Here is a 72,089-nt window from a genome sequence, read left to right on the forward strand (position 1 = left end):
GAGCAAGAGTACAAGGAGATCTGTATCTTCTCCAACGAGGGTGGTAGATTTGAAAGCAGACATTGTGATGGCTGCTTTTGTGATCTCAACGTCAGCATCTCCTTCAGCTTGAATCACTTTGCAGCCTCTCTGTCACAAATGTTCCATGATGAGCTGGATAATTACCTGCTTGTTTGCCTCATTCAACAAGAACTCCTCCTTTTTTCCAACAAGTTTTGTCACCCCTGTAATGTTCACCTTGTTCACATTCAAATTTCTTCTTCGACACTGATGAGTACAGTCCTTTATGCTTGGCCCAACCCCATAACCATCAAACACTACAGTGGCTCTGGCATAGTGTTTGACAGTGAATGAGGCGTAGTCATCTGCAATTGAACTGTAGGTGCACCCGTCCGTCCATTTTAAGCGGTGCAGAAGTGATCCTCCATCTAGAACATAGCAATCTGTCACTGGGACCGTCTGTGTGACAGCATTGTCCAATTTGGAGGTGACGTGGTTCTTTATCGCTTCTGCCAGTTGTGGCTTATTCGGCTGGCGCAAGATGTTCTTTGCTTCAAACAAAGACTTCGGATATGGGCAGAGTTCATAGTTTATCACTTCGTCTAGCCGGAGATCACCTATCTGTGACACAACTAGGAACCTCTGGAATAATAACGCTGGATCTATGGTACGGTCTACAGCAACTTTGACTGCCCTGCTGGATGCTAGTGTCTTGACCTTCGAACTCCTTTTGTGCGAATACGAGAGAACAGAGTGTCCGTCCATCTTCCTAACTATGTCATTTCCTATTGTGAGCAGGTCATGTACATTGACATCCTCATTTGCATAAACCCCTGTGATGATGTTGCGCAATGATTTATCATCCGAAAACAGTTTTGCTGTGACTTTTTCAAGGTCAGCCTCATCTCTACTCACTCTGGAGGTGGACAACTCCTTATGTTGTTCACCTGTTGTGGACAGTTCTTGCATGGCAAGGCTGAAAGAGGATGGCACAGTGCAAGACATAGTCCAAACTGCTCTCTGCTACTCTGACATCCCACTTCCTCGTGTTAGGCCCCCCTGGCTTTTTAGTAAGCGCATTAGTGTCTGTTCTATCACAAGGTCAGATCCAAGGCCAGCCCAATGTTGGCTGCTGTGTCGGATTACAAGGAACCCAGACTGGAACTTCTGATGAACCTCAGGGTTGTCATCCTCCAATGCAAGCATCTTCTGGAGATAGAGACAAGCCGACTTCAGATAATTCGGATGGCCAGCGGCTACGAGTATCAGCAAGCAAGCTGAGATGCATCTCCCATGACCCCATTCGATCAGCCGCAACAAGTGCCATAGCAATCCCTACCATGTGCTGATAGTTGACCCACAGTGTAACATTATGAAATAATAGTTCATAGCTCTAGCGATAAAACATACCCTGCGGGTATTCCCATTCACATTTTATACCACAATTATGGCACTACCATTGTTAGAAACAGGTATAGGTCCGATTCTTTTCATTGGCGGCCATTTCTTTTAACATCGGATTTTTTTACTTTCCTGTGCTCCATTTCTGTCCAACTTTTGATATGTTGTTCAGTATATCTGAAAGTACTTTTTTTTTGCAATTTTTTTTGGGGTAGGGATATTTTGGCACTATATTGACAACATTATTGCATTAAAATAGACACATCTCCAACCATTGGTTTGAGCGCGTCCCTTCTCTCTCACTTGCCTATCTTCCCTCTCGTACTGTCTACAAGCTTTGTGAGCCAACCTCCCCTTCCTCCATCAGTTTGGTTCCCACCCCCTAACAATTCTATTTTAAACTTTCCCCAATAGCCTTAGCAAACCTCCTTGCCAGGATATTGGTCCCCCTCAGATTCAAGTGCAAGCCGTCCTTTTTGTACAGGTCACACCTGTCCCAAAAGTGGTTCCAATGATCCAGAAATCTGAATCCCTGACCCCTGTTCCAATCCTTCAGCCACGCATTTATTCTCCACCTCACTCTATTCCGATACTCATTGTCACTTGGCACAGGCAGCCTTGTAGGTCCTGCTTCTCAACTTCCTTCCTAATTCCCTGTAGTCTGTTTTCAGGACCTCCTCCCTTTTCCTCCTTATGTCATTGCTATCACTATGTACCACAACCTATGGCTGTTCACTTTCCCACTTCAAGATATCGCGGACGTGATCAGAAACATCCCGGACCCGAAAATTGCTTCGGTTAAACGACAAATCACCAAGATTCGTAAACGAGATGGCACTTTGACGATTGATCATAAAGAGATAAATAAAGCCTTTCAAGATTTTTATAATTCTTTATATCAATCAGAATTTGTTGAGGATTCTTCCATAATGGATGAATTTTTAAGAAAATTGAATATCCCAAAATTAACAACAGAAGACAGTGTATTTCTAGACACACCTATTACGGAAACCGAAATAAAAGAGGCTATTTTTTCAATGAATTCAGGTAAAGCCCCTGGTCCGGATGGTTATACTGCGGAATTTTTTAAATCCTTTTCTTCTATACCTCTCCTTGGCTTTGTAAAATGTTTAAAGATTTGTTAACTGTAGGTAAATTACCACAATCTTTTTATGATGCCTCCATTTCTCTAATTCTTAAAAAAGATAAAGACCCCACTGAATGTGCATCCTATCGGCCTATATCCTTGCTGAATACGGATTCTAAGATTTTTACCAAAATTTTGGCCACTAGATTAGAAAATATATTACCTAAAATTATTTCTGAAGATCAGACCAGATTTATTAAAAACCGTTATTCATCTTTTAACATCAGAAAATTAATTAATATAATTTATACTCCTTCATCTAAAATACCAGAACGTGGTATTTCCTTAGATGCTGAAAAAGCATTTGATAGAGTTGAATGGCCATATTTATTTAATAGGTTGCAGAATTTTAATTTTAGTTTAAAATTTATATCATGGATTAAATTAATATATTATAAACCTTTGGCTTCGGTTCTTACCAATAATCAGAGATCTCCTTTTTTTCAGTTATCCCGTGGTACGAGGCAAGGCTGTCCTTTAAGTCCTTTATTATTTGACATTGCTTTGGAATCTTTAGCCATTGCCATTCATGAATCACCTAATATTTTTGGTATTACTTGTGGGGAAGGGACTTATAAGTTATCATTATATGCTGATGATTTGTTACTATACATATCTGATCCTGAGAGATCTATTCCTGCTATTTCGTCCTTGCTTACTAAGTTTAGTAGCTTTTCTGGTTATAAACTGAATTTTAGTAAGAGTGAATTATTTCCATTAAATATGCAAGTTCCAATTTATAAACACTTACCATTTAAACTTGTTACAGATCATTTTACTTAATTGGGTATTAAAATTACCAAGAAACATAAGGATTTATTTAAATTTAATTTTTTACCTTTAATTGACCAAATTAAGCAACTTGTTACCAGGTGGTCCCCATTATCTGTGTCATTGGTTGGTCGAATTAATGCTATTAAGATGATAGTATTACCCAAATTTTTATATTTATTCCAAGCATTACCAATTTTTATTCCTAAATCATTTTTTGATATTATTGACTCCAAAATATCCTCGTATGTGTGGCAGAATAAAAATCCTAGATTAAGTAAAAAATATTTACAGAAGCCTAAGAAGGAGGGTGGTTTGGCTTTGCCAAACCTGAGATTTTACTATTGGGCAGTTAATATTCGATATTTAATATTTTGGACACAAGAATCGATCATAGTATCTCGCCCACAATGGGTAAATTTGGAATGTAAATTTGTACAAGACTTCTCATTGTTTTCTATTTTAGGATCTTCACTTCCTTTTGCTTTATCTAAATTGAATAAACAAATAACTAATCCTGTAGTTAAACATACATTATGAATATGGTTTCAATTTCGTAAATTCTTTGGCTTGAATAAGTTTATCTTATCAAGCCCTATTATATCTTTTTTTTTCGGCCCTCTTTTATGGATCAAGCCTTTGTATTATGGAAAACAAAAGGTATGACATGTTTTCGTGATCTTTTTTTAGACAATACTTCTATGTCCTTTGAACAGCTATCAAATAAATATAATTTGCCTAAAACTCATTTTTTTAGATACTTGCAAGTTAGAAATTTCTTGAATAACATGTTACAGTTTTTTCCGAAATTATGTCCAATGGACATTACGGAAATTTTTTTAGCTCTGAATCCTTGCCAGAAGGATTTAGTAGCCATCTTTTATAATATGATCATGAAAATACAGCCAGAAGTAGCAGGAAAAATTAAGAAGGAATGGGAAAAAGAACTTCATTGTCTTATACCCACTGAGCAGTGGGAGAAAATTTTACAATTAGTCAATTCTTCTTCTATTTGTGCTAAACATGCCTTAATACAATTTAAGGTTGTACATAGAGCTCATATGTCTAAGGATAAACTTGCTTGATTTTATTCTTATGTTAATCCAACCTGTGACAGATGTCATTCTGAAATTGCTTCATTGACCCACATGTTTTGGTCTTGCCCCTGCTTGCAAAATTATTGGAAAGATATTTTCGGTATTATTTCAAAAGTTCTGAATATTAAATTGCAACCGCATCCTATTACTGCAATTTTTGGTTTATCAATGGTGGATAATAGTTGTTTATCCCCCTCAGCTCGGCAGATGATTGCATTTGTTACGTTAATGGCTAGAAGATCTATCCTATTGAATTGGAAAGAAATTAATCCTCCAACCATATTTCAGTGGTTTTCTCAAACTATTTCTTTATTTGAGTTTAGAAAAAATTATGTGTTGTTTTTGACCCTTCAATTAAGTTTGAAGAAACTTGGAGACCATTTATTCAACATTTTCATATGAGCTAAACTGACTTTTCCTAAACCTTATTTTTATTATCCTTAATTATTTGGATGGAGGTACGGAGTTATTGACGCTGCTGTGTATATTTGACATAATGCAATGGCCCATGTTGGTTAGGTTTTTTTTTGGAAGGTTTTTTTTCTTATTTACTCCTTTTTTCGTAATCACTATGAGTTTGGGAGGTTATTATATATGGATTATCATCTATTTGTATTTATACTTTAACCTATTATGTATTCTCAAACTCTCTGTATCTACGTTTCTCTTATGTTTGTTGAAAATGAATAAAAAGATATAAAAAAAAGAAAGAAACATCCCGGACCCTAGCACCTGGGAGGCAAACTACCATCCGTGTTTCTTTCCTGCGTCCGCAGAATCGCCTGCCTGACCCACTGACTATCAAGTCCCCTATCACTGCTGCCATCCTCTTCCTTTCCCTACCCTTCTGAGCCACAGGGCCAGATTCTGTGTCAGAGGCAAGGCCGCTTTTGCTTCCCCCAGGTAGGCCGTTCCCTCCACCGCCCCCAACAGTACTCAAACAGAAGTACTTACCGTTAAGGGGGACATCCACAGGGTACTCTCTAGTATCTGACTCTTGCCCTTCCCTCTCCTGACTGTTACCCACTTATCTGTCTCCCAAGGCCCCAGTATGTCTACTTGCCGATAGCTTCTCTCTGTCACCCCCTCACTTTCCCTGTCCAGACAAAGGTCATCGACCTGCATTTCCAGTTCCCTGGCCTGGTCCCTAAGGAGCTGCAGCTCAACGCACCTGGCGCAGATGTGGCCATCTGGGAGGCTGGGAGTCTTCCGGATATCCCACATCCGACACCCAGTACAGAACACCAGCCTCGCAGACATATTTCCTATTTTTATTCCTCACAAGTAATTTACCCCACCTCCACCCATTATTGCCTAAGCCCCGTTGAGCCAAAGCCGTCCTATTCTGACTCCCTCTACTCTGATGCCCACTCTACAAAGCTGTTTTCTTTTTAAATTCTTCCTGCCAGTCTAACTCACACTTGCGCAGTCGTGCCTCGATCAAACTGTGAAAGAAAATATGACCTCCTTTTAAATTCATCCCGCCAGTCTAACTCGCAGACATCCACGCACCTACTCAATCGTGCTTCGTCCCAGCAGATGGTTGCCTCTCTGACTAGAGGTTTGTGTCTAGTGGAGTGCCGCAAGCATCGGAGCTAAGTCTACTATTGTTTGTCTATATATCAATGATCTGGATAATAATGTGCTTAACTGAATCAGCAGTTTTGCTCATGACACCAAGATTGGTGGGGGTAGTGGGTAGTTTACAGAGAGGAAGACTATCAGAGCTTGCAGCTCTGGACTAGCTGGAAAAATGGGGTGAAAATAGCAAATGGAAACCGACAAGTGCAAGGTGTTGCACTTCAGTAGGACCAACCAGGGTAGGTCTTTCACAGTGAGGGGTAGGGCACTGAGGAGTGCAGAAGAACAAAGGGATCTGGAAATACAGGTCCATAGTTCATTGAAAGTGGTAGATAGGGTCATAAGGAAAGCTTTTGGCTCATTGACCTGCATAAATCAAAGTATTGTGTACAGGAGATGGGATCTTCTGTTGAAGTTGTGTAAGACTTTGATGAGGCCCTATTTGGAGTATTGTGTGCAGTTTTGGACAACTACGCACAGGAAAGATGTAAATAAAGTTGAAAGAGTACAAAGAACATTTCCGAAGATGTTACTGGATTGGAGGACTGAGTTGTAAGGAAAGATTGAAGAGCTTAGGACAATATTCCTTGGAATATAGGAGAATGAGGAAAGGTTTGATAACGGTGTACGGAATTATGAGGGGTATAGATAGGGAAAATGAAAGCAGGCATTTTTCACTGAGGTTGGTTGGGACTACAACTAGAGGTCATGGGTTTAGGGTTAAAGGTGAATTGTTTAAGGGAACCTTCTTCAATCAAGAGGGTTGTGAGTGTGCAGAATCAGCTGCTGGTGCAAGTGGTGCATGCCAGTTTGATTTCAATGTTTAAGAGAAGTTTGGATAGGTACATGTATGATAGAGGTATGGTCCGGGTGATGGGTGTAGGCAGTTTAAATGTTTCAGCACAGACTAGATGGGCCTGTTTCTATGCGGTACTTTTCTATGACTCTATAGCCCTCATTGGGGATGGGTCAGTGTGGTGAACATCTGCCTGGGTGTCTACAATCTCACTGCAGGATAGTCGGAGCAAACACGAGGAAATCTGCAGATGCTGGAAATTCAAACAACAACAACACACAAAATGCTGGTGGAACGCAGCAGGCCAGGCAGCATCTATAGGGAGAAGCGCTGTCGACGTTTCGGGCCGAGACCCTTCGTCAGGACTAACCGAAAGGAAAGATAGTAAGAGATTTGAAATTGGCGCTTGATCTGTTCTTGTTTATTGTTTATATTCATGATTTGGATACTAATGCGACAAACTGAATCATTAGATATGCGGAAGACACCAAGATTTGGGATGTAGTGGTTTGTGAGGAAAAATAAGATGAAAAATGGAAGATGGGATTTAATGCAAATGTGAGGTGTTGCGCTTTGGGCAGATGGGCCAGGGTAGGACTTGCACAGCAAATTGTAGGTGTGCAGTAGAACAAAAGGACCTCGGAATTCACAGCCATAATTTCTTGAACGTGGTGTCACTGGTAGAATGGGTCGTAAGGAGACCTTTTAGCACATTCACCTTCATACATCGGAGCACTGAGTACAGGAGTTGGGATGTTATAGTTGTAAAAGACTTCATTGAATTTGGAGTATTGTGTGCATTCCTGGTCACCCAACTACAGAAAAGATATCAATAAGCTTGAGAGAGTGCGGAGAAAATTTACAAAGATGTTGTCAGCACTTGAATTATAGGAAAAGTTTGAGTAGTTTTAGAACTTTATTCCATAGACGGTGAGAGAATGACCTGTCAACAGGGACTAGATGGGCTGAAGGGCCAGATTCTGTGCTGTATTCTTTGATTCTCATCTCATCCTGTTCCCATTCCAGGGAGCTGTACTTTCCTTTCAGGTGAATCAGTGATTCAGTCGTACATTTTTCCAATCTAGTCCACCACATTCAGTGACCATGTCATGGTTTCCACTACACTGGAGAAACCAAATGCAGTTTGGGTGAGCACCTGGTTTCAGTTTACGTGAAAGATCCTAATCTTCTTTGTTACTGTCACTAGAGCAGTCATGAATCTGCTGAAGCTGAACATGGTAAATGTGCCATCTTGGCACCGGAATGTTGGGCGACACTTATGGGCTGTTCCAGCACAGTCTTAAGTGTTTTGGTTGTTCATGCATTTGATGCAGTTTACTGTACAGTTCAATGTACATATGCTAAGTAAATCAAGGCCAGAAATGACAATGGGGGAGCAGTCAGCGAGGGTGTTACAGATCTCCCACTGCAGAGAGCAGGTGACCTCTTCCGAAGCTGCCATTCCGTGAAGGGAGTTGGCAGTGCAGCAGCAGCAGTCCAGGCCATTGAGCTCCTCCGGCAGATTCCAACAGCTGCCGTCTCTGATACTTCCTGTCATTTAATCCCTCCTATCACTCTGCCCTATTGGCCTGTGCTATCTTGCACCGTGACACCGAGGACTTGCTCTGTTTTACCCGTTTTAATGCTCACACTCTCCCTATTTTAACCCACACTCTTTCCCTGTTTTTATCCCTCACTCACTCCCCTATTTTACCCTTCACTCCACGTTTTACTCCTCATTCCCCGTTTTATCCCTCAGTCTCTCCTATTTTACCTGCCACTCTCCTTATTTTGATCCCTCACTCACTATTACCCCTGCATTTTACCCCTTTCTTCCTGTTTTACCCTTCAGTCTCACCATTTTCCCCTCACCCCTTCTTTTTATCCCTCATTCACCCTGTTTAACCAATTCATTGCCCATTTTACCTCTCCCTCATCCCGTTTTACCCCACACTCTCCCCATTTTTTACTTCACTCCTTGTTTAACCCTCACCTCTCCCTATTTTTACCCCTCACTCTCTCCACTTTATCCCTCAGTCCCCCTTTTACCTTACTCTATTTTTCCCTCACCTCATGTTTTTTACCCTTACTCCTCACTTTTATCCCCTCTCCATTTTTACCCCCACTCCCCATTTTTACTCTGACCTCTCTGTTTTTACCATGCACTCTCCATTTTACCCCTTTTCCCTGTTTTACCCCTCATTCTCTTCCTGTTTTAACCTGCCTTTAAACTGTCTTTACCCATCATTCTGTCTTACACCTCTCTGTTTTCCCACACTCTCCATTTTTACCAATACACTCCATTTACATCTCACTCTCTCCATTTTATCCCACTTCCTGTTTTCACTCACTCATCTGTGTTTACCCTTGACTCTGCTTGTTTTCCACCCCTCCCCCATTTTTACCCCTCACTTCCCATATTTTTACCCCAGTTCACTCCCCTATTTTGCCCCTCACTCTACCTGTTTTACCCCTTGTTGTCTCCATATTTCCCTCCCCATTTAAAACTTCACTCTCCATTTAACCCCTCACTCTTTTTTTACCTCTCTCTCTCTCCATTTTGTCCCTCACTTCCCATTTTACCCCTCATTTCCCGTTTTAACCATCACTTCCCCATTTTACCCCTCACTCACTCCCTCTTTTATCCCTCACTCTCCCCTTTTACCCCTCACCTCATGTTTTACCCCTACTCCTGATATTTACCCCTTCCCATTTTTACACCTCACACTGTTTTTACCCTCACATTCCCATTTTACCATCTCCTTGTTTTACACTTCACTCTGTTTTACCCCTCTCTCCATTTTATCCTTCACTCCCCATTTATACCCCTCACTCTCTCAGTTTTATCCCTTCCTCCGTTTTTACCCCTCTCTCTCCGATTTATCCTTCACTCCCCATTTAAACCCCTCACTCTCTCCGTTTTATCCCTTCCTCCGTTTTTACCCCACTGTTTTAGCCTTCACTCTCCCTGTACCCCTCAATCTCTGTTTTACCCTCACTTCCTGTTTTTACCCTGAACTCTCCATGTTTTACCACTCACTCTCCGTTTTACCCCCAGTCCCCATTTTACTCTTCACTTCCACTGTTTTTATCCCTGATTGTCTCCCTATTTTTATCGCACTGCATTTTTACCCCCATTCTCTGCATTTTACCCCACTTCCCATTTTCACCCTTCGTCTGTTTACCGACTCCACTTGTTTTCCCTCTCACTCCCCCTATTTTTACCTCTCACTCTCAATGTTTTACCCCTCTCTCATTCGCTGTTTTACCCCTTATTCTCTCCGTTTTACCTCTCACTTCCCCCGTTTCACCCCTCAATCTCCGTGTTTACCTCGCCCTTCCCGTTTTACCCCTCATTCCTTTACCTCCTCGGTTTTTTAACTCTCATTCTCCCCGTTTTACCTTTCAGTCCCCTCACTTCGTTTTGCTCATTATTTCACCCGACTCTCCGTTTTACTCCTTACTCACCCTGTTTTAACCCTCACCCCTCTTTTTCTTTCTTTTTACTTTTCAAGCTCCCTCAGTTTTTAACCCTCACTTTTCCCTCTCCGTCCCCGCCCCCACCCCATTTAGCCCCGCCCATTCCTTTGTCAATCATGCCGAGTAATCTTCTTAGGAACGCTGGGTCAGCCCCCGTACGGCGCGCTGACCAATCAGCGCAGGCGGGGCGGAACCACGCTGCACTTCCTCAGCAGGGTAAAAGTTCAGAGAAAATGGAGGCAACGGCAGCGTTGGGAGACTGAGCGACCTGAGAGGGTGCAAGGTGGGAGAGGCCGGAGGGGAAGCAGAGCAGGGGGGCGGAGCAGAGCAACCGAGTGGGGGTGTTCAACAGCAAGGAGAGCAAAGGTTGGAGGTTGGCCTCAGAAGAAAGTGGGAGTGCTGAGAGTTGAAGAGAGAAGAGCAGGACAGGCACTGAGTGCAACAGAAAGGAGGGAACCGTGTGTGTAGGGAGGGAGGGAGAGGAAAAGAAAGAGACAGGGACGGGGAGAGTGAGGAAGAGCTACGGGAGGGAGTGAAAAGAGGAGAGTGAAGAGGGGAGGGGAGGAGAAAGAGTAGGAGAAGAGTAAGGGAGAGAGTGCAGGGGAGGGAGAGAGGGTAGTGGAAGAGTGAGGAAGGGAAACGAGAGGGTCAGAGGTGAGGGTAGGTTAGAAAGGGGAGGGAGAGTGAAATAGAGGACTAGAGAGAGAGAGTGAGTTGACCAGAGGCATTGACTCAGTTTTGTTGGGTCAGAGGAGAGGGAGAGGATAAGCTTGATTAAGTCGTTAAAGAGAAGGTTTTATAGTGCATAAGTGTGGATTGAACGGTGACTGTGGGAACTAGACAGGGCAAGAGTGAGTGTCCTGTGTCTTATACTGGATAGCTGTGCCTTGGGAGTGAGATGTGTTGGGTATTTACTGGATGTATGTTGGGTGGTGGTGTATATGGAGCTTAAGCAGTGAGGTATTTACTTGCCAGTGTGGGGTATTTACTGTTCAGTCATTTATGTAGCCCAAGCAAGAGGGTAGTGGATAGGTTTACACAAAGAATGGGTGAGCAGCCATTTGAAGGGATGGGGGTCTACAATTTAATGAATGCAGGAGCTGATGTATACAGGGCTGATTGCGAATTCAAGGTATACCCAAGGCAGGCCTGAGGGGGCACTGCATGTTACTTGCTGGTACACTAGGGTTTACAGGCCACCTGCTGCATACTCCTGACTCTCAGCCTGAAGGCCACGGTAGTAAGGCAGCAGTTGGTGATAATCCGGGAGGATGTCTCTGGCAGAAACGGTGGCTAATGTGGCCCTGCGGCTCCCCACCCTCGTGGTGCTCAACTTGCTGTACAAGTGGGATGTTGGTCTCTTTGCCGAGCAGATCCAAGCCAGGAATGAGGAGATGCTGATTAAGTACAAGTTTGTCCTGTGGAATGTCTACTACCTGGGTAAGCATTGCATGCAGCCTTCTCTTTATGAATCCTGGTTGACTTATCAAAGCCAAAAGTCGAGATGCTGGATGCTGCAGTACTGTGCAAAAGTCTTGGGTGCCCTAGATTTTTTATATGGTTTCAGATGGGATGGCCTCCACAGAGCCCTGATCTCAACATCATCGAGGTTGTCTAGGATTATCTGGAGAGACAAAAGCAAGTGAGATAGCCAAAGTTAGCAGAACTGTGGCATGTCCTCCAATGTGCTTGGAACAATCTACTAGCCGATTTTCTTATAAAACTGCATGACAGTGTACCTGAGAGAATTGATGCAGTTTTAAAGGCAAAGGTTGATTACGGCAATTGTTGATTTGAGTTAGTTTTCTACTGTTTCGTTTATTTGTTATGTGCCTTGTCATATGACACAGGCGTTCATGGTCTTTCCATCATTGTGATTGTTCTTGGCAAACTTTTCTACAGAAGTGGTTTGCCATTGCCTTCTGGGTAGTGTTTGCAAGACGGTTGGCCCCCAGCCGTTATCAATATTCTTCAGCGATTGCTTGGCATCAGTGATCACATAACCAGGACTTATGAAATGCACCAAGTGCTTATATGACCATCCACCACCTACTCCAGTAGCTTCACGTGACCCAAGAAGGGTGGCCTGCAGGCTAGTGGAAGGAAGAAGCACCTTACACCTCCTTTGGTAGAGATGTATCTCCATCCTGCCACCCTTTTTACTGTTTACGGCTCTTTATTGTAACTTTATGATATTTGGAAACTTTTCAGGGTCCTGAACCTTCCTCCCTGATGGTGGGAATGAGAAAAGGGCATTTCATAGGTGGTAGGGCTCCTTAATGATGAATGCTGCCTCTTTAAGGCTCAGATGGTCAAAGGGACCAGTTGGGCCAACGGGCCTCTGTCTGGTCTGTATTAATCTGTGACTCTGCTGTAGTTGTGAAGTTTGTTCATTCTTTCGTAATCTGTTTCCAATCTCTCAAACATTGATAGGCTAGTTGACTACCAAGTTAAGCCCAGTGTAATCAAGGCATCAGGGTCCAGGATCTGAGAGCATGAACATTGACTATTCCAATTTCTAGTAATTTCTCCACCTCCCCTTTTTTTCATTTCCCAAGTTGTCTCCTCTCACCCCTTTCCTCCTTACCTGCCCTCTCTTTGGTGCACCTTCTTTGTCCCTTTCTGCCATGGTCCATGCTCCTCTCCTTTCAGATTCCTCCTTCAGCCTTTTACCTCTTCCACCTATCACTTCTCACTTCAACTACCCCCCTTTCCACCTACCAACCTCCCCCTCATCTGGTATTATCCATCATCTGCCAGTTTGTACTCCTTCCCCTCCCCCTACCTCACTGTGAATTCCTCTCCCTTTCCAGTTCTGATGACGGGTCTCAGCCAGAACATTGCTTATGACCGAGTTCCTCCAGTGTTTTGTGTGTGTTGCCCTGGATTTCCAGAACCTGCAGAATCCCTTCTGTTTATCAATTTACAACAGTCAGTTCACCCACCAGTGCACATACCTCTGTGATGGGGGGGGGGGGGGGGAAATTAGAGTGTCCAGAGGAAACCTGTGCAGTGAATTGGTTTCAAAATTAGAATTAGAATGCAAGGATATCCCTTTAGAACAGATGAAAAGAAATTTCTTTAACCAGAAGGTGATGAATTTGTGGAATTCAGTGCCACAGAAGGCTGTGGAGACCATGTCATTGGGTATATTTAAAGTGGAAGTTGATAGGTTCTTGATTAGTAAAGACGTCAAGGGTTATAGAGAGAATGGGATTGAGAGGGATAATAAATTGGGCATGATGGAATGGCAGATCGGACTCAATGGACTGAATGGCCTAGTTCTGCTCCCTTGTCTTAGATGAGAATAAGATTAGATTCAGTCAGCAAAGATTTATGACTAGGAAATGATTTGATATACATTATAAAATTCAACAAGCCTTTTAGGATTTTAAGGGTTTAACTAATGGAATAGGAAGTAAAGAAGGCTAAGGGCCAAATTGGTTTATTATTGTCATATGTACTATGATAGTGAAAAACTTACTTTGCATACTGTCCGTGGAGATCAATTCATCACATCAGTACAAGAGAAAACAATAACAATGCAGAATGAAGTGGAGGTGGGGTGTAGAGGTTTTGCTGGCTCCTCGCTTTGCAGAACCTATTCTTTCCTTGGTACTACGGGATAGGGGGTGGTTCTCTAAAGAAAAGGGCCATCAGGACTGTGGCTGAACGAGCCTCTAGATGTCTATGGATCAAGAGGTGTGACCCCTGGGACAGAAGCCAGTACCTGACCAACCCTGGCTGGGTCACCTGGGCGAGTGTCTGATGTTGAAAGACCTGAAACACCTGTTGACCTCAGCTTACATCACTGATGATGTGTCCCAGTGCATCCTGGATTGTATCTCATCATCATAACAGCCACAGAGAAAGTGCAGTGCAGGTAGACAGTAAGGTGCAAGATCATAATGAGGTAGATGGTGAGGTTAGAAGTTCATCTTATCATAGTAGAGAATCACTCAATAGTCTTAATGGTGGGATAGAAGCTGATATGTGCTCTCAGGCTTTTTGTATCTTCTGTCTGATGGGAGCTGGGCTGAAGAGAGATTGTGTGGGGTGGGTGGGTGGGATCTTTGATTTTGTTGACTGCTTTACTGAGGCAGCAAGAAGTATACACCAAATCCATAGAGGGAAGTCTGATTTCTGTGATGTGCTGAGCAACGTCCACAAGTCTGCACTTTCTTCTGGTCATAGGCAGAACAGTTGACATATCAAACTGTGATGCATCCAAATAGGATGCTTTCTATGGTGCATAAATAAGAATTGGTGAACGTCAAAGTGGACATTTAGAATTTCTTCAGTCTGTTGCGGAAGTAAGCTCTGTTGGCCATGGTGTCAATGTTATTGGACCAGGACAGGCAATTGGTGTTGTTCACTCATAGGAACTTGGAATACTCAACCCTCTCAACAGGAGCATGTGCACCCTTCACCCCATAAGGCAGAATTAGGCCACTATAGGAAGTACTTGAGATGTGGCAGAGTATTTGAGCAATTGCTGATAGTGAGTTCCTTACCTTTGTTGCTGAATTTCATTGTTTGTTTTGCAGGTCACTTCCTTAGCGTGATGGTTCTTGTCTTACCTCTCCAGCACCTGGTGAAGTTTTACCTCTACCTGCTGACCGCTTTACTTCTGTACGTCGGACACCGGACCTGCAGGTTAGTCTTGGATAACTTTTTGGTGTAGACCCAACTTAAAAGACCACACCGTTTGAATCTGCACTTAGAACCACAGAACATTACAGCACAGAAACAGGCCTTTTGGCCCTTCTTGCCTGTGCCAAACTATTTTTCTGCCTAGTCCCACTGACCTGCACCTGGGCCATATCCCTCTAAACCCCTCTCATCCATATACCTGACCAAGTTTTTCTTAAATGTCAAAAGTGAGTCCGCATTTACCACTTCATCTGGCAGATCATTCCACACTCTCACCACTCTCAGCGTGAAGAAGTCCCCCCCCCCAATGTTCCCTTTAAAATTTTCCCCCTTCACCCTTAACCCATGACCTCTTTTTTTTCTCCCCTGGCCTCAGTGGAAAAAGCCTGCTTGCATTCACTCTATCTATACCCATCATAATTTTATACACCTCTGTCAAATCACCCCTCATTCTTCTATGCTCCAGGGAATAAAGTCCTAACCTATTCAACCTTTCTCTGTAACTCAGTTTCTCAAGTCCCGGCAACATCCTTATAAACCTTCTCTGCACTCTTTCAACCTTATTAATATATCCTGTAATTAGGTGACCAAAACTGCACACAAATTCGGTCTCACCAATGTCTTGTACAACCTCACCATTACATTCCAACTCTTATACTCAATACTTTGATTTATAAAGGCCAATGTACCAAACGCTTTCTTTACAACCCTATCTACTTGTGAAGCCACTTTTAGGAAATTATGTATCTGTACTCCCAGATTCCTCAGTTCTACTGTACTCCTCAGTGTCCTACCATTTACCTTGTATGTTCACCTTGGTTTGACCTTCCGAAGTGCAATACCTCACACTTGTCCGCATTAAACTCCATCTGCCATTTGTCAGCCCATTTTTCCAGCTGGTCCAAATCCCTCTGCAAGCTTTGAAAACCTTCCTCACTGTCCACTACGCTTCCAATCTTTGTATCATCAACACATTTGCTGATCCAGTTTACCACATTATCATCCAGATCATTGATATAGATGACAAATAACAATGGACCCAGCACTGATTCCTGTGGCACACTACTAGTCACAGGCCTCCACTCAGAGAAGCAATCCTCCACTACCACTCTCTGGCTTCTTCCAGTGATACCACTCTCTGGCTTCTTCCAGTGAGCCAATGTCTAATCCAATTTACTACCTCTCCATGTATACCTAGCGACTGAATGTTCCAAACTAACTTCCCATGCGGGACCTTGTCAAAGGCCTTACTGAAATCCATGTATACAACATCCACGGCCTTCCCTTCATCCACTTTCCTGGTAACATCCTCAAAAAACTCTAACATGACCTACCACGCACAAAGCCATGCTGACTGTTTCTAATAAGTCCCTGTCTATCCAAATACTTGTAGGTCCTATCTCTTAGTATTCCTTCCAATAATTTACCTACTACCAATGTCAAACTTACCGGCCTATAATTTCCCGGTTTACTTTTTGAGCCTTTTTTAAACAATGAAACTACATGTGCTATCCTCCAATCCTCCGGCACCTGACCCATAGATATCAACATTTTAAATATTTCTGCCAGGGCCCCTGCTCCTTCATTCCTCATCTTCGCGTTGGTTTACTATTGTCAAATCTACTGAGGTAGAGTGAAAAGGCTGTTCTCAAGTAAAATTTTTGTATTTGTTAATTTGGAGATACAGCATGGTAGCAGGTCTTTCTGGCCCAACGAGCCTGTGCTGTTCAGTTGCACCCATGTGACCAATTAACTTACTAATCCGTAAGTCTTTGAAATGTGGGAGGAAACTGGAATACCTGGAGGAAATCCACATTGTTGCTGGGGAGCATTGCAGTCAGTGGCGGGAACTGAACCTGGGTCTCTGGTGCTGTAATAGTGTTACGCTAACCATTAGACTGCCTTGCCGTCAGTGGAGATAATTTCATGACATCAATGCATTGAGGTGGTACAAGGAAAGAGCAATAACATAATGCAGAATAAAGTGTTACAGTGCCAGAGAAGTGCGGTGCAGCTAGACAATAAGGTGCAGGACTGTAACGAGGTAGATTGTCAAGTCTAATGATACTAGATTCTAATCATACTGTCTAATCATACTAGAGACCAGTTTCAAAGTGTTTTAAGTGTCTTGAGTCTGATGTTAGATGGCTTCAGGCTTTTGAATAGAACATAAAAGCACAGTGCAGGCCCTTTGGCCCATGATGTTGTACCTATCATTTAACCTACTTTATGATCAATCTAAACTTTCCCTGCTACATTTTTTTTTAAAAAGGTTCAGGGTCTGTGGCTTGGAGAGCTCAGGGCAATCAATTGTAGAGGTGAAAGATATGAGGGAGTCACAAATGGCCAGAGTTGCTTTAAACCAAATTGAGAGGCTGGAAGAGATTACAAGGTTAACAAGAGAAGTAAATGTGCAAATTTTAAATAGTAGCATTGTGAATTGGGAGCCTGTATAAATGAATGAACGACAAAGTGATGGATAAAAGGATTATTGCTCCAAGCTGGTTGGAATGATAATTGTCTGCCCAATGGATGTGGGAAGAAGAGGCAATATCTGGGGTATGTGTGGTCTTTCCTGCTTTACCAAGACAGCAGGAAGTGTAGACAGTCAATGGAGATGGGACTATTTTCTGTGATGTGCTGAGCCTGAGCAGAGCAGTTGCCACTCTAAGCTCTGATGCATCTGGCTAGGAATATGGAAAACCTCTTCACTGTAAACCTCACCGAAAACAAAAGCTAGCGTGAATCTTAGGAATTCTCGACCCAAGAGAATTGCAAAGTCGTCATATGTTGAGATGGGCGAATATTGGAACTACAGAGCAATCCAGGTGCAATAAAAATAGTTTAATTTTCACACTGTCAAGGATGGTGGTAGAGGCAGATACATTAGGAACATTGAAGAGACTCTTGGGCGCAGGGATGAAAATATGGTGGTACAGTAGATGTAGGAGGGAAGGATTAGATTGATCTCGGAGTAGGTTAAAGGGTCGAAGTAGGTGCTGTAATGTTCTGTTTCCCCATTCTTACGGTCAAGAAATGTTGTCGTATTGTCAACATAGAGTTGGCTGTGTTTGTACCCATAGCATTTTAATGGCCCTTACCATCTGACCTCTGCAACAAACACAAGACGTAGGAGCAGAATTAGGCCATCTGGTCCATCGAGTCTGCTCTGCCAATCCATCATGCTTGATTTATAATGGGGAACTGAACCCAAGATCAGAGCACCGTGATCTTATTTAATGACAACATAAACAAGGGAAAGAAACAACAAACCCTTACAATAAATAATTGAAGCATGCAATGAAATACATTGTTTGTGTCATCGACCAACACATTCTAAATATGTGATGGGGGCCGCCTGCATGTGTTGGCATGCTTCTGAAATAAAAACAGGAAATGCAGATAGCAGGTCATACGGCACTCTGTGGAGGAAAACACTGAGGAAATGTGAAGGAAATATAGCATTTCCCTAGTTTTTCAGGTGCAACTTAGAAAGTGTCCTTTTGGATGCACACTGCTCTGCTCAAGACCACAAGAAGCTGCAGAGTAGTAGTGCAATCACTTGTGTCGAGTATGATGTTCTCCTCAGAAGTTGTCTATTAGTGAGTCCTTGGGTGGTTGTAGAGGCTGATCCGGGATTCACATGTTCTGCTGCAGAGTGGGCAAGAGTAAGTGGTGGCTGCGGTTAGGGGTTGGATCTTCTGGTTGTTCATTCTCTCCTTTCGCAGCTGCTGCTTGTCCTCTGTGGCATAGTGGATGTCACTCTCATGTAGCACAGCTCCCTCTTGTACAGATTTCCTCAGTAATAAGAATCAGAATCAGGTGTATTATCATCGGCATAGGTCATGAAATTTGTTAACTTAGTGGCAGCAGCACAATGCAATACATGATCATGTAGAAAAAAATAAGTAAATACTGTTAAAGGTCTAGACGTGTTAGAGTTTGTAAAATGTGTCCAGGAGAGTTTTCTAAATCAATATATAGAGGTACCGACTAGAGAGGATGCAATATTAGATCTCCTATTAGGAAACGAGTTAGGACAGGTGACAGAAGTGTGTGTCGGGGAACACTTTGGTTCCAGTGACCATAACACCATTAGTTTCAACTTGCTCTTAAAATAAAGATAGTTCTGGTCCTCGGGTTGAGGTTCTAAACTGGAAAAACGGCCAAATTTGAAGAAATGAGAAAGGATCTAAAAAACGTGGATTGGGACAGGTTGTTCTCTGGCAAGGATGTGATTGGTAAGTGGGAGGCCTTCAAAGGAGAAATTTTGAGAGTGCAGAGTTTGTATGTTTCTGTTAGGATTAAAGGCAAAGTGAATAAGAATAAGGAACCTTGGTTCTTGAGTGAGATTAGAACTCTGATAAACAAGAAGAGAGAGATGTATAACATGTATAGGCAACAGGGAGCAAATGAGGTGCATGAGGAGTATAAAAAGTATACTTAAAGAAATCAGGAGGGCTAAAAGAAGACATGAGGTTCCTTTGGCAGTCAAGGTGAAGGATAAACCAAAGAGCTTCTACAGGTATGTTAAGAGCAAAAGGATAGTAAAGGATAAAATTGGTCCTCTTGAAGATCAGAGTGGTCGGCTATGTATGGAACCTAAAGAAATGGGGGAGATCTTAAATGGGTTTTTTGCATCTGTATTTACTAAGGAAACTGGCATGGAGTCTATGGAAATAAGGCAAACAAGTATGAAAGGGAACCTATACAGATTGAAGAGGAAGAGGTGCTTGCTGTCTTGAGGCAAATCAGAGTAGATAAATCCCCAGGACCTGACAGGGTATTCCCTCAGACCATGAAGGAGACTAGTGTTGAAATTGCAGGGGCCCTGGCAGATATATTTAAATGTCGGTATCTACAGGTGAGGTGCCAGAGGATTGGAGGATAACTCGTGTTGTTCTGTTGTTTTAAAAAAGGCTCTAAAAGAAATCCAGGAAGTTATAGGCCAGTAAGTTTGACGTCAGTAGTAGGTAAATTATTGGAAGGAGTACTAAGAGATGGGATCTATAAATATTTGGATAGGGAGAGTCAACGTGGCTTTGTGCGTGGTAGGTCATGTTTAACCAATCTATTAGAGTTTTTGGAGGAGGTTAACAGGAAAGTGGATGAAGGGAAGGCAGTGGATGTTGTCTACATGGACTTCAGTAAGGCCTTTGACAAGGTCCCACATGGGAGGTTAGTTAGGAAGATTCAGTCGCTAGGTATACATGGTGATGTAGTAAATTGGATTAGACGTTGGCTCAATGGGAGAAGCCAGAGAATGGTAGTTGGAGGATTGCTACTCTGAGTGGAGGCCTGTGACTAGTGGTGTGCCACAGGGATCAGTGCTGGGTCCATTGTTATTTGTCATCCATATCGATGATCTGGATGATAATATGGTAAATTGGATCGGCAAATTTGCTGATGATACAAAGATTGGAGGTGTACTGGACAGTAAGGAAGGTTTTCAAAGCTTGCAGAGGGATTTGGACCAGCTGGCAAAATGGGCTGAAAAATGGCAGATGGAGTTTAATGCAGACAAGTGTGAGGTATTGCACCTTGGAAGGACAAACCAAGGTAGAACATACAAGGTAAATGGTAAGTCGCTGAGGAGTGCTATAGAACTGAGGGATCTGGGAATACAGATACAAAATTCCCTAAAAGTGGCGTCACAGGTAGATAGGATCGTAAAGAGAGCTTTTGGTACATTGGCATTTATAAATCAAAGTATTGAGTATAAGAGTTGGAATGTAATGGTGAGGTTGTATAAGACATTGGTGAGGCCGAATTTGGAGTATTGGGTGCAGTTATGGTCACTTAATTACAGGAAGGATATTAATAAGGTTGAAAGAGTGCAGAGAAGGTTTACAAGGATGTTGCTGGGATTTGAGAAACTGAGTTACAGAGAAAGGTTGAATAGGTTAGGACTTTATTCCCTGGAGCATAGAAGAATGAGGGGAGATTTGATAGAGGTTTATAAAATTATGATGGGTATATATAGAGTGAATGCAAGCAGGCTTTTTCCACTGAGGCTAGAGGAGAAAAAGACCAGAGGACATGGGTTAAGGGTGAAGGGGGAAAAGTTTAAAGGGAACATGGGGGGGGGGGCCTTCTTCAGCCAGAGAGTGGTGGGAGTGTGGAATGAGCTGCCAGATGAAGTGGTAAATGTGGGCTCACTTTTAACATGTAAGTAAAGCTTGGACAGGTACATGGATGAGAGGTGTATGGAGGGATATGGTCCAGGTGCAGGTCAGTGGGACTAGGCAGAAAAATAGTTCGGCACAGCCAAGAAGGGCCTATTTCTGTGCTGTAATGTTCTATGGTTCTATATAGATTAAACAGTTAAAATGCAAAATCAGAAATAACAAAGGAAAGTTAGATACTGTTCATGGGTTCAATGTCCATTTAGGAATCAGATGGCAGAGGGGGAAGAAGCTGTTCCTGAATGGCTGAGTGTGTCGCTACGTGCAGTGTCTTTCCAGTTTTAGCTGTAATGTTGTATTTCTTCAGGCTGATTTTTGATATTATCTGTGAAACATTTCCCTTGCCCACCAGGGCAAAAACTTCCTTTGACTAGAAGTGAAGGATTTGTTTGGGGAAATGTGAATTAGGCATCCAGATGACATGACGCATCCATCAGAGTTGGTGTTGCTTTATCGCAGTGGGGATGTTATATATAGGCCTCCTCCAGTACTCTGGTGTTAGTACATCTACAGAAAGTTGTGGACCTGACCAGTTGATCATGAAAACCAGCCTCCCCTCCATGGGTTCTGTCTACACTTGCTGGCAACATTATAAATTACCTCTCCCACTCTGGACATTCTGTCTTCTCCTTCCTCCCATTGGGCAGAAGCTACAAAAGTATGAAAATGCATACCACCAGGCTCAAGCACGAGAAAATCTGCAGATACTGGAAATCTGAGCAACACACAAAATGCTGGAGGAGCTCAGGCTAGGCAGCATTTTGGACAAGAGTACAGACGACATTTTGGCTGCCTAGATGCTGCCTGCCCTGCTGAGTTCCTCCAGCATTTTGTGTGTGCCACCAGGCTCAAGGATAGCTTCTATCCACTGCTAAAAGGCTATTGAATGGATCAGTCATTCAATAAAGATAAGGTATTAACCTCATCATCTACCTTGTTATGCCCTTCCACCTGACTGTCTCCTGCACGTTCATTATGTGCTGTATTATATGATGTGGGCTATCATGGTCTTTCCATGACCATGGTTATTCTTGTCAAATTTCTCGACAGAAGTGGTTTGCCATTGCCTTCTCCTGGGCAATGTCTTTACAGGATGAATGACTACTATCATTATCAATACTCTTCAGAAGTTGTCTGCCTGGTGTCAGTTGTGATATGCACCATCTGCTCCCATGGCCTTGCGTGACCCTGATCAGGGAGCTAAGCAGGTGCTGCTTGTCCAAGGGTGACTGCATGCTAGCATAGGGAAGGGGTGTCTTGTGCCTCCTTTTGTAGAGACCTATCTCCACCCCATCACCCCACACGTGACAATAGTAAACCAGTAACCAACAGTCAAAGTTTATTGATAGATTTTTCCATCGGGTAATGAAGTGCATGAAGAAAACATGGGTACATAGAACATGTGTAGAGCATAGAACAAGTTTAATTGGTCAGATGAGTGTAATTAAGTGGTGCGAGCCTGTTGGGTTAGAAGGACTTGTCACCATGCTGTATCTCTAAATAAAAACATTGATAATTCAGGCCGTTTAGCCCATTGTAGGTACTGTCCTTGTAACCTACTTCATGGTCAATCTAGCTTACCTCTCTGAGATGGCCTATAAACCTTCATTCTCCTTTCTAGGCCTGTATCTAAGGTTTAATTTGCATTAACAATGATTGTGTGGTACGGTGCTTGGAACTATTATCATCAATAAACTTGCCCAAATCTTCTGGAATAAATCTTACTATTTTATTGTTTATTTGTTGTAGTTTTACTGTGTGTGTGTGTGTGTGTGTGTGTGTGTGTGTGTGTGTGTGTGTGTGTGTGTGTGTGTGTGTGTGTGTGTGTGTGTGTGTGTGTGTGTGTGTGTGTGTGTGTGTGTGTGTGTGTGTGTGTGTGTGTGTGTGTGTGTGTGTGTGTGTGTGTGTGTGTGTGTGTGTGTGTGTGTGTGTGTGTGTGTGTGTGTGTGTGTGTGTGTGTGTGTGTGTGTGTTATATGTACTGCTCTGTGCATCTTGGTCTGGAGGAACAGTGTCTCATTTGGTTATATACATATATATGGTTGAATAACAATAAGCTTAAACTTGACAAAGTAGCAGAACAAAGACCTCACCACCATGTACAGGAGCTATGTCGTGTGCAGTAGATGTGTGAACAGGGACCTCACCACCATGTACAGGAACTGTGTCGTCTGCAGTAGATGTAGGAGCTGTGTTGTGTGGAGTAATGTGTATACATGGATGTCACCACCATGCATAGGAACTGTGTTGTGTGGAGCAGCTGTGTGCACTGCTCTGTTTTGTTCTCTCTGCAGGGACTATGTTCTCCGAGAGATCGAGTCCGGGTACGACGGAGCGGTATTCTTGGACCTGGCTGCCCTCCAGCGCTTTGTCGGTACACTAACAGGTGGGGCTTCCGCACCGTCATTGACTGTAGGGTGTCTTTGATTTCACCGAAAGACTGAAATGAGTGGATTCTATGGCCAAGAGGCCTGTGTAGCACATAAGGCCATTTGGCCCAACAAATGCTTGCTATTTCTGCTTGTGCTGTCCGGTTGTTTCTAGGGCTTTTGGTTGTACCCTTAGTCAGTCCCCTTTCCTGTCACATGTACATTGAAACAAACACACAGTACAATGTATTGTTGCATCAGCGATTGGCGTAATCTGAAAGGATGTGTGGGTGCAGCCCGTAAGTGTTGCCCTGCTTCTGACACGAACATAATGTGCCCACAATTTACTAATCCTAACCTGTATATCCTCAGATTTATGGAGGAAACCAGAGAACCTGGAGGCAACCCACACGTCACGGGAAAAATGTACAAACTCCTTGCAAGCAGCAGCAGGAATTGAACCTAGGTCACCTGTACTGTAAAGCGTTGTGCTAACCTCCGTGCTATTGTGCTGCCTCATTCCCAAGCCATTCCCCATTCTTTCCTTGTTAAGCAGTGAATGACTATCTCATCCTGCGTCCCATTTGACTTGAGAAAGCTCTGATTTCATTTCTACTGTCTGTGTAGATGAGTTGGTTGTCACCACTCCCTGTGTGCCTTCATTACTTGAAGTTCATTCTGCTCCCTGAACCAGCTGCTCAGAGAACAGCTCTGCTTTTCTTCCTAAGTTACACCACCAGATTCAGGAACAGTTATTACCCTTCAACCATCAGGCTCCTGAACCAACGTGGATAACTTCACTTACTTCAACACTGAACTGATCCCATAACTGGTGGACTCACTTTCAAAGATTCTGCAACTCGTGTTCTCAGCATTTATTTATTTACTTTATTTGCACGATTTGTCCTTTGTACACTACACTTGCAAGTAAAACTTTGTGAACCCTTTGCGATTACCTGGTTTTCTGCAGTAATTACTCATTACTCATAATTGCTCATAAAATGTGGTCTGATCTTCATCTAAGTCACAATAATAAACACACAATCTGCCTAAACTGATAATACATGAACAATTGTACTTTACATGTCTTTATAGAACATGTTGTTTAACCATTCACAGTCCAGGCTGTAAAAAGTATGTGAACCCATGTATTTAATAACTGCTGGAACCTCCCTTGCAGCAATAATATCCACCAAACATTTCCTGTAGCTGCTGATCAGACATGCACAACGGCGAGGAGGAATTTTAGACCATTCCTCCATACAAAACTGTTTTAGTTCATCAATAATTCTGAGAAACCTTGCATGAACAGCCCTCTTCAGGTCATGCCACAGCATCTCAATTGGGTTAAGATCTGGACTTTGACTTGGCTTTCCAAAACACTTTTTTTTTCTCTTTTTAAACCATTCTTGTTGTTTATTTACTCTTGTGTTTCAGATCATTGTCTTGTTGCATCATCCAACTTTGATTAAACTTCAGGTGACAGACCGCTACCCTGGCATTCTCCTGTAAAATGTTTTTATACAATTTGAATTCATTGCTCCCTCAACAATTGCAAGCTGTCCAGGCCCTGAGGCAGCAAAGCAGCCCCAAACCATGATGCTCCTTCCACCATGCTTCACAGTTGGGATGAGGTTTTGGTGTTCATGTGCAGTGCCCTTTTTCCTCCAAATATAGAGTGAATCTCTGCTTAAAAAGTTAAACTTTTGTCTCATCTGTCCACAGAACATTGTCCCAGAAGCATTGAGGAACATCCAGGTTTTTTTTGCAAGTTCGAGATGTGCAACAATGTTTTTGTTTTGGAAAGTAGTTTTCTCTGTGGTGTCCTTCCATAAATCTTGATCAGTGTTTTTCTTGGAGTGGACACATGAACAGAGACTTTAGCAAGTTCTAGAGCTTCCTGCAGGTCTTTTTCTGTTGCCCTTGGGTTCTTTTCCACCTCCTTCAGCATTGCACGTTGTGCTCTTGGTGTGATCTTTGTAGGACGCCCACCCCAAGGGAGAGTAGCAATAGTACTGAATATCCTCCGTTTGCAGACACTTTCCCTTACTGTGGACTGATGAACACTCAGGTATTTAGAAATGCTTTTGTAGCCTTTTCCAGCTTCATGCATCTCTACAATTCTTTGGTCCTCAAAGTTGTTTTGATTGAGGCATGGTGCATGTAAACAGCTCTGTAAGCAACCTGACTCTGTCTTTGTTTTATAGGGCATGGAACCTCTACAGCCCACACCTCCAAATTCATCTCATTGATTGGAACACCTGACTCCAAATACCTTTTGTAGAAGCCATGACAATAGACAGTAGGTGCAGGAGTAGGCCATTCGGCCCTTCTAGCCAGCACCACCATTCACTGTGATCATGGCTGATGATACACAATCAGTACCCCGTTCCTGCCCTCTCCCCATATCCCTTGACCCCGCTATCTATAAGAGTTGTATCTAACTCTCTCTTGAATGCATCCAGAGACTTGGCCTCCACTGCCTTCTGGGGCAGAGCATTCCACATATCCACCACTCTCTGGGTGAAAAACCCCAGAGATTCACATTTTTTTGAACGTAGACTGATTGTTTAAATGGTGTACTCAGTATTGACAAAAAGAAGTGCACTTGTGTGTTACTAGTTTAGGCAGAATGCGTTAGTCTATTATTGTGACTTGAGATGAAGGTCAGACCACATTTTATGAGTAATTGACGCAGAAAACCAGGTAATTGCAAAGTGTTCACAAAATTTTCTTACAACTGTATGTTGTTTGTTAGTCTTTATTATTTATAGTTTTTCATAAATTGAACTGTATTTGTTTTCCTATAAAGAAAACTAATCTTGGTGTAGTATATGGAGATAATTGCATATGTTAATATTAAACTTAATTTGAAATGTGAACTATCTTAAGGTGAGTTTGAGCACACCAAATCACTTCTTTATTCCGGGGAGGAGGGAAGTTTTGCAGATTGTTCTTTGTCAGACACGCGAATGACTGCAGATGCTGGAATCTGCAGCAGCTCATACAAAATACTGGAGGAACACAGCGGCTCAGGCAGCATTCATGGAGGAAAATGGTCAGTTAATATTTCAGGTTGAGACCCTTCGTCTGGACTGACAGAGGAGATAACTGTTATAAAACAGTGAAGAGAAGGGCTGGACAAGAGCTGGCTGGTGATAGGTGGATCCGGGTGAGAGGATGTTGGGCAGATAGAGTGGGGGAGAGTGGGAATGGTGTCAGAAGCTGGGGGGAGATATTTGGAATTGGAATTGACAACAAACTGAAGGATCCTGATAGGAATGGAAGCTGGAGGGGAATAGAGGGAAGAAGCAATTTAATTATATATAAATGATAGAGATTCTGCTGTAAATCTAGAGTAACACACAAAATGCTGGAGGAACTCAGCAAGCCAGGCAGCATCCATGGAAATGAATAAACAGTCAACATTTCAGGTTGTGACCCTTCATCAGGACTGGAAAGAAGGAGAGGGATGGACTATTTAAAAAGTTGGGGGGGAGGGGTGGGGCACGAGCTGGCAGGTGATAGGTAGATCCAGGTGAGGGAGTTGATGTGGGAATGATGTGATGTTAGAAGCTAGCAGGAAATAGGTGATAGGGTAGGTACATGGATCTGAGAGGTTTAGAGGGATACAGGCCAACACGGACAAATGGCTTGAGCTTAGATGGGAATCCTGGTTTGCATGAAGCAGGAGGGCTGAAGGGCCTGTATCTATGCAGTATGACTCTCGGTGGAAGTGACAAAGGGAGCAAGATTATATAGTGGTTAGCATCATGCTTTATAGTGCCGGCAGTCAGAACACCGAGCTTCAATTTCTGCTGCTTTCTGTAAGGAATTTGTGCATTCTCGCCGTGACCGCATGGGTTTCCTCTGGGCGCTCCAGTTTCCTCCCACATTTTCCAAAAGGACATTAAGTTGTGGTTAATCAGTTGTGGGCATGCTATGTAGGCACTGGAAGCATGGCAGCACTGGTGATTAGCCTCCAGCACACCTTTGGACTGTGGTTGTTGACATGAAAATGACACATTTCACTGTTTTGATGCATGTATGACAAATATAGCTAATCTTTAAAAGGGCTGAGACTGATGGAATCTGATAGGAAAGGGCAGTGGAGCATGGAATAAAGGGAAGGAGGTGGGCAGGGCAACCGGAGGGAGGAATGGTGGGAATGGACAGGGCAGAGGAAAGTGATGAGGCCAGTGGGATAAGGGGAACAGGGTGAGTGGTTAGAGAAACCGATGTCCATGCCATCAGGTTGGAGGCTACCCAGATGGAATATGAGGTGTTACTCTTCCAACCTCATCTTGGCTGTAGGGGTGCCCATGGACTGGTACGTTGGAATAGGAATGGGATCGGAATTAAAATGGTTGGCCACTGGGAAGTCCTGCCGGTTTCAAATGAAGCGAAGGTGCTCGATAAAGTGGTCCCCAAATATACATTGGGTCTCACCGATGTAGAGGAGGCCACTCTGGGAACACCAGATACAGTAGATCACACTGACAGACTCACAGGTGATGTATTACTGGAAAGACTGTTTTTTTCTGGCCCTGAATAGAGGTGAGGGAGGAGGTGAATGGGCAGATGTAACACTTCTACTTGCAGGGATAAGTGCCAGGGGGAAGATCAGTGGGGAGGGATGAATGGAGAAGGGAATCACAAGGTGTCTGTCTTGATATTAAACAAATGTGTTTTAATACTGTTTGCATTTAATGAATTTGATCAGGATTTTCTGACCTTAAACTTTTTTTTTCCCTTCCTAGGTCAACTCTTGGTCTCCTCATTCTGTTCTTACTTCATGAAGTCCAAGCCGTTCTGGTTGTTCAGTGTTCATCTGCTCCCCCTGCTGGCCCGACTTTGCATGATGCCCCTCAACGTCCTTCTCCTCCTCAACAAGTTGACTGTGGCCCTCACCACCTTTGAGGTCATTTACTTCTTGCTATGCAACATGTTTGTGCCCTTCTACCTGGCCAAGTCAGCTTACCGCGAAATTGTGCAGGTAGGTCCCTTCTGAGGGTGACTGAGCTTTTAACTGTGGGCGTGTCCCAAGGCATGACAGAACCAAGTTTTGGGAGCTGGCATTTGGTGGTGGTAAGCTGAGTCCTTAAACTGCTGCATTTCTTAGACCATAAGGCCATTCAGTCTGTCCAGTCTGCTCTACCATTCTATCATGGCTGATTTATTATCACTCTCAACTTCATTCGCCTCCCTTCTCAGTGTAATCTTTACCGTCCCTAGTAATCGAGAACCTACCCACCTCCAGTTTAAATATACCCAATGAATTGGCCACTACAGCTATCTATGGCAATGATTTCCACAGATTCACCAATCTTTGGCTAAAGAAATTTCTCCTTGTCTCCATTGACATCCTTGTATTCCAAGAATGTGTCCTCTAATCCTAGACTCTGCAACTTTAGGCAACATCCTCTCGGTGTCCACTCTATCTAGGCCTTTCAATATTCGGTAGATCTTTATGATTTCTTTCTGATATGTGGAGTAAAGTGAGGATTTAAAACCGAGTGACAGTATATTTTCAGTTCAGGGTGAAATGTGACTTACAGGGGAGTGTCTGTTGATGATTGTGTTCCCACGTGTCTGCAGCCTGTGTCCTTGATCAATGTGGAATATATTGTCCGTTAGGAATTGGAATGGGTTAATTATTGTCAAGTCTATAGAGGTACAGTGAAAAGATTTCATGCTTTTGTATCGGGGGGGGGGAGGCAATATGGTAGTGTTGCGGCTAGTAACACTTTAAGGTGATGGGGGTTGAAATCATATCACTGTCTGAAAGGGCTTTGTGCATTCTCCCTGTGACACTGGTTTCTTCTGGGTTCTCCGGTTTACTCTCACATTCCAAACACATGGATAAGGATTAGTAAAATATAGGCGTGCTATGTCAGCACTGGGCGCATAGTGACACTTGTGGCTGCCTCCAGCACATTCTGGGATGATGTGGGTCATTGATGCAAACAATACATTTCACTGTTTTGATGCACATGTGACAAATAAAGCTAATTTTTTTTTTATTTCTGGGTTGGATGGGGGCCTTCGGCTAAGTTTCACCAGTTCATTCGAGAACCAGTGGTTGAAAGGAACTGAGGGGATGGGGCTGGTTTCAGAGATAAGCTGGGCTTGTGTGTGTGTGTGTGGTCCTCATGGTGAAAACAAGCATTGACTCCTTGCGGTTTTTGCGCAGGGGAGTGAGCTGTATGGGATGCTGGGCCTTGGAATAATGCTGTGGAACCAGTTTGCTGTGCCTGTCCTCTTCACCGTCTTCTGGATGGTGCTGTTTGTCGCCGAGATCTATTTCTACCTCAGCTCACAGAGCCAGACAGCTGCTTCCAATGAGGGCCTCATCTTTGTCTTCCTCACCAGGTATGGTTGACCCTCCTCTCCCCTGTCTACCTTCCCTTGGAGGCTACCAAACTCTTGAAAGGTGAGAGGGAGTGGCATAAGTTCAAAGGAGATGTATGTGTTTTTTTTAAACACAGTGGGTGCCTGAAATAAACTGCCTGAAATGGTGGCAGAGGCAAATGCGATAGAGGCTAGAAGTGTGGCAACACTTGCAGGCTACCCCCAGCATATCCTTGGACTGTGTTTGTTGATGCAAACAACACATTTCATTGTATGTTTCAATGTACATGTGGCTGATTAACAATCTTTCACCAGTTCCTAAATTCCCACAGAAGTTGCACAGTCCACTGAGCTCCTCCAGCAGATTGTGTTTTGCTTCAGCTCCCAGTGTCTGCAGTCCAGAAAGAAGTGGATATTTTGTCACTTGCTGACTGGAGACTGTTTGGAATGCTCTACCCTTTACGCACAGTCATGGGACCTCATCTAAGGCATTCAGTGCAGAACTCGCTAGGTTTCTGAATATTCAGGGAATCTGGGGAATAGTGCAGGAAAATGGCACTGACACAGAAGGCCTCTGATCTGGATGATTAAGAGTATGCTGTATGGTTCAACACAAGACTGCAGATACTGGAATCTGGAGCAACAAACAATCTGCTGGATGAACTCAATGGTCATGAGACCATAAGATATAGGAGCAAATTAGACCATTTGCCACATTGAATGTGCTATTCAATCTTAGCCAATTTTTTTTCCCAATCTACTACCAATCAAGAATCTACCAATCTTTGCCTTAAATACATATGATAACTTGGCCTCCACGTCCCTCTGTGGCAATATATACCACGGAATCACTACCCTCTGCTAAAGAAATTCCACCTCATTTCAGCTTACACATCTTTATATCGAATAGACTGGATTACTGTAATGCACTTTTTGCTGGCTTTCCAAAACAATCTATCGATAAACTTCAACTCATTCAGCACACCACTGCTAGACTTATAACCAAAACCAGGATGAGAGAACATATCGCTCCTGTCCTGACTACTCTGCATTGGCTTTCTGTGTCCTTTAGAATTGATTAAAGTTCTCTTACTCGTTTTTAAAATTCTTGATGGTCTGGGACTGGAGTACATCACAGAATCATTTTTATTTTTTAATCCTGCTCGAGCTCTCAGGTCTTCTTTGGCTGGTCTCTTAAATTTAAACAATTGCCCTCAAAAGATAATTGGTAGGTCATCTTTTTTGAACTACACTCCTAAACTGTGGAACTCGATACTTAAAACTACAAGGAATGTAGATTCAGTCTCCCAATCTATGTCGGCTCTCACCGATATACAGGAGGCCGCACTGGGAGAACTGGACACAGTATAAAACCCCAACAGACTGACAGGTGAAGTGTCATCACACCTGGAAGGACTTTTTGGGGCCCTGAATGGTAGTGAGGGAAATGGTGTAGGGGCAGGTGTAGTACTTGTTCCACTTGTAAGGACAAGTGGCAGGAGGGAGATCAGTGGGGAGGGAAGAATGAACAAAGGAATCATGTAGGGAATGAGCCCTGCGGAATGCAGACTTCATCCACTTCACCTCCAACTTCCACTTGACCCTCAAATTTACCTGGTCCATTTCTGACACCGCCCTCTCCTTTCTCTCTCTCTCCCTCTCTCTCTCTCTCTCTCTCTCGTTTATTTACCGATGTCTTATGAACTCATGGACTCTCAGCAACCTGGACTATACCTCTTCCCACCCTGTTACTTGTGAAAATGCCATCCCCTTCTCTCAGTTCCTCTGTCTCCACTGCACCTGCTCTTAAAGATGAGGCTTTTCATTCCAGAAAGGAGGAGAGGTTCTTCAAAGTAAGGGGCTTCCTTTCCTCCATATTCAATGCTGCCCTCAACCGCATCTCTTCCATTTCGCGCACATCTGTGTCCCCATCCTTCCTCCACTCTACCAGGGATAGTGTTCCTCTTTTCCTCACCTACCACCCCACCAGCCTCCGCGTCCGGCACGTAATTCTCATCAACTTCTGCTATTTCCAATGAGATCCTTTCACCAAGCACATCTTTCCTCCTGCACCCCACTTCAACTTTGTGTTCTGCAGGGATCGTTCCCTGCAAGAACCCCATTGTCCATTCGTCCATCCCCACTGATCTCCCTTCTGGCACTTATCCTTGCAAGCAGAACAAGTGCTACACTTGCCCCTACACCTCCTACTTTATTACCATTCAGGACCCCAAACACTACTTCCAGGTGAAGGCGACACTTCACCTGTGAATCTGTTTTGTACTGTGTCCGGTGCTCCCGATGTGGCCTCTTGACTATCGGAGAGATCCGACGTAGATTGGGAGACTGCTTCGCCGCGCATCTACACTCTGCCAAAACAAGCAGGATCTCCTAGTGGCCACCCATTTTAGTTCCACTTCCCATTCCCATTCCAAAATGTGTATCCATGTCCTCCTCTTCTGTCGCGATGAGGCCACACTCAGGTTGGTGGAACAACACCTTGTATTCCACTTAGGTAGCCTTTAACCTAGTGGTATGAATATCGATTTCTTGAACTTTTGGTAAGGCCCCACCCATTCACCATTCCCCATCTGGCCTGTCCATTTCTGGTGCTCCTCCCACTTTCTTTCTTCCAGGGCCTTCTGTCCTCTCCTGTTAGATTCCCCCTTCTCCAGCCAGTATCTTTCACCAGTCAACTTCCCAGCTCTTTACTTCATCCCTTCCCCAACCCCTCCTGGTTTCACCTATCACCTTGTGTTTCTCTCTCTCCCCTCCCCCTACCTTTAACTCTACTGCTCATCTCTTTTTCTCCAGTTCTGCTGAAGGGCCTCAGCCTGAAACATCCGCTGTACTAGTTTTCCATGGGTGCTGCCTGGCCTGCTGAGTCCCTCCAGCGTTTTGTGTGCAGCAAGTCCACTTGCCAAGATATGCAATGACCTGGATGATTGAGAACCTTCTTAGACACAAAATTATTATTTTTTATTACTAGTTTTAGAGGGATATCCTTTTATTAAGGGGCTGTGCCCTCTGATCTTAGTCTCTCCTACTAATGGAGGTATCCTGTCCACATCCACTCTAGCAGGTAGGTTTCAATGAAATTCTCATTTTTTTAAAAATTTCCATCGAGTACAGGCCTAGTGCCATCAAACACTCATATCTACATATCCACAAGCAATTCTGCAGATACTGGAAATCGTGAGCAACACCAACATAACACTGGAAGAACTCAGCAGGCCAGACACCATCTGTGAAGGGAAATGAACAGTCAACTTTTCAGGAGAGATTCTACACGAGGGCAGTCCATTTCCCTCCATAGATGCTGCCTGACCTGCTGATTTAGAGGTACAACATGGTAGCATGCCTTTCTGGCCCAGTGAGCCTGTGCTACCCAATTACACCCATGTGATCAGTTAACCTACTAACCCATGTTTTTGGGATGTGGGATGTAACCGGAGCACCGGAGGAAACCCAAGCAGTCACAGGGGGAATGAACAAGCTGCTTACAGACAGCAGCGGGAAATGAACCTGTGCTTTGTGTTTGTGCTCCTCGTATGTTAACCCTTTCAATCCCAGGATCATTCTTGTGAACCTCCTCTGGACTCTCCAAGGCCAACACACTCTTGTTGGATATGGGGACCAAAATTCCCCCCACTGTTCCAAATGCTGCCTAAACAAAGCCTCATAAAGCCTCAGCAGCACTTGTGATACGAAATGGACTGTTGATGTTTCTGGTTGAGACCTTTCTGGATTGGAGGGTTTTGCTTTGCTAGAATGGGTAACGGCTAAATTCCCTTGGGCATTGAGACTAACGATGACCCTTTCTCAATTAAAGAACCAGCCAGCTCCACTCCTCCACACCCTTCTCTGCCTGATATAACTGGTCCTCATCCTCAACAATTTTTCCTTTGGCTCATCCCACTATCTCCAGATTCAAGGGGTAGCCGTGGGCCCCAGGTCTGCCTACCTCTTAGATGGCTACCTAGAACGGTCCATGTTCCAAGCCTTCCCTGGCAATACTGTCCAACTCTTCCTGCACTACGTCGATGACTGTATTGGTGCTGCTTCATGCACTCCTGCTGAGTTTGTCAATTTCATCAATTTTTCTTCTAACTTCCATCCTCCCCTTAAACTCATTTGGTCCATTTCTGACACCTTCCCTTCCTTTCTTGATTCCCATCTCCATCTCTGGAGGCAAACTATTGACAAATATGTTTTATAAACCTATTAATTCCTGCGGTTATCTTGACTATAGCTCTTCCCACCCTCACTCCTGTAAAAATGCTATTCTCTTTTCTCAGTTCCTCCTCAGCTGCATCTGTCCCCAGGATGCGGCAATCCTTTCCACGATGTCGTCCTTCTTCAAAGAACGGGGTTTCCCTTCCTCCACCATTGATGCTGCCCTCACTCGCTTCTCCATTTTCCTGAACATCTGCGCTCACCCCATCTTCCCAGTGCCTTAGCAGTGATAGGTAAGGACAAGAGAAACTACCACCCCACGAGCCTCCGCATCCAACACATCATCCTCCTCTGCTCTGCTATCTCCAAAGGGAAACTACCAAACATACCTTTGCTTTCCCCACCCCTCCGCTTTCCACAGGGATAGCTCCCTTCGTGATTCCCTAGTTCATTCATCCGTCCCCACTCCTCTCTCTTTCAGCACGACTCTGCAAGCATCCACCTCCCATTCACGTCCTCCCTCAGCTTCATTCAGGGCCCCAAACAGTCCTTCCTGTCTTCTATTGTGTCCAGTGCTCACGATGCAGCCTCCTCTACATTGGGTGAGACCAGTTGTAAATCGGGAGACTGCTTCGTTGAGCACCTCCACTCTATCTGCTAAAGGTGGAACTTCCTGGTGGCCAAACATTTTAATTCCAATTCCCATTCCTGTTCAAATATGTCGATCCACGCCCTTCTCGTATGCCGCAATGAGATCACCCTCAGGGTGGAGGAGCAACACCTTGTATTCTGTTTGGGTGGCCTCCAACCTGATGGCATGAATATTGATTTCTCCTTCTGGTTTTTAAAAAAGAAAAACCCACCCCTTCTTCTATTCTCCACTCTTACCTATTAACTCTTTTCACCTGCCTATCACCTCCCCTGGGTGCCCCTCCTCCTTTCTCCCATAGTCCACTCTCCTCTCCTATCAGATTCCTTCCTGTCCAGCCCTTTTACTTTTCCTACCCTTCACCTATCAGCTGTCCTCCTTCCTCTCCCCACATTTTTACTCTGACGTCATCCTCCTTTCTTTCCAGTCCTGCAGAAGGGCCGTGGCCGAAACATCGAATGCTTATTCATTTCCATAGATAGTGCCGAGTTCCTCCAGCATTTTGTGTGTGTTGCAATGAACACTCTGCCACTATGGGGGTCTTGCTACTAGGCCAGCGAGCTGTTTACTCTTTACCAGTGCTGCAACCTGCATGTACTTTGAATTATGTTTTATTAACTTATAAGTAGTGTAATTTTGGTTTGTGTGCTGCGTGTGATTTGTTTTGTGCATGTTCTGGAAGAACCTTGTTTTGTTTGGTTGTATACATGTACGGTCAGATGACAAACTTGATTCTTTCCCCTTTGCCCTCTGACAGTGTAGCCAGTTGCTGCGTGACACCGTACTCCATAATTGGCCTTACGTTTGCTGTCTCCCGCTTGTCACTCGGCCTGCTGGCTCTCTGCAAGATTTACCTCCAGGGCTACTCAGGCTTTCGTAATGGCAACCTCATGCACAGGTAAGGCGGGAGGTTGGGCTCTCCGCCCCTTTGGCAGCCATTCTGTGCACAGCACGATCCCACAAACAGCTGTGAACAGGTCCAGAAATCAGGCTAGAGATGAAAAAGGCTGAAAGCATGAACCACCAGGTTCAAGGATAGCTTCTATCCCAGTGTTATCAGATTCATGAATGTACCTCCATAGAATGTATGGAATCTTGAATAGATTCCATATTTAGAGGAGTAGTCCTGCGATTCTGTGGATGCAGTAGAGACAACAGGATAGCATGTTGTCTCCTAGGCACCAGGGTGGGTCTCAGATTGGCGTTGCATCTGGAAAAGGTATGACCTGTACTAAAAGGATGGGCTACACCTGACCCTGAGGGAAATCAATATCCTTGCAAGCAGATTTGCTCCAAACATGGGGGGAGTTTTAAATGAATTTGGCAGGGGTACAGGAACCAGAGTGATAGGGCTGTTGCTTTACAAGCAGAGGCAGTGTGTAGTGAGACTGTCGGGAAGGACAGACAAATGATGGGGCAAAATTGTAGTCAGTGAGATGAGTTGAAGTATTACATCGAAAACCTATAGCACAATACAGGCACTTCGGCCCACAAAGCTGTGCCGAGCATGTCCCTACCTTCGAACTACCTAGGCTTTACCCATAGCCCTCTTTTTCTAAGCACCATGTAGCCATCCAGGAGATTCTTAAAAGACCCTATCGTCTCTGCTGCCGCTGGCAGCCCGTTCCACGCATTCACCACTCTCTGCGTTTTAAAAAAAAAACTTACCCCTGACATCTCCTCTGTACCTACTTCCAAGCACCTTAAAACTATGACCTCTTGTACTAGCCATTTCAGTCCTGGGGAAAAGCTTCTGACTATCCACACAATCAATACCTCTCATCATCTTGTACATCTCTATTAGGTCACCTCTCTTCCTCCTTCATTCCAAGGAGAAAAGGCCGAGTTCACTCAACCTATTCTCATAAGGCATGCTCCCCAATCCAGGCAACATCCTTGTAAATCTCCTCTGTACCCTTTCTATGGCTTCCACATCCTTCCTGTAGTGAGGTGACCAGAATTGAGCACAGTACTCCAAGTGGGGTCTGAGCAGGGTCCTATATAGCTGCAACATTACCTCTCGGCTCTTAAACTCAATCCCACGATTGATGAAGGCCAACACACCGTATGCCTTCTTAACCACAGAGTCAACTTGTGTGACAGCTTTTGAGTGTCTTACGGACTCAGACTCCAAGATCCCTCTGATCCTTCACATTGCCAAGAGTCTTATCATTAATGCTATATTCTGCCATCATATTTGACCTACCAAAATGAACCACCTCACACTTATCTGGGTTGAACTCCATCTGTCACTTCTCAGCCCAGTTTTGCATCCTATCAATGTCCCATTGTAACCTTTGACAGCCCTCCACACTATCCACAACATCCCCAACCTTTGTGTCATCAGCAAATTTATCTCATCTAGGTCATTTATAAAAATCACAGAGTAGGGGTCCCAGGAATAGATCCCTGAGGCACACCACTGGTCACCGACCTCCATGCAGAATATGACTGGTCTACCACCACTCTTTGCCTTCTGTGGGGAAAGCCAGTTCTGGATCCACAAAGCAAAGTCCCCTTGGATCCCATGCCTCTTTACTTTCTCAATAAGCCTTGCATAGGGTACCTTATCAAATACCTTGCTAAAATCCATATGCCCTATATCTACGGCTCTACCTTCATCAATGTGTTTAGTCACATTCTCAAAAAATTCTATCAGGCTCATAAGGCATGACCTGCCTTTGATAAAGCCATGTTGACAATTCCTAATCATATTGTGCCTCTCCAAATGTTCATAAATCCTGTCTCTCAGGATCTTCTCCATCAACTTACCAACCACTGAACGTGGGACAAAATCGAAAAAGGTGACAAATACAAGACTGAAGATGTTATACTTGAATGCACACAGCATGTGGAATAAGGTAGATGATCTTGTAGCGCAGTTAAGAGATCAACAGGAATGACATTGTGGACATCACTGAGACATGGCTGAAAGAGGATAATTGTGAGCTTAACGTCCAAGGATACACATTGCATGGAAAGGTCAGGCAGGTAGGTGAGGGGGTGGCTTTGTTGGTTTAAAAAAAAAAGAAATCAAATCCTTACAAAGGGGTACATAGGATTGGAAGATACAGAATTCTTCTGGGTAGAGCTAAGAGATTGCAAAGGGTAAAAAGACCCAGATGTGTATTATATATATGATCAGAAGCCAGAATGTGGGCTGTAAATTACAATGGGAAATAGAAAAGTAATGTCAAAAGGGCAGTGCTATGATGGTCATGGAGGATTTCAGTACGCAGGTAGATTGGGAAAATGGTGCTGGATCCCAAGAGAGACTTTGTAGAATACCATCAAGATGGATTTTTAGAGCAGCTTGTGGTTGAGCCCAGTAGGGGATCAGCTGTTCTGGATTGGGTGTCGTGTAATGAACTGGGTTTGATAGAAAGCTTATGGTAAAGGAGACAGTGATCGTAATACGATAGAAATCACCTGGCAATTTGAGAGGGAGAAGCTAAAGTCAGATGTATCCGTATTACAATGTCAAGGAAATTACAGAGGAATGAGAGAGGAGCTGGCCAAAGTTGATTGGAAGGGGACACTGGGATGATGGCAGAGCAGCAATAGCTAGAGCTTCTGGAAACAATTTGGAAGGTCCAGGATAGCTGATACTCCTCCTTTGGGATGTATTCTAAAGGCAGGATGATGCAACCATGGCTGACAAGAGAGGTCAAAGTCAACTTCAAACAAAAGAGGGGGCATATAATGGAGCGGAAATTAGTGGGAAATTAGAGGATTGGGAAAATTTCAAAAACCAGCACAGGGCACTAAAAAAGCCATAAGGAGGGAACAGATGAAATATGAAGGTAAGCTGGCCAATAATATCAGTGGATACCAAAAGCTGCTTCAGATATATAAAGAGTAAGAGAGGCGAGAGTAGATATCAGACTGCCAGAAGATGCTGCTAAAGAGCTAGTAAGAGGGGATAAAGAAATGGTAGAAAAACTAAATAAGTATTTTGCATCAGTCTTCACTGTAGAATGCACTAGCAGTATTTTGGAAGTCTGAGACTGACTGTCAGGAGGCAGAAGTGAACGCCTTTGCTATTACTAAGGAAAAGGTACTTGGGAAGCTGAAAAGTCTGAAGGTATGGTTCTGGAGGAATGGAAAATTACAAATGTCACTCCACTCTTAAAGGAAGAGAGGCAGAAGAAAAGATATTATAGGCAGGTTCGTCTGACCTCAGTGATGGGGAAGATGTTGGAGTCTGTTGTTAATGATGAGGTTTCAGGTTTTTGAAGGCACATGATAAAATAGGCCAAAGTCAGCGTGATTTCCTTAAAGGAATTCTGAGGAAATGACAAGCGCGACAAAGGAGAATTGGTGAATGTTGGGTACTTGGATTCTCAGAAGGCCTTTGACAAGGTGTCGCACATGAGGCTGCTTAGCAAGGAAAGAGCCCGTGCTATTACAGGAAAGATATTTGTGTGGATAAAGTATTGGCTGATTGGCAGGAGGCAAGGAGTGAGAATAAAGAAAGCCTTTTCTGGTTGGTTACCAGTGACTAGTGGTGGTCTTCAAGGGTTGGTGTTCAGACTGTTTGTTTTTACATTGTATGTCAGTGATTTGGATAACTGAATTGATGGTTTTGTGCTCAAATTTGCAGATGCTAAGAAGATAACTGGAGGGGTAAGTGTGTTGAGGAAACAGAGGCTACAGAAGGGCTTAGATTAGGAGAATTGGCAAAGAAATAGCAGGTGGAATACAGTGTCAGGAAGTGTATGGTCATGCATTTTGGGAGAAGTAAAAGTGCAGACTATTTTCTAAATGGAGAGAAAATGGAGGTGCAAGAGGACTTGGGAGTCCTTGTGCAGGTTGTGTTGGTGAGGAAGGCAAATGCAACGGTAGCATTTATTTTGAGAGGTCTAGAATATAAAAGCAAGGATGAATGGAGTAATGAGAGATGTTTTGGGCCCCTTATGTTAGAAAGGGCACTGAGGGTTCAGACGACGACAAAGTTAGAAAGGATGTGCTGACATTTGGAGAGGGTTCAGAGGAGGTTCATGAGAATGATCCCGGGAATGAAAGGGTTAACATACGAGGAGTATTTGATAGCTCTGGGCCTGTACTCGCTGGAATTTAGAAGAATGAGGGACTGAGAATCTGATTGAAACCTATGGAATGTTGAATGGCCTAGATGGAATGGATGTGGAAAGGATGTTTTCCGTAGTGGAGGAAGCTAGGATGAGAGTGCACTCCTCAGAAGAGAAACATCCGTTCAGAACAGAGACGGAGGAATTTCTTTAGTCAGAGGGTGGTGATTCTGTGTGATTTGTTACCGTAGGTGGCCAAGTTAGTGGGTGTATTTAAGGCGGAGGCTAATGGGTTCTTGATTAGTCAGGGCATCAAAGATTATAGGGAGAAGGCAGGAGAATGGGGTTGAGAGGGAAATGGATGTCATGCTGGAGCAGACTGGATGGCTGTATGACCTGATTTTTGCTTCTGTCTTATGGTCTTGGGGACTTCCTGTACGCTAAGATGGGCTCTTGGCCACAGAATCTATCTCGTTATGATCCTGCACTGCACTTTTTCAGTAGCTTTTACTTCATTCTCATTGTTATTGTTTCACCTTTCCTACCTCAGTGCACTGTCTAATGATCTAATCTGTATAAGCAGTATGCAAGACAAGCTTTTCACTTTCTCTCTGTACATGTGATGGTAATAAATCAAATGGAAGTATCGTGGACACTGGAAAATTTGGCTGGGGGAGAGAAGCATACAGTAAAGTGAGAATATTTAGCAGCTTGATGGAGAGAAGAGATGTACTTTTAGGGCCAATAGCCTTTCATTGGAACAGTCTGTTGCTCGGAGACACGAGATGTTCTCTCTGGAATAGGATCATTAATTCTTTCTTGGTTCCTCAGGTGAAAGACATCCTTAAAAGTGTGATGCACACCCTGTTCTGATCTGCCTGCCTCTCAATTGAAACTGATTTATTATTGTTCGATGTACTGAGATAGTGAAAAGCTTGTCTTGTATACTGTTCACACAGATCAAATCATACACAGTGCACTGAGGTAGAGTAATAGATAACTACACCACAAAAGCAGGCCCTTCAACCCATTAGTCTGTGCCGAGCCATTTAATCTGTCCAGTTCCATCAACCTGCTCCCAGACCATAGCCTTCCATACCCTGGCTATCCATGCACCTATCCAGACTTTCCTTAAACATTGTAATCAATATCACATCCACTGCTTGCCCTGGCAACTTGTTCCACACTCTCACCACTCTGAGTGAAGAAGTTTCCCTTCATGTTTCCCTTAAACATTTCACCTTTCACCATTAACTCATGACCTCTAGTTGTTGTCTCACCCAACCCCAGTGGAATAAGCCTGCTTGCACTTACCCTATCTAGAGGTAGAACAAGGTAAAACAATAACAATGGAGAATAAAGTGTAAAAGCTACAGAAAGTACAGTGGGGGTAGAAGATTATACGAGCTGGATTGAGTTCAAGTCTATCTTACTGTACTGCGGAAACATTTGATAATCTTTTAACAGCTGGTAGAAAGTGTCCTTGAGACCGGTGGTACATGCTTTTAGGTTTTTGTAACTTCTGCCCGATGGGAGAGGGCAGACGAGAATGTTCAGAGTGGCTGGGATCTTTAATAATGTTGGCTACTTTACCAAGGAAGCAAGAAATATATACAGTCCATAGAAGGGAGGGTACTTTTTTTGCGATCTGAGTTGTGACCATAACTATCTGTAGTTTCTTGTAGTCCCGTACACAGCTGTTGTCATACCAAGCTGTATGACAAAGCTTCTGAGTGTGCTTTCTATGATGTAGCGATTTTAAAAATTGGTAAGGGTTGATGGGGACATGTCAAATTTCTTTAACCTCCCAAAGAAGCAGAGGTGTTATTGTGCTTTCTTAGCTCTGGTACCTATAGTGTTGGACTAGGACAGACTATTAGTGATGTTTGCATCTGGGAACTAGCAGCTCTCAGCACTATCAATCTCAGCACCATTGATGCAGGCATGGTTGGTTGATGTTGATTGAGTATTGAACTTTTAATGTCACTGGTTGAAGATTGAAGGTGGGGTTCTGTTGGTGGTGTGCTGGTACCTTTTCTCTTGTGCTAATGCACTCTTCCCTCTAGAGGCGTGACGGAGGGTGTGACATTCCTGCTGTTGGCCCTGCAGACGGATCTGATCGACCTGCACGTCCTGCAACGCACCTTCCTCCTCAGCATCATACTCTTCATTATTGTTGCCTCAATCCTGCAGTCCATGTTGGAGATCACAGACCCCATCGTCCTGGCGCTTGGAGCCTCCAGGAACAGGTGAGCAGCAAGGCAGGGAACAACTTCCCACTTCCCCTCCTTCCGTGTCCGGATGGCAGTGTCCATCATCCAAGACCCCCACCATCTAGGCCACGTCATCTTCTCAATACAGGAGTTATCGGAGCCTGAAGACCTACACCTGTAGGTTCAACAATAGCTTCTTCCCACAGCTCTCTGGTTCCTGAAGCAACTTGAAAATCCCCAATTCTATATTTAACTATATTTCTCCATCTAGGTTCACGAGGTTGATTCCTGGGATGGTGGGACTGTCATATGTTGAAAGATTGGAGTGACTGAGCTTGTATACACTGGAATTTAGAAGGATGAGAGGGGATCTGATTGAAACATATAAGATTATTAAGGGATTGGACACGCTAGAGGCAGAAAACATGTTCCTGATGTTGGGGGAGTCCAGAACCAGAGGCCACAGTTTAAGAATAAGGGATAGGCCATTTAGAACGGAGTTCAGGAAAAACTTTTTCACCCAGAGAGTTGTGGATCTATGGAATGCTCTGCCTCAGAAGGCAGTGGAGGCCAATTCTCTGGATGCTTTCAAGAAAGAGTTAGATAGAGCTCTTAAAGATAGCAGAATCGAGGGATATGGGGAGAAGGCAGGAACGGGGTACTGATTGTGGATGATCAGCCATGATCACATTGGTGGTGCTGGCTTGAAGGGCCAAATGGCCTACTCCTGCACCTATTGTCCATTGTCTATCCCTCACCCCTTCCTTTCACTCATGTTGGCTTTATTTTGTCATGGAAGTTGTGTAGAATTTGTTAATTGTTTTTGTCATCTTATGTTTGCAATATTCTGTGCTGCTGCAAAAAGCTAACTTTGATGGCATTTCTGTCCTGTGTGTATGTCTATGCCAGTAAACTTGAATTTGAGCATTCCTCACCAGCAGAAAATGAGACAGGATCTTGTTAACCAGTTTCTCAGGTTTGTGCTTCAGGGTTGTTTCTGGAGGTTTGAGATCCAAGCACCTATGTTTCACGGTGAGGCACTTGGTCGGTCTAGGAGAGAAAGAAGAAATAGCTTTGATTTTCTGCTTCAGAATCTTTGAGTTAGTCTAATCCCTGGCACAATCAGTACTGATGAAGGGTCACTGCCTGAAATGTTGACTGTTTATTCATTTCCATACAGTAAATACTACCTGACTTGCTGAGTTCCTCCACCATTTTGTGTGTTTCTCTGGTCATGACCTGTTTCTTTGGATTAACATACCTAATCCATGCTGTTTGTATACTTGAAACTGAGAACAGTGAAATTTTGACAGACATTGTTCACCAGGATATTCGATTAGGAGGTATGAGTTGCCAAATCCTCCTGCATACTGCAAAAACGGGCAGGAGGTACAGGAGCCTAGGGTCCCACACCACCAGGTTCAGGAGCCTAGGGTCCCACACCACCAGGTTCAGGAGCCTAGGGTCCCACACCACCAGGTTCAGGAGCCTAGGGTTCCACACCACCAGGTTCAGGAGCAGTTGTCACCCTACAACCGTCAGGCTTCTGAACCAGTGTGGATAAATTCACTCACCTCAACTCTGAACTGAGCCTAGGATCCCACACCACCAAGTTCAGGAGCATTGGGTCCCACACCACCAGGTTCAGGAGCATTGGGTCCCACACCACCAGGTTCAGGAGCATTGGGTCCCACACCACCAGGTTCAGGAGCTTTGGGTCCCACACCACCAGGTTCAGAGCAGTTGTCACCCTACAACCATCAGGCTTCTGAACCAGCCTGGATAACTTCAATGCTGAACTGATTCCACAACCTACAGACTCGCTTTAAGGACTCTACAATTCTTGTTCTCAGTATTATTTATTTACTTTTTTGTTATTATTTGCACATTTTGTACATTGTCAGTCTTTGTTATCATTTTTTCCATAAATTCTATTGTGTTTCTTTATTTTTCTGTAAACAACTGCAAGAAAATGAACAAGATCGTATATGGTGCCATATATGTATGTTAATAATAAATTTACTTTGAGCAACACAGATGCTGGAAGAACTCAGCAGGTCAGACAATGAATTTTCATTGGTTCGATGTTTCAGGCTGAGGCCCTTCTTCAGGATTTCCAGTATCTGCAGAATCTCTTGTGTTTAAAGTTTATTTTGAACTTTTTTCACACAGAGGGGTGTGTGCATGGAGTATGCTGTTGGGAAGGTGGTGGCAATCTAACCAGAGGTACTTAGAGAGGACAGGTACGTGATGCCTGGAATGGGTTACCAGGGTTAGTAGTGGAGGCAGATGTGATAGAGGCATTCATGAGGCTCCCACATAGTTATATGAGTGTGCATGGAATGGAGAGATAAGGGCATTGTGTCGGCAGAAGGGATTAGTTTAGGGAGGCATTTATTTTTATTATTTTTTAAAGATAAAGTGTGGTAACAGGTCCTTTTAGCCCCGTGTGCCCATGTTGCTCAATTACATCCATTTGACCAACTAACCTACTAACCAGTACATCTTTCGAATGTGGGAGGAAACCAGAGCACCCGGAGGAAACCCACGTGGTCACAAAGATTTTACAAGCTCCTTTGAGAAAAGCAGAATTGAAACTCAGTCGTTAGTGTTGTAATGGCTTGTATGGAAACTTGGTTTGTTGCTGGCCCCACTAAACAGCCACGGGACTCGGCAGTGAGAAGGCCATTTCTCATAAACGGTATATTTCTAGGGTCTGTATGATTTGGAGTTCAACCAAACAGGAACGTCGTGATGTTTTGATTAAGAAACCTTGATTGGAGAGGATGCTATATAAATTTTCCCTATACACAATTACCAGTTGGCAAAAAATAACATTTCGTACAAGGCAGCATGTTAAAGGAAATATTTTGAAAAATTTCAGCTTTATCAGGCAGTTAGTAGGAAAAAGAAAAGGGGGAGAAAATCAAAGGGCCCATTACAGTTAACCCAGTCCATGTGCGCATACAGTTGGGGCTCATCTTGAAGTTGTCCATTTTACTCGCGCGCTGGACCCAGGTGTGTGTGAAAACACACTACATCCCGAAAATCACTGGAAATCCATCTCGAATAAATGGGTGCTCTCTCTGGAGTATTCGCCCTTCCTCCTTGGAGCCATTCACCTGCACAAAGTACCTTGTGCAATGGGGGCACTCCTTCCAACGGCATCTTCAGCTATCATCCCTCTTATCCTCTCCTCAACTCCCACCAGTGTCCATCACAAATGACTGTCCTCCCAGCTTTCTCTAGAATCATCTTCCCATTCCACCGTCTGACTGACATAACATTTCTAAGTTGAACATCATAGCCCCTTTAGCCAAAACCCAAACATGCTATCAGCAGGACACACTGCTTCTGCAGAAAGCTTCTAAATGAAATACTGTATAGAATTAGCAGTAAAAGTCTTAACCAAAGCATTACATAGCGTTACATTCGCCTGTACACTAGTGCAACGCCCCATCTTCAACTTTATTCTCTGAAACATAAGAGAATGAGGGGAAATTTGATAAAGGTAGACAGTTATGAGGGGTAATTATGATAGGGTTGGGTGATATGAGAAATACAGGTTCAAATTTCAAAGTAAGTTTTTTTTAATCAAAGGACATATGTCACCATATACAACCCAGTAATCCATTTTCTTGTGGGCATACTCAATAAATCGATAATAGAATCAATGAAAGACGCATCAACTGGGTCATTCATCTGTTGTGCAAAAGACAACTAACTGTACAAGTACAAAAAGAAAGGTATATTGAGAACATGCGATAAAGAGAGCTTGAAAGTGAGTCGGTTGATGATGGGAACATGTCAGTGAAGTTATCCCCACTGGTTCCTAAGCCTGATGGTTGAGGGGTAACACCAGAACCTGGTGGTGTGAGTCCTGAAGCTCATGTACCACCTTCCTGATGGCAGCAGTGAGCAGAGTGCATGACCTGGGTGGTGGGGATCCCTGATAATGGACACTGATTTCCTGTGACAACGTTTCGTGTAGGTATTGCTCAGTGGTGGGGAGGGCTTTACCCATGATGGGTGATTTGTTGTTGAGAATGGCAAAATATATAAGGGGAATCTGAGGGGGAGCTTGTTCACTCGGCGGAACGAGCTATGAAAGTGCTCAGTGCGGGCTTCATTTCAACGTTTAAGAGCAGATTCAATAGGTACATGGATGGGTGAAGTTTGGGGAGCCGTGGTCCAGGTGAGTGTCAATGGGACTAGGTGGAAGACCAGGCTGGTATAGACTAGGTGGGCCAAAGGGCTGTGGAGCCCTATGACTCTATCCTGATTGCTGTTACTAGTTACTTTCCTGTTTGTTTGGTTTTTTTTTTCTGCCCCGCCATGCCAGGAGTTTGTGGAAACATTTCCGAGCAGTCACCATGTGTCTTTTCCTGCTGGTCTTCCCAAGCTTCATGGCCTACAAGATCTCACAATTTTTTGAGATGGACTTCTGGCTGCTCATCATCGTCTCCAGCAGCGCCCTGACTTCCCTGCAGGTGGGTCAGCACCAAGGGGTGAAGGGTGGGCACGTGTAAAGTGTCTGACCCATTTCTGGGTGGCATGGTAGTGTAGCGGCAAGTTCAATGCTTTGCATCACCAGGGACTGGGGTTCAGTTCGTGCTGCTGTCTGTATGTTCTCTCCATGTGCTCGAATTTCCTTCCACGTTCCACAGGCATGCGGGTAAGGATTAGTAAGTTGTAGCGTGTTATGTTGGCATGGGAAGCATAACAACACTTGCCGACTGCTCCCAGCATGCCCTCGGTCTGTGTTGATCATTGATGCAAGTGACACATTTCACCATTTGTTTCAAAGTATGTTTTTATAAATTTTTTTTAAACTTTGAGATTCAGCGCAGTAACTGGCCCACCCGGCCCAAAGATCCCATGCCACTCAATTGCACACGTGCCCAAATACTAATGCTGTGTATCTGTGGAATGTGGGAGGAAGGTGGAGCACCTGCAGGGAACCATGCAGTCATGGATTACATACAAATGCCTTAGTCAGTGGCAGGAATTGAACCCCGATCGCTGCTGCTGTAATAGCATTATACTAACTGCTACACTGCTGTGCCACCTGCACAACAAATAAAGCTAATATTTATTACCAGGAGAGGTTGTTTCCTATAGTGGGGGAGACTCAGACCGGAGGGCACAGGCTCGGAATCGAGGGACATCCATTTAGAACAGAGATGAGGAATTTCTTTAGCCAGAAGAAAGTAAATCTGTAGGATTCATTGCCACAGACAGCTATAGAGGCTAAGTCATTGGGTATATTTAAAGCAGAGATTGATAGGTCCTTGATTATTCAGGACATCAAAAGTTACAGAGAGAAGGCAGGAGAATGGGGTTGAGAAGGATATGGAATGGTGGAGCAGACTCATTGTGGGCCTAATTTTGATCTTGTCTTATTGTGTTGTATTTAATCTATATCATGAATATATTTTATGTTTAAAATTAATGAAAACAGGTAACGGGGACCCTCTTCATCTACGGGCTGTTCCTGGTGGAGCACCTGCGGCAAGATCCCATCGAGGACCTGGAGGACGTGATCTACTACGTGAATAGTGGGTGCCGGGTGCTGGAGTTCCTGGTGGCCGTCTGCGTGGTGGCGTACGGTGGCCTGGAGTCGGTGCTGGGCGAGTGGAGCTGGATGGGGGCCTCGGTCATCATCGTCCATTCCTACTTCAACGTATGGCTGCGGGCGAGGGCTGGCTGGAACAGCTTCCTCCTCCGCCGGGAGGCTGCCAAGAAGATCAGTGCTCTGCCCCATGCCACTGCCCAGCAGCTCCAGGACTATGGCGATGTCTGCGCCATCTGCTACCAGGTAGCATCAGAAAACCATCCACCTTCTGTCTCCTTCCCCCTGCTTGTTCCCCCTGTAATTGGAATGTTGTGTTCAGTTCTGGTCGCCTCGTTATAGGAAGGATGTGAAAGGTTTGGAGAGGGCACAAATTAGATTGGATTAGAGAGCAACACACACAAAATGTTGGTGGAACGCAGCAGGCCAGGCAGCATCTATAGGGAGAAGTACAGGTGCAGTTTCAGGTCGAGACCCTTGGTCAGGACAAATGGAAAAAAGAGATAGTAAAGAGATTGGGGAGGGGGAGACCCAAAATGATAGAAGACAGGAGGGGTGGGATGAAGCTAAGAGCTGGGAAGTTGATTGGCAAAAGGGATACAAGGCTGGAGAAGGGGTAGTATCATAGGACGGAAGGCCTTGGAAGAAAGAAAGAAGGGAGGGGAGCACCAGAGGAAGATGGAGAACGGGCAAGGGGTTAATGTGAGGGAAAGAGAAAGAATAAATAAAAATTAGGGATGGGGTAAGAAGGGGAGGAGGGGCATTAACGGAAGTTAGAGAAATCAATGTTCATTCCATCAAGTTGGAGGCTACCTGGATGGAATATAAGATGTTGTTCCTCCAACCTGAGTGTGGCTTCATCTCGACAGTAGAGGAGGCCATGGATTGACACATCAGAATGGGACGTGGAATTAAAATGTGTGGACACTGGGAGATCCTGCTTCCTCTGGTAGACAGAGCGTAGGTGTTCAGCGTAACAGTCTCCCAGTCTGCGTTGAGTCTCGCCAATATATAAAAGGCTGCACCGGGAGCACCAGACACAGTATATCACACCAGCCGACCCACAGGTGAAGTGTCGCCTCACCTGGAAGGGCTGTCTGGGGCCTGTGATATAGGCTGCAGGAAGGGCTGTGGTGAGGATTAGAGAGCGTGTCTTATGTGGACAGGTTGTGTGAGCTAGGGCTTTTCTCTCTGGAATGATGGATGATGAGTGACTTGATAGTTGTAAAAGATGTTAAGAGGCACAGATAGAGTGGACAGCCAGAGACATTTTCCCAGGGTGCAAATGGGCTAGTATGAGAAGGCATAACTTTAAGGTGATTGGATGAAAGTATAGGGGGATATCAGAGGTAGTAATTTTTTTTTAAAAAGACTGATGGGTGCATGGAAACGCCACAAGGGGTGGTGGTAGAGACAGAAACATTGGGGACATTGAAGAAACTCTTAGATAGGCACATAAATAGTAGAAAAGTGGAGGGCTATGTAGGAGGGAAGGGTTAGATTAACTTTCGAGTAGGTTTTCTGTTATATAAGTATATTGAAGTATTTCAAAGGGAAAACGGCAGAATCTAGTATTCCAGTTACAGAGAAAACACAGTGCAGGTAATGTGCCAAGGCCACAACAAGGATGTTGTGAGATTAAGTCTATCTTGCCGTACCAGAGTTCTGTTCAAGAGACTCATATGTTATCTGAGAATGGTAGCATGTGTTTTCAAAAACATGGGAGACTTTACAGATGCTGGAAATCTTGAGCAACTCACACAGAATGCTGGAGGAACTCAGCAGGTCAGGCAATGTCTGTGGATGAGACCAGAAAAGGGGAGAAGCCAGAATAATGGGGAGTGGGAGGGGTACAAGCTGGCAGGTGAGGGGAAAGGTGGGTGGGGGGATGATGTAAGAAACTGGGAGGAGATGGGTGGATAAGGTGACGGAAGTGACAAAGGAGGAATCTGGCAGGGGAGGAGAGTGGACCATGGGAGAAAGGCAAAGAGGTGATGGGCTGGTGAGAAGAGAAGGGATGAGAGGGGAACCGGAATGGGGAATGTGCACAGGTCACAGAAACTCCCACCCCAAACCCCAGATCCCTCATCAGGTGGCTTAGGAGCATTCTCTTCTGCCCCTGGAATCCTTGCACGTTCTGCGGAGGAATTTCATTGCGTCCTCCCCGACCTGTCATCTCACACCCTATCCAGGTGTGTATATGGGTATGTGGGCTTCTCCAGATTCCAGCATCTGCATTCTCTCTACACTAGTATTGTTGTTGGCCTGGGGAAGGAGCCACAGGTGGTGAGTAGAGAGTGGGAATGATGGTGAATGTTTATGTGTGTGTGTGCGCTGTGCAGGCTTTAATAGTGAGTTCTCTCTGACAGGTGATGAGGACGGCTGTCATCACTCTGTGCGGCCACTATTACCACTCCTCCTGCCTCCGCCGCTGGCTCTACGTGCAGAAGACCTGCCCCATGTGCCACCAGCTCATAAAGCCGTCCTCCCCTCTGCAGGAGCCTCCTCCGCCGGCAAGGGATGAGCATCAGGATGGCGGGATCCCAGCTGCAGCAGACAATGTGGGCTCAGCAAGCCCCGAGGGATCAGGCGTTCAGGCGGAGGTTCCTGTTTTCGAGGACGGTTCTACCTGGAGTACTGAAGGCGGAGAGAGTTCCCAGCTGGATCAGGGCGATGGAGAGTGTCCAGCGTCCGAGATGGTACAGACCCCTGAGCCGTGCATGGACGAGTCGGAGGGAATCTTCTCTCCAGGAGGCGGGGACTGGGTGGAGAGGGAGAACCCAGACCTCGAGGCAGCTCCACATGGTGAATTGGACCTCCAGCCTGGCCCTCAAGGAGGGAATGGAGTGGACAGCCTGGGCGGTGGACCGCTGGTCACAAGCTTGGATTCGGAGCACCTACCAGACTCGGCAGGGACACTGACAGAGAACGGGGCACCTTCACCGTTCTCCCACACGAGCAGCGACTCAGGAAAAGGACTCAGCTTACGGGTTGAAGAGGGATGAGTTCATGTGGAGCACAACACAAATGGGGAAACAAATTATAAACCTCTATAAACTGTATGGCTGAGAAAACACTATTTGCCTTATGTTGACAATCAGGGTCGTGAGGTCTGTCTAATTTAAAAAATGGTTTAATTCTGATCTTTTAATTAGCTTGCCTCTCGTTGAGCAGGGATAAAGGGTTCTTTTTTGGCACAGATGCCACTGAGGGCAGGTAAGCAGAGAGGGGCAGGAGCCAATCTGTGTAGTCTCCAAGTACATTGGTTCACACCCAATAATTTAGTAATGCACACAAAATGCTGGAGGAGCTCAGCAAGTCAGGCAGAATCTATGAGGGAGAATAAACAGCTGACATTTCAAGTGGAGTCTCCTTTGTCAACTCGTCTGAGGTGGTCTCTAATTTTAATTTGGGTCTCCTTGCTCTTTATACAGGGCAACAGTTGGTATTTGAATTTTATTTCATAATTCAAAGAACCAAAATTTACTGAGGGTCAGTAAAATTAAAGCCTAAGTTGTCAACAGTTCAGCTCTGGATAATGGTTGCTAAAGGCAGAGCATTAAAAACTAGCTTTATTTGTTACATGTACATCAAAGCATACAGTGAGCTGTGTCATCCTGTGTCAATGGCCAACAAAATCAGAGGATGTTCCCACAATCAGTGATCTCACTTTAAGGACTCTATCTCATTATCTCATGTTCTTGTTATTTATTACTACAGTCGGCCCTCCTTATCCGCGAGTTCTTCATGCACGAATTCAACCAACTGCGAATCGAGAAAACCCGGAAGTGTTTTTCCAGCACTTGTTGTTCGAGCATGTACAAACTTTTTTTTCTTGTCATTATTCCCTAAACAATGCAGTGTAACAACTATTTTACATAGCATTCACATTGTATTAGGTATAAGTAATCTAGAGATGATTTAAAGTATACGGGAGGATGTGCATAGGTTATCGTGGATCGGGATCGAAAAAAAATTGTTGGCTCTCTTAGTAAGTTGGAACAGATACATCCGGTATTAGTGTCAGCTAGTCAAATGTTTGTCATAGTATATATTTTACCTTTCTATGCATATTAAAACACTAAAGAACGTATGTTTCAGCACCGGGCTCAGGAACGGAAGTTCCCGAGTTCGATCCAGTGACAGATCGCTCCCGAGCGTGCTCTCCATTCGTGCCGGGTTGATGTGGAGGATCAAAAATCCAAAACCCAATAATTAAACCTCTGCGTTGCTTAGTAATAATTGTAGCTTTCATTGGGGCAGGACCTTTCTCACTTTATCCTCTAAAATTGTTGCGATCGTTGACTCACTGTAGCCTAACACTTTTCCAATGACCGATGGCGTTTCACCTCTTTCTGATTGCTTTATTATTTCCACTTTATTTTCAATCGCGATCGTGATTATTTTCATGAACAGAAACACTGCAGATTCAGCGCTTTGCCGCCGGGTCCTAATGTCCACCGCACTGAGACGGGTTAAATTAGGGACTTGAGCATCCGTGTTTTTTGGTATCCACGAACGGTTCCGGAACCAATCCCTCGCGGATAAGGAGGGCTGACTATTTATTTATATTTGCATTTGCAGAGTTTGTTGTCTTCTGCATTCTGATCTTTCGTTGATCCTATTATAGTTACCATTCTATAGATTTGCTGAGTTGCCCACAAGAAATTCAATATCAGGGTTCTATATGGTGACATATATGCACTTGGATAATAAAATTTACTTTGAACTTTGGATGTATTGGGGGCACCTTGGAAATGTTGCCATGCTTCTGGTGTCAACATAGCATAACCTGTTGATCCCTGCCTGTGAGTCTCTGAAATATGGGAGGAAACCAGAGGACATGGAGGAAACCCTGGTGGTCATAGGGAGAATGTACAAACTCCTTAAAGACAGCAGCGCGAATTGAACTCCGGTAGGTGGTACTATGAAGAGTTATGCTAACTCCTACCCTTGTCTTGCAGCATCTTGCTGCCATTTCTACTCTTGCCACTAGATGGTGATATTGACCATGAATTTGTATTCAGCATTAAGTTGTCATGCTGATAGACTCCTACAAATTTAAAATAAATTCATTGTCAAAGTACATACATGTCACCGTATACTACCCCGGGATTTGTTTTCTTTGGGGCATTCACAGTAGATACAAAGAGTAGAATCAATGAAAAACTACACAGAGAACCAATATGCGAAAGAAATCAGATTTTATGGATATAAAATAAATATATAAATAATATTGAGAATGAATTGTAGAGTCTTTCAAAGTGAGTCCTGTGGTTGTGGAGTCAGTTGAGTGTTGGTGAGTGAAGTTATCCACGCTGGTTCAGGAGCCAGAAGGTTGCAGGGTAATAACTGTTCCTGAACCCAGTGTTTGGGACTTAAGGCTCCTGTACTTCCTTCCTGATCGTAGCAGTGAGAAGAGAGCATAGCCTGGGGGGTCTTTGAGGGATGCTGCTTTCCTGCGACAACATTCAACGTCGATGTGTTCAATGGTGGGAGAGGGCTTTACCCAAGATGGATTTTGCTGTATCAACTACATTTGGTAGGCTTTTCTGTTCTTGGGCATTGGTGTTTTAATGCCAGGCCATGATGCATCCAGTCGATATACTCTCCACTATGCATCTTAAATAAGTTTGTCAAGGTTGTACTGCGTAAACTTCTAAGAAAGCAGATGCACTTCAGTGTCTTCTTTGTGATGGCACTTGCATGCTGGAGAGTTCCTCCAAAATAATAATGGCAAGGAGTTTAAAGTTGCTGACCCTCTCCACCTCTGATTCCCCTGATGAGGACTGGCTCATGGGCCTCTGGGTTCCTCCTCCTCTACAGCACTCTGGTCTTGCTGATGTTGAGTGAGAGGTTATTGTGGTACAATTCCACCAGATTTTCAATCTCTCACCTGTGCCAAAGAAGTTAAATTCTGCAAATGCAAAAAATATATTTAAGTAATAAACAAAATTGAGAACGAGTGATAGAATCTTTGAAAGTGAGTCCATTGGTTGCAGAATCAGTTCAGTGTTGAGCAGATGCCGATTCATAATTAAACCTATCATTCAAAGTAAAACCCTTTCAGTCCTCCAATATTTGAAATGATATCTCCCAACTTTTTTTGATTTTCTGGATTTCTGAATGTTATTGCATCAGCTGTCTGATTGGATAGCCGTCTTGGGATCGGTTACCTGGATGCAATGTGAACATTGAGAAAAGTATTTGGATTCCAGATTGGGAAATGCAGTTTCAGTATTCATGGATGGCTAAACATGGGGACAGATGGACTGTGGGAGGAGAGGAAGAACACAGGAATTCATTGCAGAATGTGTGTAAAGTGGGTAAATTAATTACTTGCATTGGGATGCCCTAATTTGGAGTATGGTGTGCAGTTCTTGCTTACCTACCTATTGGAAAATTAGCAGTAAGATCAAAAGAATACAGAGAAACTTTACAAGGATGTTGCTGGGACTTGAAGATCTGAATTATAGAGAACGGTTGAATAGGTTAGAACTTTATTCCCTGAAAATAAGGCCATAAGACACGGGAGCAGATTTAGGCTATTCAGCCCATTGAGTCTGCTCTGGCATTCCATTATGGCTGATCTGTTATCTTTCTCAATCCCATTTTGCCTGCCTTCTCCCTGTAACCTTTGAAGCCTTAACTAATCAAGAACCTATCAAACTCCATTTTAAATATACTCAATGAAATGGCCTCCACAGTTGTCCTTGATAATGAATTCCATAGATTCGTCACCCTCTGGCTAAAGAAAATCCTCCTCATCTCTGTTATAAATGGTTGTCCCTCTATTCCAAAGCTGTGCCCTCTGGTCCTAGACTCACTCCTGTAGGAAACATCCTCTACACACTCACTCTACTCAGACCTTTCAATATTAGTTAGGTTTCATAAGATCTCCCCTTCATTCTTCTAAATTCCAGCGAGTACAGACCTAGAGCCATAAAACACTCCTCATGCATTAACCTTTTCATTCCTGGTATCATTCTTGTGGACCTCCTCTTGTCCACTCCCGCTCCCCCACTTACTTTTGGTATCGTCTTCATCCAAATCATTGACACATAACATAAGAAGAAGCGGTCCCAACACTGATCCCTATGGAGCACCGCTAGACACTGGCAGCCAACCAGAAAAGGCTTCCTTTATTCCCACGCTTTGCTTCCTGTCAGTCAGCTGATCTTCTATTGATGCTAGTATCTTTACAGTAATATCATGGGCTCTTGTTAAGCAACCTCAAGTGTGGCACCACCTTGTCAAAGGCTTTGAAAATCCAAGTAAATAGATAGATACTTTATTCATCCCCATGGGGAAATTCAACTTTTTTTCCAATGTCCCATACACTTGTTGTAGCAAAACTAATTACATACAATACTTAACTCAGTAAAAAAATATGATATGCATCTAAATCACTATCTCAAAAAGCATTAATAATAGCTTTTAAAAAGTTCTTAAGTCCTGGCGGTTGAATTGTAAAGCCTAATGGCATTGGGGAGTATTGACCTCTTCATCCTGTCTGAGGAGCATTGCATCGATAGTAACCTGTCGCTGAAACTGCTTCTCTGTCTCTGGATGGTGCTATGTAGAGGATGTTCAGAGTTTTCCATAATTGACCGTAGCCTACTCAGCGCCCTTCGCTCAGCTACCGATGTTAAACTCTCCAGTACTTTGCCCACGACAGAGCCCGCCTTCCTTACCAGCTTATTAAGACGTGAGGCGTCCCTCTTCTTAATGCTTCCTCCCCAACATGCCACCACAAAGAAGAGGGCACTCTCCACAACTGACCTATAGAACATCTTCAGCATCTCACTACAGACATTGAATGACGCCAACCTTCTAAGGAAGTACAGTCGACTCTGTGCCTTCCTGCACAAGGCATCTGTGTTGGCAGTCCAGTCTAGCTTCTCGTCTAACTGTACTCCCAGATACTTGTAAAGAACATCCACTGACTCTCCTTTGTCTATCCTGCCCGTTACTTGCTCAAAAAATTCAAATTTGCCAGGCAAGATTTCACCTTAAGAAAATCATGCTGACATTGGTCTATTCTATCATCTGCCTCCAAGTACCCCCAAACCTCATGCTTAATCATGGACTCCAATATCTTCTCAACCATTGACGTCAGGCTAACTGATCTATAATTTCCTGTTTCCTGCCTCTCGAAGAGCGGAGTGACATTTGCAATTTCCTAGTCCTCTGGAACCATCCCAAAATTTAGTGATTCTTGAAAGATCATCACTAATCCCTCCACAATCTCCTAAACTATCTCTTTCAGAACCCTGGGGTGTAATCCATCTGGTCCAGGTGGCCTGCCTACCTTTGGACCTTTCAATTTTCCAAGCATCATCTTAGTAACAGCAACTACACTCCCTTCTGCCCCCTGATTTTTGCCAATCTACCTACATATAGAAATCCCCTTTGACTATTGTAACCTTACCCTTTTGATGTGCCTTTTCTATATCCCATTGTAACATAGCCAACATCCTGGCTACAGTTAGGAGGCCTGTATATAACTCCCATTAGGACCTTTTTACCTTGGAGTTTCTTAACTCTACCCACAAGGATTCTACATTTTCTGATCCTGTGTTACTTTCATTTTTGATTTGATATTTTTTATCAATGAAGATTGCTATGGCAGCCCTTCTACCTACCTGCCTGTTCTTTTCATATGAGGTGTATTCTTGGATGTTAAGATCCCAACTATAATCTTTCAGCCATGACTCAGAGATGCTTGCCTATCACGAACTGCGCTACAAGATCAACTACCTTATTCCATAAACTCTGTGCATTCAAATATAACACCTTTAGTTTTGTATTCATCACCCTTTTCAATTTTGCCTCTATATTACATGGCGACTCATTCCACTGACTGCAATTTTGCCTAATCATCTACCTCTCCTTCCTCATTAATTTCATTCAAAAAAAGTCTCTCTACACCAACTTGTATTTCATTCGCCTCGTCCTTCTGGTTCCCATCTCCCTGCCAAATTAGTTTAAACCCTCCAAAATAGTTCTAGCAAATTCGCCCACAAGGGTATTGGTTCCCTCTGCCCCTGGGTTTCAGGTCTAACTCGTCCTTTTTGTACAAGGTATGCTTTCCTTAAAGGATCCCAATAATCCAGAAATCTGAAACCCTGCTCCCTTCACCACTTCCTCGGTCATATATTCATCTGCCAAATTATCCTATTGGAACCCTCACTGGTGCATGGCACAGGCAGCAAACTCGAGATTGCTACCTTGGAGGTCCTGATTTTCAGCTTTCTATCTTAATTCCCTATATTCTCTCTCCAGTACCTCCTCCCCTTTCCTACTTATGTCATTGGTACCAATATGTACCACGACCTCTGGCCGCTCAAACTCCCCTTTTTGAATGCTGTGGATTTGATCTCAGACATCTCTTATCCTGGCACCTGGAAGGCAAAATACCATCCCAGTTTCTTTTTCACGTCCACAGAACCTCCTGTCTGCTCCTCTATTTAATCACCTATCACAACTGTACTCTGCCATTCCCTTCTGAGCTACAGAGGCAGACTCAGTGCTGGAGACCTGCTTGCTGCGGCTTCTTTGTAGGTTGTATCCCTGCTCCCACCCCAACAGTATCCAAAGCAGTATACTTATTATTGAGCGGAACAGCCACGAGGGTACTCTGCATTAGCTGCCTATTCCCTTTTCCTCTCCTGACAGTCACCTTGGTACCTGCCTCCTGCAACTTAGGGATGACGACCTCCCTGCCGATTCTATCATACCCTCATTCTCTCATATGAGCCAAGGGTAATCTATTACTCAGGACATGCCCACATTACTATTAAGGAGGTGGTACAGGAACCTGAAGACACACTTATTTCAAAAGCAGCTTTTTTTTGGATGGACAATGAACCCATGAACACTACCTCAGTATATTTTTCCTTTTTTTACACTACTTACTTTAGATTTCTTTTTTATAGATACTTATTGTATTTTATAGTTTTATGTATTGCAATGTACAGTACTGTCAAAAAACACATTTTGCAACATATGCCAGAGATACTAAGCCTGATTTTCATTCTGAAGCATGGCAACACTTGCTTCCTGCTCCCTGCACATCCTCAGACTGTGTTAGTTGTAGACACAAATCACACATTTCAGTGTATGTTTTGGGGTCATGAGCCAAATAAAGGTAATCTTTATCTTTTTACCATGGACTAAACTAAAATTTGATCCCTGGTTGAAATTGCTGCACACTGAATGACCACAAGGAGACAGTATTGAGCTGGAAATTATAGTCTTGCAAGATAGAGCCATCAACTTTTAGCAAAGGAATGTGTGTGATTTGTTAATGAGGCCCTCTGCCGGTTGGGGTCAATCACGGGTCTTGTGTCCTACTAGTTGTCTACATGATATGCAAGCCTGTATGCACCTGTACAATATGGAGAGCAAGCTGTTGCCCATTTAGCAAGCCCCCCCCCCCCCCCCCGTTCCCTCTCCATGCAGCAGATGAATCCAAAGGAATGGCAGAGACCAAAATAGTTTGGCACCAGCAGCATTACAGGAGTTGCCAGTCGGCATTGAACTCAACGTAGGGCTGCCTTAAGGGCTCCAGCTCTGGATTTTTCCCTCAGGGTTTAGTCCCGAGGCCTTCTCTGTGAGTGAGGTATAGCTGCAAGATGGTAAAGATTTGAGATCAGATTTTTCCTTCTCCTAAGTGAGCTGCCAAACATGACTGACAAGCCCCGTCTGCCTGAAGCGACTGGTTTTAGAACATAGAAAGCCCACGATGCTATGCCGAAAATGTACTTACTTTAGAAATTACCTAGGGTTACCCATAGCCCTCTGTTTTTCTAAGCTCCGTGTACCTATCCAAGAGTCTTTTTAAAAAAAAAACCCTATTTTATCTGCCTCCACCACCATCACCGGCAGCCCATTCCACACACACACCACTCTGAGTTTTTTTTTAAAAAGCTTACCCCTGACATCTCCTCTGTACCTACTTCCAAGCACCTTAAAACTGTGCCCTCTCATGTTAGCCATTTCAGCCCTGGGAAGAAGTCTCTGACTATCCACATGACCAATGCTTCTCAACATCTTACATCTGTAAGGAGTCAGTAACTTGCCTTTGCCTCTTCTCCTGTCTGTAGAAATGGTTCTGCTGGGCTTAGTAGCTAAGCCACACTTGAAAGCCAGGAGCTACACTTGGTTGTCAGAGGCTATTAGAGACACACGCCATTGGGAGCATTTAATAAATAATTAATAAAGAGCTTATCCCTATTACCATCCCCAGCTATGACAATGTTAAGGAACCATTTGTTAATAGTGTTATATTTTCCACAGTCTGAACATTTCTGGGAGTGTGTTTATATAAAAAAAAGTGTATACTTCCTATTGCAGTTCAACCCGGAAAACTGTGAAGTGATTCTCTACGTAAGGTTGAATTTGAAGGTTGGAGTACAGGGTCAATGGCAGGATTCTGAACAGCATGGAGGATCAGAGGGATCACATCCCACACAAGCTGATAGGTGAATGGTGTGAAGACCACCTGGAGTTGGCGGATTGAGTTCAAGAGCCACGAGGTTGTGTTGCACCTCCATAAAACCCTGGTTAGACCGCACCAGGAGTATTATGTTTGGTTCTGGCTGCTTCATTACAGGAACCATGTGGCAGCTTTAGAGAGAGTGTCGAGGAGATTCTTTCCAGGTTACTGTCTGGATTGAAGAGCATGTCTTATGAGGACATATGGATGGGTTTGGATGATGGGGTGGCGATGGCTCGACCAAGGTCCCTCTGCTAGCCTGCAGGTCATCCTTGGGGAAGATGTAGCAACTGCTTAGCTTCCTGCCAGTCACCTCCAATGATCAGGGTCACATGAAGCCATGGGAGCAGGTGGTGGATGGTCGTATGAGCAGCCAGTGCATACCACAAGTCCTGGTTATGTGACCACTGATGCCAGACGATCTCTGAAGAATATTAATAAAGGCTGGGTGGTCGCATACCTCGTGAAGACACTGCCCAGAAGAAGGCAATGGCAATGCACTTCTATAGGAAAAAAAAATCCAAGAATCATGGTTAAGACCATGATCGCCCATGTCATTCAGCATGGCACATGATAATGATAGATAGATAAGGTGTATGCATGCAGACTTTTTCTCCCACAGGTTGAGAGACTTGATCTAACGGTCATAGGTTTGGGGTGAAAGGTGAATTATATAAGAGGAACTACTTCCCTTGGAAGGTGGTGTGAGCATGGAACAAGCTGCCAGTGGAAGTGGTAGTTGTAGGTTCAATTATAATACTTAAGAGGTGGAGTGGCAGGTAGTTTTGAGGAAGTAGAGAGGCTACAGAAGGACTTGGGCATGTCAGGAGAATGGGTAAAGAAGTGGCAGATAGAATATAGTGTTGGAAAGTGTATGGTCATGCAGTTTGGTAGAAGAAATAAAAGGGTCAACTGTTTTCTCAATGGAGAGAAAATTCAAATATCTGAGATGCAACTGGACTTGGGAGACTTCGTGCAGGATTCCCTAAAGGTTCATTTGCAGTTTGAGTTTGTGGTGAGGAAGACAAAAGCAGTGTTAGCATTTATTTCAAGAGGACTACAATATAAATGTAAGATGTAATGTTGAGGTTTTATAAGCACTGGTGAGGCCTCACGGAGTATTGTGAGTAGTTTTGGGCCCCTTATCTTAGAAAGGATGTGCTGAAACTGGAGAGTGTTTGAAGGAGGTTCACAGAAATTATTCCAGAAATGAATGGCTTGTCATATGAAGAGTGTTTGATGGCTCTGGACCTGTATTCACTGGAATTCAGAAGAATGAGGGGCAACATAATTGAAACTTGTTGAACGGTGGAAGGTCTTGATAGAGTCATGTGGAGGAAGAGTCTAGGACTAGAGGACATAGCCTCAGAATAGAGGGGCATCCTTATAGGACAGAGATGGCCAGAGCGTGGTGAATCTGTGCAATTCATTGACACATGTGGCTGTGGAGGCCAAGTCTTTATGAATATTTAAGACAGAGGTTAATAGATTCTTGATTGGTCTTACTTCAGTGGTGGGCAAGTTGTTGGAGAAGATCCTGAGAGGCAGGGTTTATGAGTTTTTGGAGAGACAAACTCTGATAGTCAGCATAGCTTTGTCAAAGGCAGTTCATACCTTATGAACCTGATTGAATTCTTTGAGGATGCAGCAAAACACATTGATGAAGGTAGAGCAGTGGATATAATCTAAATGGATTTCAGTAAGGCATTCGATAAGATTCCCCATGCAAGGCTCATTCAGAAACTCAAGTGCATGGGATCCACCAAAGACCTTGCTTTGTGGATCCAGAATTGGTTTGCCCACAGAAGGCAAAGGGTAATCGTAGATGGTTTGTATTCTACATGGAGGTCGGTGATCAGTGTTTTTCTGCAGTGCTTTGTTCTGGGACCCCTCCTCTTTGTGATTTTTTTTAAAATGACCCAAATAAAACTGAAAGGGTGGGTTAGTAAGTTTGCTGATGACGCAAAGGTTGGGGTGTTGTGGATAGTCTGGAGGGTTGTCAGAGGTTGCAGCAGGTCATCAATAGGATGCAGAACTGTGCTGAGAAGTGACAGATGAACTTAGAACCATAGAACATTACAGCACAGAAACAGGCCTTTTGGCCCTTCTTGGCTGTGCCGAACCATTTTTCTGCCTAGTCCCACTGACCTGCACCTGGACCATATCCCTCCATACACCTCTCATCCATGTACCTGTCCAAGCTTTTCTTACATGTTAAAAGTGAGCCTGCATTCACCACTTCATTTAGCAGCTCATTCCACACTCCCACTACTCTCTGTGTGAAGGAGCCCCCCCTCCCCATGTTCCCTTTAAACTTTCCCCCTTCACCCTTAAGCCATGTCCTCTGGTTCTTTTCTCCCATGGCCTCAGTGGAAAAAGCCTGCTTGCATTCACTCTATCTCTACCCATCAAAATTTTATACACCTCTATCAAATCTCCCCTCATTCTTCTATGCTCCAGGGAATAAAGTCCTAATCTATTCAACATTTCTCTGTAACTCAGTTTCTCAAGACCCGGCAACATCCTTGTAAACCTTCTCTGCACTCTATCAACCTTATTAATATCCTTCCTGTAAAGGTGACCAAAACTGCACACAATACTCCAAATTCGGCCTCACCAATGCCTTATACAACTTCACCATAACATTCCAACTCTTATACTTAATACTTTGATTTATAAAGGCCAATGTGCCAAAAGCTCTATTTACGACCCTATCTACCTGTGACACCACTTTTAGGGAATTATGTATCTGTATTCCCAGATCCCTCTGTTCTACTGCACTCCTCAGTGTCCTACCATTTACCTTTTATGTTCTAATTTGGTTTGTCCTTCCAAAGTGCAATACCTCACACTTGTCTGCATTAAACTCCATCTGCCATTTTTCAGCCCATTTTTCCAGCTGGTCCAAATCCCTCTGCAAGCTTTGAAAACCTTCCTCACTGTCCACTACGCTTCCAGTCTTTGTATCATCAACACATTTGCTGATCCAGTTTACCACATTATCATCCGGATCATTAATATAGATGACAAATAACAATGGACCCAGCACTGATTCCTGTGGCACACCACTAGTCACAGGCCTCCACTCAGAGAAGCAATCCTCCAGCACCGCTCTCTGGCTTCTCCCATTGAGCCAAAGTCTAATCCAATTTACTACATCACCATCTATACCTAGCGACTGAATCTTCCAAACTAACCTCCCATGTGGGACCTTGTCAAAGGTCTTACTGATCATCTGACTTCAACCCAGATAAGTGTGAAGTGGTTCATTTTGGTAGGTCAGATTTGAAGACAGAATATAATATTAATGGTAAGACTCTTGGCAGTGTGGAGGATCAGCGAGGTCTTGGAGTTTATGTCCATAGGACACGCAAAGCTGCTGCACAGGTTGACAATTTATTCCTTTCCTTAGATGCAGCCTGACCTGCTGAGTTCCTCCAGCAATTTCTGTGTGTTACTCTGGATTTCAAGCACCTGCAGAATTTTGTGTGTTTATACTTGGATCATAAACTCACTACGAATTTTGAACTTTGCTGATGTTATACTGTACTCTCTGACCTACCGGAGCCTGTCAAGTAAGTCTAAATAAACAAACAAAAGATAAAGTAGTAATGCTGGCAAAAATGCTCAGTTTTATCCAAACAAAATGCATGAGTGAAGTTCAAGTTTAAGTTTGAGTTTATTGCCATTTCAGCTGAATCCTTGTATAAATGAAATAATGTTCCTGTGGACCAAGCTGCACAACACACACTACATATTGTTCACACACAACACATATATTAACACAAATAATAAGGTGCACTTAGGTTGCAAGTTTAAGCAGTAAACAGTATAACGCTACTGGTATCACATATGTGATGAGACCTGTGTGTGGCAGGGAGTTCAGTAGTCCCGTGACCGAGGGGAAGAAGCTGTTTCCCATCCCAACAGTCCTTGTCCTAATGATGTGGTACCTCTTGTCTGATGGTAGGGTGTCAAATAGATTGCTGGATGGATGGGAGGGATCATTGACAATGCTAAGGGTCCTGTATACACAACACTTTCTCAGACTTCATCTCACGTTCTTGATATTTATTGTTTGTTTATATATTTATTTTTCTTTTTTCTGTTTGTACAGTTTGTTGTCTTTTGCACACTAGTTGAACACCCAAGTTAGTGTGGTCTTTCATTGATTCTTTTATGGTTAGTATCCTATAATAGATTTATTGAGTATGCCCACGTGTTAATGAATCTCTGGGTTGTAAATAGTGACATATATGTCCCTTGATAATAAGTTTACCTTGAATGTTGAAATATCTCAGCTTAGTGGAAGGCACACCGGAATTATCTTCCCAATAGTCCTCTCAATCCTTTGTGGGGTCTTGCAGTCAGAAGCCTTGCAATTCCCGTACCAGGCGGTGGTGCAGCTGGTCAGGACCCTCTCAATGGGGCTCCTGTAAAAATTCTTCTCTTGCACAAGGAACAAATTCATGAGGGACATTAGCAGGTTGAATATGTGCAGCCTTTTCCCCCAGAGTTGGGGGATCAGGGACTAGAGGGCATACATTTAAGGTGAGTGGGGAGAGATTTAATAGGAACATGAGGGGAAACTTATTGAGGATGGTCAGTATATGGGTCGAGCTGCCAGAGAAATGGTGGAGGCAGTTACACTTAAAATATTCTTGGACAGGTCTATTGATAGAAAAGGTTTGGAGGGCCAAATACAGACAAATAGGATTAGCTCAGGTAGGCAACTAGGTCGGCATGAACAAGTTGGGCTGAAGGGCCTGTTTCTATGACAACATCATAAGCAACAAATAAAGATAATTAACATCAAGTTACTAGATGAGCTGGATGGTAGGTGTTAAGGAGGTGTCTTGAAGCCCAAAACATTGACTGTTTACTCTTTTCCATAGATGCTGCCTGACCAGCTGAGTTCCTCCACCATTTTCTATGTGTTGCTCAGGTGTTAAGGAACGTCTGAAGGAAGGAAGGAAGGTGAGGCAGGGGATGTCGGAAACCTCGTTCTTTGGTCCCTGCAGATTGAGCCACCAATAGTAAAACCTGAGATCATAGTGTCATAAGAGTCACATAGCATAGAAATAAGCCCTTCAGCCCTTCTCATCCATGCCATTCTAGCCCTATTTGCCCACATAACCCTTAAGGTTCCTATCCGTGTACATACTTAACTGTATGGATTTTAAAACTTCTAATATGCCCACCCCAACCGCTATTTCTGGCAGCTCATTTGATATTCCAATCAAGATGGCCATGGCTCAGATTTAGTTGATTATTTGTAGGTTGAGAGGGATTGTTTTGGAATGGAGTGCAGAGTTAGGGGTCAGATTAGGCTTTAGAGACAGGGATGAGGGGCAGTAAATGAAGAGTCTGGGCAGGAGATCGAGTCCACGTTGAAGTGGTCTGTGGTTGAACCCAGAAGTCACGAGTCCAGGCCAAAACACTCAGTGTCAAATGTCAGCGATCCTGGAAGTCACGAGTCCAGGTCAAACATCGATTTTCCTGGAAGTCACGTGTCCAGGTTGAATCACTTTGTGGTTGAACATCAGCGATCGCAGAAGTCACATTGTAGGCTCTAGATGCCTACAATGCCATTAGGCCATTTGGCCTATCAATTCTGCTCCACCAGTCTATCATGGCTGATTTATTATCCCTTCAACTCTATTTTCCTGCCTTCTCCCCATACTTTTGATGCCTTGACAAATCAAGAACATATCAACCTCTGCTTTAAATATACTCAACGTCTTGAACTCCACAGCTATCTGTGGCAATGAATTTCACAGATTCACCACCCTCTGTCTAAATAAATTGCTCTTCACCTCATTTCTAAAGAGATGTCCTCATATTCTGAGGTGGTGCCCTCTGGTCCGAGACTCCTCCACTATAAATACATCCTCTCCACATTCACTCTATCTAAGCCTTTCAATATTTGGTAGGTTTCAATGAGATCCCCCCCTCTTTCTTCTAAACACCAGTGAGTACAGGATCAGAGCCATTTTACATTAACCTTTCATTTCTGGGATAATTCTTGAGAACGTCCTCTGGACCTTCTCCAATGCACATGTTCATTTTGATATGCATGCAATAAATAACTCTGAATCTGAAGAAGCTGCCCCGATATCACTTTTAAATCCCTCATCTTTGATCTTAAACCTGTGCTTTCTTGTTTTTAACACCTTCTCTCTGGTTAAAAGTCTACGGGCTTTCACCTTGTTTATGCCCCTCATGATCTTATGCACCTCTATCTGGTTACCCCTCAAGTCGGTTCTACGTTCCAGGAAATAAATTCCAAGTCCACTCAATCTCTCCTTGTAACTGGAGATGACATTCCTGTCCTTACTCCATCCTCCTGCCACCCTACCAGGGATAGGGTTCCTCTTGTCCTCACCAGCCTCCATGTCCAGTACATAATTCTCCATAACTTCTGCCATCTCCAAAAGGATCCCACCACCAAGTATATCTTTCCCTCCCCTCCCCCCCCCCCCCCCACACTTTCTGCTCTCCGGAGGGATCACTTGCTACGTGACTCCCTTGCCCATTTGTCCCTCGCCACAGATGTCCCCCCGGCAGTTATCTTTGCAGATGGAACAAGTGCTACACCAGCCCCTACACCTCTTTCCTCGCTACCATTCAGGGCCCCAAATAGTCCTTCCAAGTGAGGCGACACTTCACCTGTGAGTCTGTGGGGTCATATGCTGTGTCCGGTGCTCCCAGTATGGCTTCCTGTATATCGGTGAGACCCGATGTGTATTGAAAGACTGCTTCGCCGAGCACCTACACTCCATCTGCCAGAAAAAGTGGAACCTCGCAGTGACCACCCATTTTAATTCCACTTCCCATTCCCATTCCGACATATCAACACATGGCCTGCTCTACTGTCGCAATGAGGCTGCTGTCAGGATGAAGTAGCAACTCCTTATATTCCGTTTGGTTAGTCTCCAACCTGATGACATGGACATAGATTTCCTAAACTTCCAGTAATGCCACCCCAGTTCACCATTCCCCATCCCCTTTTTCCTCTCTCATCTTATCTCCCTGCCTGCCCATTGCCTCCCTCTGGTGCTCTTCCCCCATTTCCTTTCTTCCATGGCCTTCTGTCCTCTCCTATTAGATCCCCCACCTTCTCAGCCCTGTATCTCTTTCACCAATCAACTTTCCAGCTCTTTACTTCACCCCTCCGCCTCCCAGTTTCACCTATCAACTTGTGTTTCTCCTTCCCTCCCCCCACCTTTTAAATTTACTCCTCATCTCTTTTTTCTCCAATCCTGCTGAAGGGCCTCGGCCCAAAATGTTGACTCTACTCTTTTCCATAGACACTACCTGGCCTGCTGAGTTCTTTCAGCATTTGTGTCTGTTGCTTGGAGATGGAGCGTGGCCATCTTCTGGGTGGTTTGGAGGTTATAGAGAAGGAGAGAGGTCAAGAACATACAAGGATTTGAAAGGAAGGTGATGATTTAATTCCAGTGTGGAAACCTTCCATCTGTGTTTACAAAGAGCTAACACATGGCGGCATAATGAAAACATGACGTCATTCATTTCTCCTGGGAGAAGCTAAAAGACAAGCATTAAATCTGGAGAAATCAGTTCCAGGGATGACCCTTACAGCCGAAGGATTTCTGCCTTTTTGTTTTGGGTCCTCTCTTCACCAGTTTTTGTACCACACAGAATGTTCTCATCACCTGGGACTTCTGCTCGTCCTCCAGAAGGAGAGTTCATCAAAAATGTCTACTTCATTGATGTGGGTGTTTCCAGGCAACCAGCAAGATTGGCAGCTTTGGTATCCATATGTCTGCTCTTCAAGGTGGGGTAGAAGTTCAGGGTGGTCTAAGATCCAAATCCATCTGCAGCATTCCTGGAGGCCTCCCTGTTTCTGGCAGTCAAGAGGGGTTTGTCCAAACTTTGAGGTGGTCCTTGTCGAGTAGTCCAATCCCAGCCATTGTACTGCTCTTCATCCAATCATGAAAGATCTGACTAATTCAAGTTTATTTGTAGGTTTGATGATTAAAACAAGATGGTGACCTCATGAATTATTCTGGGTTCCTGTCCCACGTAGTACAAACAAAAGAGCTGGTCATTGACCTCAAGAACAGGGTGAGTTGCACACACCCTGCTTACATCAACAGTGCTGAGTTCGAGAGAGAATTAAGAGCTTCAGTTTTCTGGGAATAAATATCACCAACAGCCTGTCTGATCCAAACATGTTGATGCCAAGAAGTTCACTGAAGCCTCTCCTTGCTCAAGAGGTTTGTCCCCACTGACCCTCACAACCTTTATAAATGAAAGCATTTTATCTGGCTTTTTAAGGCAACTGTTCTATCTGTGACCATAAGAAACTGCAGTTGCAGACACAGTTTAGCACATCATGGAAACCAGCCTCCCCTCTATGGACTCTGTCTATGCTTATCTCTGTCTGGGTAAAGCAGCCAATATAATCAAAGACTCTACCCACATTGATCATTTACTGTTCCTGCACCCTCCCTTCAAGTAGAAGATACAAAAGCCTGAAATCATGTACCAACAAGCTCAAGGACAGCTTCAATCGTGCAGTTACTATACTATTGAATGATCTCCTAGTATGATACAAAAGGACTCTTGATCTTATAGATTTCCTTATTATGATTTTGCACCTTATTGTCTGCCTGCACTGTACTTTCTCTAACACTTTATTCTGCATTTTTTTTATTGTTTTCCCTTGTACAACCTTGATGAACTGGTGTGATGGAATGACCTGTATGGATGGCATGCAAAACACCACTTTTCGCTGTACCTCAGAAAATGTGAAAATAATAAACCAATTACTAATTCCTGTACCTAATAAAGTGCCTGCTGAGAGTATGTTACTGGTCTTTTGCTGCTGTAGCCCATCCACTTTAAGATTCGATGTGTTGGGCATTCAGAGATGATCTTCTGCACATCACTGTTGTAACGTGTGGCTATTTGGGTGTCTCTCATCTTGAGCTAGTCTGGACATTCTCCTCTGATCTCTCTCATTAACAAGGCATTTTTGCCACAGAACAGTCACTCATTGGATGATTTTTTATTGTTTTTTTTACAGCATTTTCTGTAAACTCTAGGGACTGTTGTGCATGAAAATCACAGGAGATAGTCGAACCATCCCATCTGGCACCAACATTCATTCCATGGTCAAAGTCATTTAGATCACATTTCATCCCCAATCTGATATTCAGTCTGAACAACAACTGAACCTCTTGACCATGTCTGCATGCTTTTATGCATTGAGTTGCTGCCACATGATTGGCTGATTAGATATTTGCATTAATGAGCAGGTGTGCAAGTGTACCAGGATTTTTTTTTTTCTCTAGTCTGAGTATAAGATGACACAACTTTTTGCTTGACTTTTTACTTTGCTGGAGTTCAGTTTTCAATTCTAGTGTTATCTGTAAGAAGTACACCCTTCCCGTGAAGTGTGTCAGTTTCCTTGTGTGCCCTGGTTTCCTCCTGCAGTTTAAAGATGGATATTTGGTCATTGTAAATTGTCAGTGATTAGACTAGGACGAATTGGTGGGTTGTTGGGCAGCATGGCTCACGGGCCAGAAGGGCTTAATTCATGCTGTATCTCTAAATAGAATGAAATATCACCAGATACAACACCGTGGTTTCACCCTCATTTTGTTGTTATCCAGAAAAAACTTATTTCTTTTTTTCTCAGGTGTCATGAAGGACCCCTCTGGCAGCTCGTTTCACAGTCTCACCACTCTCAGAGTGAAGAAGGTCCCCCCCATGTGAATTTCATCTTTAACCGACGACTCTTGATTCTAGTCTCACCCAGCCTCAGTGGGGAAAGCCTGCTTGAACTTAACCTATCTAACCCTCAAAATTTTGTATACTTTGATCAATTCTCCCCTCATTCTCGTACGCTCCAGGGAATAAACTCCAAGCCTATTCAACCTTTCCCTATCACTCGGGGCCTCAAGTCCCAGCAGCATCCTTGTAAATTTTCTCTGCACTCTTTCCATCTGACTGATAGCTTTTCAATGCACAGCCACACTGCTGGAATCCGATCCTTCTGTGGTTTTTCCACTATGTTGGAACTCTTGTGGTTTGTTTGAAATGATCTAAATATTCAATGTTGTCAAGGTGATGTTGCCTTGCTAAGCTCTTCACTGTCATCTGGATTTAACAATCCATAGAATCCTGTACAGGATTCCATGCGTGCAATCGCCGTTTCTTTGACTTTATCACGTCCTGCAAGGATCGCAAGATCTTCCATCTGCAGACCCCAGAGCATGGTCTTCGTATCGCATCCCCAGCACCGGTAGTCATTCTCGGCTGCCCCAGCGACCCAGGGCATATTCAAAACCCGGACTTCAGCACCATCAACGCGGGTTCCAACGACCATGGACAGCTTCAAAGCGATTGTGCTACCACCGACTGCGACTCCAGCCTTGAACTCCAGGCCGGGTCTTCACATGCTGCGATTGTGACTCCCATCTCCCTTTCCCCCACCGCCACTATGCAATCCCCTCTCCCTCAGATCCCATCGTCAGCTCCTGGGCCCTCAGAGGCTCCATCTTCCTCTCACCCCAACCTTTCCCTCTCCACTGACACTACCAGCCTCCCTCCCCCCTCTGATCCCATCTCTCATCCATGCTGGGTCTTTACCATCCCCTCCGACCTTATCTCTGAGGCAGAGCGCTCTGTCCTCAGTAAGGGCCTCAGCTTTGTCCCCCTTCACCCACACCTCAGTGAGTTCCGCGTACGCCATGATGCCGAACTCTTCTTCCACCGGCTCCATCTCCGAGCTTACTTCTTTGACAAGGACTCTCCTACCCCCACCGATGACCCCTTCTCCCATCTTCAACCCTCCTCCTCTTCATGGACGCCCCGCTCTGGTCTTCTGCCTGCTCTGGATCTCTTTATTGCTAATTGCCGACGGGACATCAACCGTCTTGACTTCACCACTCCCTGTTCCAATTCCAACCTCACTCCTTCCGAACGCTCTGCTCTCCACTCCCTCCGCACCAATCCCAACCTCACTATAAAACCTGCTGGTAAGGGGGAAGCTGTTGTTGTCTGGCGTACTGACCTCTACCTGGCCGAGGCACAGCGACAACTCTCTGATACCTCCTCTTATTTACCCCTTGATCATGACCCCGCGAAGGAGCACCAGGACATTGTCTCCTATACCATCACCAACCTTATGAGCTCTGGGGATCTCCCATCCACTGCCACCAACCTCATAGTTCTCACACCCCACACTTCCCCTCCTACCCAAGATCCACAAACCTGCCTGTCCAGGTAGACCTATTGTCTCAGCTTGCTCCTGCCCCACTGAACTAATTTCTGCATACCTTGACACTGTCTTATCCCCCCTTGTCCAATCTCTTCCCACCTATGCTCGTGATACTTCTCATGCTTTGAATTTTTTCAATGATTTTAAGTTCCCTGGCCCCCACCGTCTTATTTTCACCATGGACGTCCAGTCCCTATATACCTCCATCCCCCACCGAGATGGTCTCGAAGCTCTTCACTTTTTTTTGGATTCCAGACCTAACCAATTCCCCTCTACCACCACTCTCCTCCGTCTAGCGGAATTAGTTCTTACTCTCAATAATTTCTCCTTTGGCTCCTCCCACTTCCTCCAAACCGAGGGTGTAGCCATGGGCACCCGTATGGGTCTCAGTTATGCCTGCCTTTTTGTTGGCTTTGTGGAACAGTCCATGTTCCAAGTCTATACCGGTATCCATCCCCCTCTTTTCCTTCGCTACATCGACGACTGCATTGGCGCTGCCTCTTGCACGCATGCTGAGCTTGTCGACTTCATTAACTTTGCCTCCAACTTTCACCCTGCCCTCAAATTTACCTGGTCCATTTCCGACACCTCCCTCCCCTTTCTTGATCTTTCTGTCTCCATCTCTGGAGATGGCCTATCTACTGATATCTACTATAAGCCGACAGGCTCTCACAGCTACCTGGACTATTCCTCTTCCCACCCTGTCTCTTGCAAAAATGCTATCCCCTTCTCACAATTCCTCCGTCTTCGCCACATCTGCTCTCAGGATGAGGCTTTTCATTCCAGGATGAAGGAGATATCTTCCTTTTTTAAACAAAGGGGCTTCCCTTCGTCCACCATCAACTCTGCTCTCAAACGCATCTCTCCCATTTCCGGCACATCTGCCCTCACCCCATCCACCCGCCACCCCACTTGGGATAGGGTTCCCCTTGTCCTCACCTACCACCCCACCAGCCTCCAGGTCCAACATATATTTCTCCGTAACTTCCACCTCCTCCAACGGGATCCCACTACCAAACACATTTTTCCCTCCCCCCCCCTTCTGCTTTCTGCAGGGATCGCTCCCTACGCGACTCCCTTGTCCACTCGTCCCCCCCATCCCTTCCCATCGATCTCCCTCCTGGCATTTATCCTTGCAAACGGAACAAGTGCTACACCTGCCCTTACACTTCCTCCCTCACCACCATTCAGGGCCCCAGACAGTCCTTCCAGGTGAGGCGACACTTCACCTGTGAGTCGGCTGGTGTGGTATACTGCGTCCGGTGCTCCCGGTGTGGCCTTTTATATACTGGTGAGACCTGACGCAGACAGGGAGACCGTTTCGCTGAACACCTATGCTCGGTCCGCCAGAGAAAGCAGGATCTCCCAGTGGCCACACATTTTAATTCCACGTCCCATTCCCATTCTGATATGTCCATCCATGGCCTCCTCTATTGTCAAAATGAATCCAAACTCAGCTTGGAGGAACAACACCTTATATACCGGCTGGGTAGCCTCCAACCTGATGGCATGAACATTGACTTCTCTAACTTCCGTTAATGCCCCTCCTCCCCTTCTTATCCCATCCCTGACATATTTAGTTGTCTGCCGGTTCTCCATCTCCCTCTGGTGCTCCCCCCGCCCTCCTTTCTTTCTCCTGAGGCCTCCCGTCCCATGATCCTTTCCCTTCTCCAGCTCTGTATCACTTTCGCCAATCACCTTTCCAGCTCTTAGCTTCATCCCACCCCCTCCGGTCTTCTCCTATCATTTCGCATTTCCCCCTCCCCTCACTACTTTCAAATCTCTTGCTATCTTTCCTTTCGGTTAGTCCTGACAAAGGGTCTCGGCCTGAAACGTCGACAGCGCTTCTCCCTATAAATGCTGCCTGG

At 44.3% G+C, this 72,089-nt stretch overlaps 1 protein-coding gene across 1 annotated transcript; it reads left to right on the forward strand.

Annotated features, from left to right (window-relative positions):
- The first annotated feature begins 10,495 nt into the window (after positions 1-10,495).
- On the forward strand, positions 10,496-53,531 carry LOC140726136 (RING finger protein 145-like). The gene is made up of 10 exons (XM_073042108.1): positions 10,496-11,713; positions 14,821-14,929; positions 23,405-23,496; positions 28,240-28,475; positions 29,673-29,851; positions 35,413-35,553; positions 41,752-41,934; positions 46,241-46,388; positions 47,360-47,716; positions 49,840-53,531. Exons 1-10 carry the CDS (start codon positions 11,545-11,547, stop codon positions 50,473-50,475), a joined length of 2,250 nt encoding a protein of 749 aa, XP_072898209.1. The 5' UTR covers positions 10,496-11,544; the 3' UTR covers positions 50,476-53,531.
- The last annotated feature ends 18,558 nt before the right edge of the window (positions 53,532-72,089 follow it).

Source organism: Hemitrygon akajei, chromosome 4 (assembly GCF_048418815.1).
Source record: "Hemitrygon akajei chromosome 4, sHemAka1.3, whole genome shotgun sequence".
NCBI lineage: Eukaryota > Metazoa > Chordata > Chondrichthyes > Myliobatiformes > Dasyatidae > Hemitrygon > Hemitrygon akajei.

Coding starts and splice junctions, on each gene's coding strand:
- LOC140726136 (XM_073042108.1), top strand. CDS start 11,545: ATGTCTCTGGCAGAAACGGTGGCTAATGTGGCCCTGCGGCTCCCCACC. Junction 23,497..28,239: donor CTTTGTCGGTACACTAACAG/GTGGGGCTTCCG, acceptor TTCCCTTCCTAG/GTCAACTCTTGGTCTCCTCA. Junction 47,717..49,839: donor TCTGCGCCATCTGCTACCAG/GTAGCATCAGAA, acceptor TCTCTCTGACAG/GTGATGAGGACGGCTGTCAT.